Genomic DNA, 68,799 nt, shown 5'->3' with positions numbered 1-68,799 from the left:
GAACTGGGGTACAGGCCAGAGGCTCAGGGGCGGTGAGAAGCTTCACCAGAGACAGAGTGGGGAGCAGAACAGACAGATCTACGAAGTACACTGCTGAGGGAAGCAGCGGGCGGGTCAGAAGGGGTCTGTCGCGCCATGTGGTCACCTCCGGGGCAGGCGGGGATCGAACTCATGCTGCAGTGGCTTTAGCTTCTCAGTGCAGTGCTTTAACCGGCTGCGCCACCAGGGAGGGCCCAAAACTTTTTTTTATTGAGCCATTGATGCTGTCTTATCTTTTAAATTTGATTATTTTTATTGAAGAAACATTGGCTTACAATACTGTATATGAAGTAAGGTTACAGGATCCTATCTCTTCAAATTATGTTATGTTAGGATCCATCAACAAATCACCCATAATCCTCTAGGTATCCACTTGATGCCCTTCCCACTTTGCTTCCTGCCTCTCAACAGGTAGCCTCCTTCAGCAGTTAGATTTCTAGGGTTTGTTTCATTTCAATTTTGTCCGTTCCTTTGTTTTGTTTCTTTGTAGTCCATGTGAGTGAAATCATTTGGCATTTGTTTTTCTCCATCTGGATTGTGTTGCTTAACACAATTCCCTCCAGTTACATCCATGTTATTGTAAATGGGAAGATTTCATTTTTATTCATAGGTGAGTAGTATTTCATTGCATATATATATTTCACATCTTCTTATTCACTCTTTGTCCTTGGACACTTACATTGTTTTCATAATTTGGCTACTGTACATAGGGCTGTAATGAGCACAGGAGTGCAATTATGCCTTTGAATTAATGTTTTTGCATCTTTCAGATAGATACTGAGCAGTATATTCCCAGGGTTGTAGGACAGATCTATTTTGAGAAACCTTTGTAGTGTTTTCCACACAGGCTGGACCAGTCATTTTTCTCCTGGCCAACACTTGTAGTTTCTGGTCTTTTTGATATTTGCCCTTCTCATGGTTCTAAGATTGTACCTCATCATGGATTTAAAATATTAGTTGATGGAAATAGAGGGACTGTGGCAGCCAACTGAATGAAAATTGTTGTCTCTAATCTCTTACTAAGAAAATTACTTATCACCAATTATATTACACATTAAGTAAGCAGATTTTCTGGAGAAATATCACACACACACTCCCTTATGCGTGTGTGCGTATTTGTTACAATTGTTGGGGCATAAAAGATGGATTTGTTGATTTTTTTTCTTTTTTCTTTTTTTCATTGACACTCTATTCTTCCAAAAGAGCATAGGTTATCCTGCTCAACAAAGTTGTCTTCTAGGGATTAAGACACAATCTGTCATTTCAATTTTAAACACTCTGGAGTCAGGTCCAAGAGAATAGTATTTTAACTGCAGATTTTATTCCTCAAAAGACTACTTTCTCACTATAAAGTAATGCTTATTGTAGACATTTTTGGAAATACCAAAAGCATAGGGGAAATAAAACAAGCACCAATTCATTGTATATCCTTCTATTCATTTTTCAATGTGTAGAAAGTATTTTCTTCTTAACACTGGAGTCTTACTGTAGCCGTTTGTAACTTTTTAATTTTACTCATACATCCTGCTCATTTCCCCATTTCATTATTGGCATTTGACAGCATAATTTCTAATGATTGAGTGATATTCCATAAAAAGGTGGTACACAATTAACTCTGCATTTCTCAGACTTGAACAAATATATGAATCCTTTTCAAAGGAATAACAAATTCTCACACTCTCTCCAAAGTTTACTTACATATTATTTTTATTATGTTGTTACTCCTCTATTTTGAAATACTGAATTAGGGTTAGTCCTTCATGATTCTAAGTTGTTCACAATTATACAGAGAAAAGTTTACATTTAAATTTGAAGTAAAATCAATAAAACTAAACTGCTACTATTCATTTAAGGTGATAGTTATAGTTTGTTTTTTTTTTTTAAGTTTTATTTACTTATGCATACAGGACTGTGGTACATGTCAGAGGTGTAGGTAGAGTGAGAGGATTCACAGAGACAGAGTGGGGAGCAGAACAGGCCAGTTGACAAGTACACTGCTGAGGGGAGCAAGGGGAGAGAGAGGAGAGGTCTGCTGCGCCATGTGGGGTTGCGCCATGTGGGTCCCCTCCGGGGCTGAGGATCAAACCTGCACTGAAGCAGCTGCTGCTAGTTGCAATGTTGAGCTTTAACTTGTTGCGTCCCCAGGGAGTACCCGATAGTTGGTGTTTAATGGTAGGATGATAAAAGTTTTATGTTTTCCTTCTTCATATGGTTCATTGGACTTTAAACCTGATAAACCATCATCTAAATCATCTTGAACATCATCATTAAGATGATAATGAACTTACTTTAAACTAGTGATTTATTTTTTCATGGGTCAGTCAATTTAATGGTGCACCTCAAAATACAATACCAACAGAAGTCTTGACAAAAATTTCTTATTTATTCTTGCTGGAGACAAAGGTAGTTACTCACATGTGCATGCGACATGGACAACTAATTGCCCAGTAGTAACTGACACTTTTTCTCCGAACTGTCATTTTGTCTTTGTTCTTAGCATTCTCTGTGAAGTTAGCCTTCCCTTGGCACTAATAATATGATTATAAACACAGACATTGCTTGGGCATTGAAATCACAGCATAACTGTTAGTTGTAAGTTGATCTACCAGATGGTACAGAATATATTTACATTGACAATTTTTTAGATTATCATCACAATAAAAACACTGTATTAAAGAAAAAACTCCTTTCATAACTCAGGCCTTTAAGCTGAAAGCTTTTTGGAGCCCTAAATTGACTAAGGCTAATTTTTGGTACCCAATAGATTGATTTTCTATTGCTACTATAAGAAGTCACCACAAGCTTATTTAGTTAATTAGTAATAAACTTCAAAACAACATTCTTTTTTTTTTTTAACCTTAAAGTCCTGGAGGTCAAAAATCTTGCAATTATGTTGTCTCATGGCCACGTTCCTTTTGGAGACTCCAAGGGGAAAGTTTATTTCTTACATTTCGCAGCTCTCAGGAGCATGAGATTCTTTGACTCATGATTCTGTCCATCTTCAAAGACAAGAAGCTCTAACCCCTTTGCTCATTATTGCATCATCTTCTATGTTGTTAACTTATTTGTATCCATTTTGTAAGGATTTTTTTTGTGTGTGATGAAATTGGACCTATTGTCAAATCTCAAGATCCTTAATTTTTTAAAAATTTGCATGGAAGAACTGGAATGTAGATCAGAGGTGTGGAGGGGTTTGCAGAGACAGAGTGAGGAGCAGATCCTTAATTTAGTCACATCTGCAAAATTCCTTTCACCCTATAAGGTAACTTATTGGGAAATTCTGGGCCTAAGGATGTGAGCATCTTTGGGGAGGTTATAATTTAATCTACCATATCTGAATTCTAAGAATTTATTACAAGTAAAGATATTATGTTATATGTAAACTATAAAACCATGATATGGTATGTCGTATTCATCAGTCATGATAATGATTTTAAGATACCTTTTTCATGTTGACTATATAAGCCACAGGTATTTTTTACAGAGTATTTTTTTTTTAAAGATTTATTTATTTATTCATACAGAACTGGGGTACAGGCCAGAAGCAGAGTGGGGAGCAGAACAGCCAGATCAATGAAGTACACTGCTGAGGGGAGCAGTGGGCAGGTCAGGAGAGGTCTGCCACGCCATGTGGTCACCTCTGGGGCAGGTGGGGATCAAACTCATGCAGAAGTGGTTTAAGCTTCTTAGTGCTGTGCTTTAACCCGCTGCGCCACCAGGGAGGGCCTTACAGAGTATTTTTTGATAAACAATACCAAATTACCATCTGGAAGTTCCAATCAAATGGTTCTCTAAAAAAAAAAAAAAAAAAAAAGGGTTTATTTATGTATGCATACAAGAACTGGGGGACAGGACAGGCCAGAGGTGCAGAGGGGTAAGAGAATTCACCTGAGAGATTTGGGAGCAGAAAAAGTAGATAGAATGAAATGCATTGCTGAGGGAGCAGGGGGTGTGGCAGGAGCGGTCTACTGATCCATGTGGGTCACCTCCCTGGCCGGGGATTAAACTTGTGGTGCAGTGGCTGTGGCTAGCTTCATAGTGCTGTGCTTTATACTTTTGTACCACTAGAGAGGGCCCCAAATTATACTCTTGTCAGTAGTAGACTATGCCACTAGAGAGGGCCCCAAATTATACTCTTGTCAGTAGTAGACTATGCTGTCTTGTCCCTTGACCCCAATGGATATTTATTATTTATTAAAAAGTCTTTGCTATTTAATTAGAAAATAGAACATATTACTTTATTTTAGAGTAATTTGAACTTTGACCCTGAACATTTAAAAATATATCCATCTATCATTTGTACAAAAGGAAATCATTTAAGTGAAAATTTTAGTCAATCTGTGTTGCTTCTATTGTCTTGTTAGAAATCACCGAACCTGTAAATGATATCTTCCTGAAGCTACAGTTCCAGGAAGAAAATACAGAATGCTTTTGAATTCAGGTTCACATTTCAGAATATTTAGGTGAATGAGCTGAGTGTTTTAGATGCAAGGATGACATGGTTCAGGAGGAAAGCCAGCAGTTCAGAGTGTTTTGTGTTTAAAGTCTTTATGCTCTTTTTCTGGGGTAGCTGGTCTTTGTGGGTGCATGGCCAAACTAGAATATTTGTTCCTGCTCTACTTGGCAGGGGTCTTCTCTCCAGGGAAAACATCTTGTGATATAGTTACAACACTACGCAGTAGGTACTACCTATTTTAGCATTGCAGTTACACCTCATGGGCTTAAAAAAATGAGTGAAGAAAACTTGATAAAAATGAAAGTCCTTTTAGAAATTATTTCATTAGACGACCATTGCGTGTTCATTGAATAAATTTTTAAACTCAGCTAGAGTTCTTTTTTTAAGATATTAGTAACGTGCAGTCTAAACTAGTAAGACTGTAAACATTAGGTAAAATGGATAGGACTTTGTGGTAAGATTTTATGAGGACTTTCTCTATTCTTTCTACCAAGAATGGGTAACTTGTTGCCAAATTAGGAAAACCAGGCATGACACAAAGCCTTTAACCCTGAGGAAATCATGCAAAGACAGAGCCCTCAGAGTTTTGGGAGCCCTGGGTATCCTTTCTTTCCTTGCTGAATCTCACCAGGGTTTTGCTTTTCTTGAAGACAACACGTATGGGTGGTTTTCTTCCTTTAATGTTTCCAGGAAGAGGCTGTTTTTAGCTGAGAGCTGCTGCTTTGCCTATCACTGCAGTGCTGTGTAGGATGCCTTGTAGAGAAGGCAGCTGGAGAGGAGGAAGTCGGAAAGTGAATGGTGTAAGGAGCCCTGGAATAAAAAGAATGTGCCGTGACTGCCCCCAGCAAGTTAAGCTTTTAGGCACAGCCCACCTGCACGCCTTCTGAGCGCCTTCATTTGTTTGATGTTCTAGGAAGATTTGATCATTTGTACCATTTCAATGATATTGTGAGGTTAAAAATATGTCTCCTTGTGCTTGGTAATTAACAACAGGCTCTGCAGAATGGAATATTCCAGGACTTAAGAGAGCGCAGAGCATTTTGTCAGCTGCAGCCAGCAGATGGTGTTCGTGCTCCATACAAGGAGAATGCGCTTGGTGATGCTGGGAGGTTCAGCTTTGTTTTGCTTTGTTATTTAAGCTTGACAATACCCATCTATATATTCTGTGGGCACAGAGTGTTTGAGCCCAGTCTGATCTTAAACTTGTTTTATGATGATATCATTATTTTTTACTGCTACAAATTAACTGTCGGCTTCAATCTACCCTATGTTTCAGCTGCCTTCGGGGATCAACTTGTCAGTTATGCAGCTTTCCAATTTTATGGCTGAGATCAAGAATGATTCCTTAAAGGCACATGGGAAACACAATATGTCTTCAGAGTGAAATGTGGGAGAATAGATGTACGCTTTGTTACGTGGCTGATACTGTAGGGGTGCAGGAAAGACAGCTAAGGGCAAACCACTCAGGCCCCAATTCAGTTTGAAATTCGAGTGTCTTGACATTTACTCAGGCACAATCATCCATGTAAGTATTGACAGTGACCTTCTATCGATGGAGTGAAATGAAGCTAGATTAGTCCCCACATTATCTTATAAAACTATGTTCAAACACGTGAAAATGTAAAGAGAAACTTGTGGACACACCAGCACTTTCAGAATTGCTGAAAATTCTGACACTATGGCATAAATCATCACACAAAGTCATTCTTTATTCTTTCTTACATTTAATGCTTACTGAGTGCCTACTAGGTGTCTGTTTTTATTCTGGGTTCTGGAAAGTCCTTGCAAACTTACTGGGAAGAAACTCCTGATTACGCCTAATCTTTTCTTGAAGTGTAAGGGCACAAAGAGATTAAGATCCTCTTTATAGAGTTGCCAGAGCACCATTGATTGATGAGAAACTTGAAGGAGAAAGGGGTCACATTACAGCTTGCCCCAGTCAAAGATTTCCATCAGCAACATTGTCATAAATCTATCACCAAATTCTGTTACCAGCTAGCACTCTGTCCCAGGATGTACTGAGACTGGAAGAAATCCCCAAAGCCAGTGCAAAAGGCCAGACTGTTCTTCAAATGCTGATTGGATAGAGGAAACATGGGTTTCCTGCCAAATTATCTGGAATCTACATAAAATTTATTACTCTAGCTTCCAGAGTAATAGGATAAGTGCTCCTAGAACTTGCAGGTTTTTATCAGAATTGAATAACAATGGCTATTCTATGGCATTCTCTGTGCCCTTTCTGGGTATTATTTCAATCCTTATTACCTTTGTTTAAGTTAGGCACCATTATGCTCTTTTTACATAGAAGGTAACTGAGTCTTAAGGAGCTTCATTAACTTGCCTGGTTTGCAGTTAAGCTGGGAATTGGACCAAATCTGTCCAGGCTCTTCCCATTAGGCCATCTTCTTGGTTTGAAGATCTGGTTGCTCTATTCTGTCCCAACTGGGAGAACAGGTATGAGGATGGAGAAATGCAGCAATCTCCAGGTTGGCACTGAAAGCATGGCGGACATAAAGTTGTCAGGCAGAAGATTTCAAACCCGGGGCTCTAAGGTGTCCCATCACAGGGGCTGCAGTGCTTTCGAATATCCCAAAGCAAAGTCAGCACGCATATCCTGCAGATTTGGCCAGCAGAGGTGGGGTGACTTGTCCTGAGCAAAGGCTTCAGAGCAGCAGTCTGACTGCTGCATTAAAAGCAGAGAAACAGAGCTCAGTCAGAACTGCCACACCAGGAAAACCTTTGCCTCAATTCAGGAACTAGAGCGCGGGTAGCAATGCATTGGCCTTTTCAGCTCCACTCTCAGACAAGGCTAACAACACGACTGGCAGAAGCATTTTGAAACTCAGACAGCCACGGGTATTTATTTATAGAGAGAAAGTGCTCAAGGTGGGATAAATGCAAGAAACACTTTAAACACGAAGGCTAGTGCAAATGGGTCCACTATTGATTGTTAGCGGAAATGTTCATGTCTGCCTCATGAACAAATATTACTCCTGAGACCACCTTTAACAAAATATTTAGTCTGACTTCTCCAGACTGCATTTACAAGCTCATTTCTCTCTTTACGTTTTTAGGGCCGTTTGCTGAGAAGAGCACACAGACTCTGCAGCAGTCCCAGAAGACTTGCATGAGAAGGGCTTCAGACAACAGAAAATAATCCTAAGTGATGGTGCAGACGGTTTCCACTGAAAGGTATCAGAGAAATGTTGCAGAAGAAGAAAGAGAAATTATGGGAAGTTAGTTTAAAGGAACGGAAAAGCGCACTAGGGTGTAACTTCAGCTGCTCTGGCAGACGTTGGAATGCCAGGAAGCAAAATTGTCAGACATTGCCTGTTGGGTTTCACCCACTACTTGACTCCTTTCCCATATGCTTGTGATTGAATCTGTTGTGACTGTGGACATAGCCAAGTGTGGAGAACTACTTAGGGCAGTTTAAGAATCCATTAGAATCATTAGAGCTCTACTGAGCTAGCCAGAATAATCAAATCTATGTCCAAGTGGAAACTAGTTTAACTGTCAATCTTACTTACCTTTCAAAAATTGAAAGGAAGTTCTTATGCAAGATTTGCTCAGAAAGGCCGTCTAATGGTTCTTTAAAGATATTCTACTCATCTCCAATCAAAAATGGCTTCATATTTGTATTCCTGAAGGCCATTTTAAAAAATGTATTATGACTTCATTTTAATCAGCCACATAAGACTGGTCTGGAATTGAGCAGTCTATGATTCTAACATAAGTGATGTCAAAAAAAAAATCTAAAAAAATTCAAGCTGCATATTTATTTGATTGCTCAGTGTTCTCAGTGCATTATCTGGATAGCCTGTCCATTTTTGTCTGGGTTAGTGTCAAAAGTTTTCAATTGCAAGTCTCTCCAGACCAGGGCTGGTGTCAGCTCCATCACTCTGAGAGCCCTGGTATCCTTATCCAATAAGCATTTCGTGAGTGCCCATTAGGAGACAGGCCTTCCCCATGGGTACATGGTGCTCCTCCATCTAGAGATGGCAAGGCATTTTCCTTCTTGAATAAATAAATATATGTAGAGCATCAAAGCTTTTTTCTCCTAATTTTTTTTCTTCCTGCAAGCTTGTCTTTCTTCTCCGCTCTGTAGAAGAAAGGAAGGAGAAAATGAAGCACCCCATTGTTGAATCTTGAGTGTTCTATATTCAAAACTAAGATTGATGCGAATGTAAAATCAGTTGAATGTTAAGATACTCACTGTTATCTGCGCTGTGGCAGTCATTTGGTTGTGTTTGATTTTTCTTTCTTTATTTTTGCTTTTACCTGAATCTCCTCCTCATAGCCAGGAAGTAACACACAATGCATTGTCTCAGTTACCACCCCGACAACCACTGCCGCTCTTTTCTGCCCTGTTGACTCCCCCCAACAGATTAGAGGCACTTTTGGTCATTGAGCTTTCTTGAATCTATAAACCACACAATATTTTGGGTCTATTGAGGAAAACAGGAACTCAAGCATATCAATCAATATCTTTAGAGAGAAACCAAAGGTCTATCAATCTTGGGAGGCTCAGATGTTCAAAACTCTGTCTCTGTGCAAATATTTTTGGTATGGCTGTATAGATATCTGGAGTATTTACTTATCTTTTGATATAAATCATTTGCACTTCTGGAAACTATTGTAGTTTTATATCCTTCATTCACCTCTCTTGGAGGGAATGAAGTATAGTGAAAAACCCAGGGACTAGGTCTGTGATAACACCTAAAAACCTTTTGAGTGGAGCAAGTCATTCTTTACAAATGTTATTATTTCCATGAGAGTATGAATAATACTGTCCCACATTTTATTTAACATAAGAGAAGTACAAGTCTTTTAAAAGAAGTACAAGTCTTTTAAAATTCCAAAATGCTTTACAAGTGTGTTGCTAGAAGGAAAAACGAAAACAACAAAACACTTACTAAGTCTCTTCTCTGTGGAACAAGCCGTGTGAAGGAAATACACAGCATAAGGAGATACCCTCATGTACAATGCTCCTTACTCACAGTCTTTGTACATAAACAGAGCACCACAGTTCTGCATAAAGCCAGTATCAGTTTTGTGTTCAATCACTGGACTTGGGAACCAGGCAAATACAGACTCAAATTCTAATTCGGCCACTTTTGACTTTCCACTTAAACTCTCTATTTTGTCATCCATAAAATAAAGCTAATGATTTCTACTTAATAGAATTTTGACAGCTCTTAAGTGAGATACCATGTGATAAAATATCTCATAGAGTGTGAATATAAAATGCATTTATTATTAGGAATTTGTGGACCTGTCTACTTCACTAGGTAATTTCTACTTGCTTTAGGTGAACTATTTTGCCCTCAGTAAAGCTTTAATTTATGAGGTATTCCTTTATTCCATAATCATGTTTGAATTTCACATGAGAGAAACCAACATTTCCTGCATGGAAGCCTCCTGTTGATTAACCAACCTGGTCTCCATATTTGTGGAATCATTAGTCCTTGTGGTGACTGACAATTCACAGTGGTCAGAGGCTCTGTTTCCACCTAACTGCTGTGCTGTGCCTGTCATGTCAAGAAGGCTGAGTTTAAGTCCCCTAGGGTCCTGGGGAATATACATGACAGAAAGAACCTGAATTCAAATTCTAGTTTTGCCCATTATTCACAGCATGACCTTAAGAGAGTTATTTAACCTTTTAAACTTCTACTTCTTCATCTTTAGTAGTGAATATGAGTAGCCAACATTATCTAAGCTCCTTCCATATGACAGATTCTATGCTCAATATTTTACATACACTATCTCCGTGAGCTTATAACAACCTGTAAAGTGACAATTAATTCTAACACTCATTTTATAAGTGGAAAAAAAATCCTAGAAAAATAGAAGAAAAAAACAGAAGTAATTTCCAGTCTAGCTAGTAATGTTCCAACTGAACCTCAATCACAGAGTAACTTGTGTTCCAGAAATGGTAACATTTCATGCTAACATTGAACTCTTGACAGCATCTGGCCCCTGTCACCAAGTAAATATAAGTTAATTCTACTAGCAATGAGGCATTCCCCTGTATTTAATGCTTTTGTCCATCTAATTTGTTCTTTCTTCAGTTGAATTTCTGTATTTAATGCTTTTGTCCATCTAATTTGTTCTTTCTTCAGTTGAATTTCTGAACAGGTAAAATTCTTTTAGGAGACCATGTCAAATTCAACTGAGAGGTAAATTTACATTAGTTACTAGTGCTGATTCAGAAAACAAGTCTAATCTTAAATTCCTGTAAACATCACAAAATTCTAGGAAGTTTCGATTTTCTTTTACTTTCCACGTTCTTTCCTCATTTGCTTTCTGAATATATCCTAAGTACAAACATTAAAAATAAAGTATACTCAATGCACTGGACTATGGTGAGGGCACATGGGTGATTTGGTGATGGGAAACCCAAGGGGATTGCAACTGAGATGGAAAAATGCACCAAAATATGTAAAAATAAATTATTATAAAATTAAAGAAAAAGGAATAAGCCAATCAAGGTAAAAAAATATATACTCTCTCATATCAATAATAAAAACCAGAAATCACCATTTATCCTCACAGAATTTCAGTCACCAGAAGTGATGTATCAACTCTATCTGTAAATGGACGAAATTCTACTGAGCTTCAACTTTCCCTCTAAAAAAGCCCAGAACACCTTTGTGGCCACAGGAGTGGTTGCTAAGCCAGCTATAAATAGCAATGACAGACAGCTTTTGTTGCCCCAGGTTAAAAGATGTTTGGAGAAGGGCCAATGAAGGCTAATTATAACCTGAGGGTCTAGCCTTTATTGTGTGAGGCCAGGGTGAGAAGCCCTTGCAAAGCTGGGATTTTCCTTTGCTTTTGGGAAACTATTCCTTTAAGGAGATGGATGGAGCTGAAGAATAAGGGAGGATGCCAGAGACTCTTGTAATAGCTTAACAGCTGTCCTTTAACTGGAGTCAATCTGCCATTTTCCTCTTATCCTCTGGTTCTTGGTTTGTGATTTTTTTTCACTGCAGCAAGTATTCTGCCTCTTCTCTGTCACAGAAAATGTGGCTTTTCTTATCTGTAAGGTGTCTTAATTTAGTGGAAAATAGAATTGAGTCCACTGCCTACTCCCTGTTCCAGGAATGTTTTTCTCAAAATAGGAAATATATAATGTGTAGGCTGGGTGGCTAGAATTAGGTTGGATCAGTATGAAACAGGGAGATTTGTTTGCTTCAGAAAAAAAATCTCCCACTTCCCTGGCTGGCTTCAGAATCTGGACAAATAATCTGGACTCAGAGGTATAGAAAGCAAACCATCCTGGGTGAGTTATTATAGATGACCCTCCCCATGGGTTACCACATGCCCTTTTAACAAAGCCTTTTGTGACCAAACTGGCCTTTCTAGCTAAGATTTGAAACCATTATATTTAATGCCTCCTCTCATTGATTAGATTAAAGGAGAACAAAAGGGACTTTCCTTTGGATATAGGCAAATCTTTTCTTTCCTTCTCTGTTTGCATAATGAAATGAAATATAAAGCTGTTGTTCTCTAGTCATCTAGATGAAATGACTCTCCTCAAAATGGACAGGAGGAAAGTTGGAAATGCAAAATGATTTTTGAGGTTTTTTTTTTTATGGCTTCAAAATAGTCATCAGGGTGGACATTGCCAGATTTATTGCTATCCAGACTTTGGATTCTTATTTTCTATATACCTGTTGAATGATAAAAGTTTAGATTTGTTTTGACTGTTTCAGTATACCACAGAGCAACAATGAAAATGTGAGTCGCTCCATTTCCGACATTTCCTTCCGAGTGGAAGGAAAGAAGGGAAAAATCCTCACAGCATATGTGGAATTTATAGTGCCCATAGCTGAAAGAGAGGGTGGGTCACAGAACATAGCAGAAATGAACATTTCTTACTGCGCGAAGGATTTCCTTGTAACAGGACTCATGGAATGCAAATAAAACTTGAATGTTAGGGGAAGGAACTTCTTTACACTTGTCCAGATCTCAATCGAAAATTTCATTCTTCCATTAGAAAAGAAGTGTGCTTTGTGATTTATAAAGTCTATTGCTTTTTCTTCAAGTTGAATGTTAACGTTCTGCCTTGTGCCCTTAACTTAATGGATATTCTCAAAACTGGCAGCTTTTCTTTCATGCGGGAAGAAGGAATAATTCTGAATTAAGAGCACCAAAATAGGTTAAGGATACATTATGTCAGAGGCTGTAGATTGTTAAAAAGCAAAGGGAGCACAAGGCTTCGGGTAAACACAATTAAGTGTAGCTGGTAAGATTGCCAGCCACTCCATCCCAGTGACTTCACCTGTTGATGCCAGAGGTGACCCTTTCCAGGCTGTCTACAATTTGACAGGGAGCAGTGTTTTTCCCCCTAATTTCTGAATGAACCACAGGTGGTGAGTATAATGGGTACTGTGATTGCCTTGCCCAGATCCCTGTCCCAGGCTGTGCTCCCTTCTCCAGACGCTGTGAGCGTTACCTACTAATGACCCACAGTTGTTCCCTTACCTCTCCAGAGAATTTCAGTGGCTGGTCCATCTCCCCAAAGATGTGATTTTCTAACTAGAGCCAGGCAATGATTTGTGGATATGGGGCTACAGTGGCTATTCCCCTTGCATCAAAAACAGGGTAATAATTGGTTTTGTGGTATGAGCCCATGGATCAGGTCAAGATTTGCCGTGCTGGGGACTACAACCTTGTTCTGCCTTTCTTCTTCCTTCTGCTTGTTCTCCTCATGATCATACCCTCTTGAAGAGCTTTCCATGAAGAGCACCCCTTTAATAAACTTCATGCACAAAAATGAATCTTACATTTGATTCTAGGTGCTCAGACCTACGACTTTGTGTTCACTCATATGTCTATTTTGTCCTGCGAGATTAAACAATGACTATCACTGTTAATCAGAATTCCACTGGAAAACAGTAAACTGCTTTCTCCAGATTTTGAAGCTTGTTGTGTTGATCCTTTTAAGCCTTTGTAATAGAAGAAGAGCTCTTTCAACTCAGTAGTGTCCTCTGTGTAGTTTTTATCCATCAGCTCCCACGGAGGAAGCCTGATTGGCAAAGTATCAAAGCCACAAAGGTTGGAAATTTGAACTGATTCCTACTCCCTTCCTTCCAATTTTGGTAGTTTGTCTAGAATTAACTCTATTTATAGCACTCCTTCTAAGAGCTTGGCTTTTCAAATTAGAATAATGTCCTGCCACAATAGGAATAATTATGATGGCTTTAGTATATGGTCGTCATCTGGGTGACACAATACAAGATTTTCACTTGTGATCAAGCAGTCCATCTACGTCTGAAATGATATGTATTTTCAGGGTCCTCTGTAATTAGAAATGTGATTGTGTAAATGTCTGAAAATCTGTACTGAGTTTAAAAGAAATTGGCTCAGTGCCCATTCTAATTTCAGATACAAATTTTGCAAAATTTGAAGGTCTCCTTGTATCATTACTAGCTAGTGGTACGAGGGTGGGCTGATTCAGCAACTGAAAGAATGGTGATTCTAGCTGACAGGCACAATCCTCCAGGAAATGTCAGGTTGATCCCGCTGCTTAGAAAAACAGCATACAGAGAGGTGGTGAAAAAGGACACAAGGAACAGAAATATTTCATGGGCATTATTTCTTTTGGGTGGGGCAAACATACATGGTTACACAAAGGAAATTTGAACCTGTCACAGACATCAAAACTATCCTTTGAACCAAACATAATTTTCAAACATCTGACTGATGTACCAAATTGGATATTAGTGAATCTCAATATGATATTTTGGTCTAAAGAAATTAGCTCTTTGTTTCCACCCTGTTATTGCTTATTTGGAATCAATAACTTCTAATTAATTCTAAAACATTCTTTTTAAAGCTAGCAGGTGCTTGCTATTTTCTATTTTGCCTTCTGATGTTCATTTTGATTCAATCCCTTTGGGTTCACAAGTGATTTTTGCTGGATTTGGAGGATGTAAAGTTGTTAGTATTTAATCTGTGAGTGGGATACATCCATTTGAAGGTCAATACTGAAAAGTCAGGGAATAGCTTTTAACATTAAATAATTTAATGGTTTATTCGTGAAAGTCACAGACTTTCATATTCTGTTTCCCTAGGATTCCACTTCAAAACAGTCACTGCCTTTAAGGAAATGTAAACATTTTATTTTTGAATTTTTAAACAAAAATTCTTGGAACTTGCTATTCATTACCTAAAACCTAAGGCTAATTATAAATAGTCACTAACGTCCTTATTTCAAAAAAATTTTTTTTTCACTCACCATGTAATTATCATGCTACTTGAAAGTGTTAGCAGTGGAAGATATCTCTGGAAGCTAGTTACCTCCTATCCTTTTGGACAGGAGGAAAACCAAGTCAGGTGTGCATAGAGAAAACTATTACCTCAGAAAATCTGATTTTTTCCCCTACTATTTTCCTTATGATCTTCATGCATTTTTTTTTGAATGTTGAGAGCAGCTTTATTTCTTTTTTTAAAATAATATAATAGTTTATTTTCCCATCACTTTGTGCATTTTTCCACCTCAGTTGCAGCCCCCTTGGGCTTCCCATCACCAAATCACCCATGTGCCATCACCATGGTCCAGTGCATTTCCCTCCCCCCACTGTTTTTGATCCCATTCCCCTCTCCACCCCCACAAAAATGTCTCTGGTATATAGTTGTTCATCATTACTATTATTGTCTTGCCTGTTCCGTTATTCCTGCTATGAGAGAAACCATCTGGTCTTTTTCCTTTTCTTTCTGGCTTATTTCATTAAGCATCTTCATGCATTTTCTAACCATCTCTATCTAATTGAAAAAATAGGTTACCTTTTTGTAGATAAGGAGGATGGCACTGACAAATGTTTGTCTCTAGGTCTCTAGGTTTTATTATCAGTCAAAAATTGGGAATAAAAAAATCGACCACAAATTTTATATTTTAAAATATTGTATTGACAGTACACTTGATGGTATTGGAAATTTTAAAATCTTCTGAGAATAAAATGTTGACTTTGGCTAACTTAAGCATCTTTAATAGTATTTTACTAAGTCAGAACCTGGCAGGGTAGGAAAATAGTGGGTAAATAGAAGGATACATGCTTATAGAATGGTTATTCATCTCTCAGTTGATTTTACATACTGGGTTAAATTTAAATTTTTTTTTTTGTTTCTTTCTCCATCATGCTATCTTGTCTATTTCTGGAAATTAACCATAATTTCTTGACCCGAAGCTGGAACTTCCTTGTCAGCCCTAACTTCTTTTAGTAGTTTGACTAAGTCATAACTTGACCGGACTAGTAGTGTAAGTCATTAATGCAAATGAGTCACCTGTAAATAGCTAACTATTTTTGTAGATGTAAATATGGGTGTTGTGTGTGATATAACAGACCAGTGACATAATGGAAGCCGTAAAGTAGTTAAATCTTCATTCTACATGTTTATTCAGAAGGCAAAGATAATTCAAAAGGTAAATACTACAAAAATAAGCTTTTTATATTAATACATATTTGTTTGATTTTAAGAGCAGATTTTCTTTCATCATTGCAATAATTAAGGCAAACATCAAATTTAATTTTCATTATCTGAGTTTCTACTAACAACATAGTGAGGCTCTTTAGAAATACTCAGTGTTGGAGACCAATCTGGAAATAAAATATTTACTTTATGAGTTAATTTACTAAGTGACTAAGTCAGATCAGGGTATCTAAGAATTATCTCCAAAGGAAAAACAATCCCCCAAAACATGATAATTACCCCTATAGATATTGCAGAGTCTCCAAGTTTTTGTTACACCTAATTGTAATTATTCTATTGTATATACAGAAAGTATTATGAAATTATGTCATACAGATTCTAAAGCTAAATAATTTGAAATCAATTATAGTTGTTCTGAGAAAGAATGACATTGTCTAGTGGCAAGCTACCTGCCACCATTGCTCAGTTGTTTTCTTCAGGGCCATTTCTGGGATATACAGAAAAATCTTTTTTGTAGGGCCTCTGTTGACACAGAAAATTTGATTTAAAAAAGTATCAGAAAATTCCTGGGTTTATATAAAACCTAGTAATACTCAATAAAGCTTCAAAATAAGGGATTAAAAAGAGCTACTACACCTTTGTTTATTGTCCAATAATTGCATGTAAAAATTCTTCATAACAGCTAGTGGCCAGGCACCAAATCTTTGTCCTTTATTGTCAAATTCATGGTTACAAGCTAATTTTATATCTCCTTAAGGTAAGAAAAAGTAACAATGTGGTTATTATTCACAATGCCATGCCTCTTTTGAATCTGTTTGAATTGAAACAATATAGATCTTCTTGTTCCTGGAGTTTCTAATGTCATTTATTTAATACTGGTTACATCATTTCTCACACAGCTGCATCATTCATCATGGCAGGAACACTGGTTTCACTTGACTGTCTCAAGGGTTGTTACTGTGCTTTGTTTATGGTGACCAGAAATGCAAGATTTATCCAGTATATGTAGGAAAATATGAATGATAACTTGTTTTCTGGTCATGACAAATTTAGTGCTTAGAATTTTATAACATAAATAGAATAATAAATAGAATGATACATCTTCCAATCATGTCTTTTCTTGAATTCTTTAAACAGTGACAATGGCAATTCTAGAACATGACCTCTTTTAATGTTGGCTATACCCTTTCACCATTTCTAACCATGGAGGAGATGGGGAGAGCTATGGGCACAAGAAGAGAGCCCCATTTCTACAAGAAATGTTCATCCCTTGTGCAGTAAGGTTTAACATCAACCTGGCATAGAGGAAAACAGCTGGCAATATGGAACCTGCAGAGGAGGAGGAGTGGCAGACTGAGGACTGGTAGTACCTGCTGCCATCTTGTTCTCTTGGTGCTATAGATGGGAGGTAGCAATTCTATCTGCAGAACTCTTGTACCATTCTACATGTGGGACTCAAGCTCTGGGGTTGGCAGTGCACTCTCTATATCCCAGCACTCTGGACTTGCCCAGAGACCCTCAGAAATGGGAGTTACCTCAATTCAGTATGTCAATACCATTCTAAAGGCACCATCTTGTGTCCATAAAAAAAATCTCCAATAAAAGAAAAACTCTGGCTGTTAGAAGATTATTCTTCTTGGAGGTTCTTTGGGGCAACCAATCTACCTCCTTCCTATAGAGGGTAAAGGTGTAGTGTTCTGAAATGGCAACTGGGATCTACCGGCATCCTGATCTGATCTGTCTTCCTGTTTAATGACACTGCCAGCTCCCACTGACTCTGGGCATGAGAAAGGAACTTAGAAATTTTCTTGGAAGGTATTTTAAGCATTGGGATCACTAAGGAGGAGTCTCAAGAAGGGCCCTTGTTTTCCCAGGTCTTAAAGCAGTATGGAATGTCCATATATCTTCTCTGTTCGTCTCATATCACTAACAATGACTTCAGAAAGACTGGGAGTTTGACCTTAGATTGCTGCAGTTTCTACTAGAGCATTCTCTTCCATGTCCTATTAGGTAAATTTCACAGATATTTATAAGCTATCTCTCTGACATAGAGCCAAAGAAGTCTAAGATTTTAAGAGAAGATCACCCATTCTTTTAAGTATTAACATAATTTCATATCATTCACATATTTAATAGTTCATGTACATTTTAGAATGTTGGACTGAACTCTGAAGAGAATTTTCAGCTCATGAACTCCTCACACAGAGAAAACATTTATGGAAATCGGGGCCATTATTATTGCTTACCGTGTTTTTGTTTAAATTGGTGAAGGCAGAGCAACTTGTCACTTCAGTAGAACAAAACTGAATGTGTGAGTTTTGTAAGAGCTTCAGGAGTTGTAAGCTATGACTAGTAATGTAAATCTATTTTTTTAAAATGCCTAGTTCCATTCAAAGAATAATCAAAGGTAGTGGAAGTCTCTTTTCCCTTTGTACTTAGAAGAAATAGATATGAAAAATTGCTATTCCAAAGTCATAGATCAAACATTATAGCTTAAGAACTTTAGAGTGATAATAATTAGAAAGAAGTGCATCATTTTTGAAGAAAAGAAATAAAATACTTTTCATTTCTTTGTTGGTATGGAGAAAAAGATGGTATTGGTCAGGGGGTAGAACTTAAATTACTGTTTTGAAGCATAGATAAATTCCTGACTTCTATGATTTTAACCAATTTATTTTGGTTTTCCTCCTTTCTTCTTCCCCCTCTTCCTGCTTTTTGTCTCCCTCCTTCCTTTCCCTTTGTCCCTTCCTCTCCTCAACCTTCTTTCAGATGTGAGATTATGTTAAAATCATTTTATGTCTAAATAGACCACTTTTGTGAAACTTATTTAAATTTACTTTGCAGAAAAATTATGCAACTCTATTCCAAAATAAGGACTCTTAGAGAACCTATCTACTCCAAGAGAAGTAGGTGCTCCAGGTAGAATAATGGGTCTGATGTAAACTCTGTACACAATTTAAAAGTCCTTGGGATAATAAATCTGTCTTGGTCTTATGGATGATTCATTGCTGATCTCTTTATTTATTCTTATGTAACTGTTAAATAAAAAAGCTACTCCTAAGTAGTTGTGATAGAGAATAATGTACATCCATATTTGGCACTAAGAAAGGAACTTCAAGAGAGATTGAGAAAAGCTAGGCAGAGGAATATCTGGAGGAATATAGAGATGCATATATATCTTAATTTTGTTTTCCTGAAAGATACATAAGAAAACTGTTGGCCATGGGTACCATTGGGCTATGATTGAGAGAGGTTATATACGGTGAGCATCTTAATTTCCATTTAATATCTTTTTGCATTATTTGAGTTTCCTTACCACGTTCCTTGATGTAGTAAGCAAAATTCCAAAGAGGTTTCAAGATTTCCTATCTTCCTGGAGTTTTCATGCCCTGCATAAAACCAAGATCCATGAATATGATGAATTTTACTCTGGTGATTTCATTATGTTATATAACTGATTAAGACAGATTATCTAGAGGGTCCTGACCTAATCACAGGAGCCCTTTTTGAAAGGGAGAGGGTTTTCTTTGGCTGCTCAAAGAACAAGTCAGAGATTCAAAACTAAGTCGGATTGGATGTGCTGGACTGAAGATGGGGGTGGGAGGACTAAATGGTAAATGTGTGAGCAGCCCTTAGAGCTGAGAGCAGTGGTTGACAGCCAGCAAAGAAATGGAGATCTTAGTCCTACAACTGCGAGCAACTGAATTCTGCTTACAGGAATGAGCTCAGAAGCAGATATTCCCAGAGCTGTTGTACAAGAAGTGAGTCCAGCTGATACCTTGATTTTAGTTTGCAGTAGATATACTGAACAGAGAAGCCAACCTCACCATGGTAGGTTTCTGGACTACAGAACTGTGAGTTTATAAATGAGCACTGCTTAATGCTAAGTTTGTGACCATTTGTTACCCAGCAATAAAAGTACTATTAGCTCCCTGTAATATTTTTAAAGAAAATGAGTAGTTTACAGTTGGGATTAACAGGCACTAAAATTTTGAAGCATTTTCTCCTACTTAGTAGTTTCCTACTTAAATAAAAAATCTAAATTAAAAACCCCTTATTATAAGGAGACTATTCTCTTTCAAAATTGGATATATAGTTGCTGGACCTAACGGAAGTCAGTTTTTCTCATAGATTTACATTCTATTTATTTATTGGTTCATTCATTCACTCATTCATTCGCTCATTCTTGTTTCATCCTAGCAGTAATATTTAGCAGATTATTTTCATGAGGGTAAATTCCCTAAAGCCAAGCAAATGAAACCAAAACCAATTTGAAAACTTTTGGCAAGAGAGTGACTGACAAGCGCTGCCTTCCAGGGCATTCTGCGAGGGCAGGAAGGCCAGTTCAGTTTGGTTTGCTCTTGTCTACCAGTGAACCCAGCCCTTCTGTATGTCTTGGCATTCAGCATGTGTCCAAACATATGTGTTGATTAAGACAAATCAGTGTGCCTGCTGTCATTGTATGCTATGTACTTTACAGGTTTTCTTCCATTCATAGTCTCCTTTCCACCATTTTGTTTGGCTCCTTAGAGGAGAGAGATTTCTGTTGTTTTGTATTCTTTAAATCTAAAGAGATGCTACCTTCTACCTCTGCCCTAGACATTTTTATGTCACACAGTCAAACTCTGTCTATTGGGGGTGGGGGGTATGCTGAGAACCCTCACATAAGCAAGAGGGAACAATGAAGGATTTTGTTAAGGAAGCTGGAGATTTATTTATCTCTCAGATGATTTATTTCCTATTTTTCCCCTTCGAGTTTTTTTTTTTTTTAAAGATTTCTTTTTTTTATGCATTCAAGAACTAGGGTGTAGGCCATAGGTTTGAGGGTCAGGGATGAGAGGACTCATCAAGGACTGAAGGAGGAGTGGAACAGGCAGATCTATAGAAAAACACTGTTGAGGAAAGTAGTGTCTGAGACCGAAGAGGTCTGCTGTGTCATATGAGTCACCTCCCTGGACAGATATCGAACTCTTGCTGCAGTGCCTGCTGATAGCTTGATAGTTCTGTGTCTTTAACCTGTGTGCCACCAGAGAGGTTCTTTGTGTAGGGGATCTTCAGAATTTTCCTCAACATATGGACTCTAAAGAATAGTTTCTTCTCTCATTCCTCTATTTAGTGGTCCCAGCACAGGACCGTGGGGAAATGTTTCTCAAAGATAAAAATCTCCGTGGTTACTGGATGATTCAAGCCTAACTTCTTTTATTTAATCTCTGAAAAGCCTAGCTATAAAGTAATTGGAAGGATCTTTTGGTCTCTGACAATAAAGAGAGATGAAGGAAAGTAAGAGAGAAAACTAAAGATTATGGTGAAATTACACCCAACATACATCAGTCTTCCTTTCTCTTGTAATTTCAGGGGCAGTCTCATAAACTAAGCTATTGCTGTTCTCCATTCATCTTAGGCAGCAACGGGGCTTCATTTTTATTACATAGGGATTTAAAATTGTTGATTTAAAGTCCCCACAAAACCTGATTTTTCAGATAGAAGCACATTTACCAGAAGACACCGCCTTTCTCTGCCTGTCATTATGGCTCTGAAGACAATTAACATACAATGAACCTTGGAGAAGTTTCTTCATAGCAAAGGACATCTTGCCCCATTGTGCTAAATCTATATCAATTCCCCCCCCCCCAACTCTGAGCTCTGAAGGCTCAATTTAGCATCCAAAGAATTGTGCTATGTTCTTTCCTTTTAGTACCTCATTACTAACAATAAAGTGTTGAAAAATTGGAGTGTTGGCTGGCACTTTTGCTGTGATATATGGCAGAGCAGAATGCAGAACTTGCTTTTTGTCATCTGCAGGACCTCCAGGTTATTGAGTGTAGATATTTTTCAACTGGAACATAGAAATGGAATAGTCACATCATATGCCCAGTTTATCAAAAATACCTATGACTTCCAGGGGCTCTGCAGGTAACCCATAGGTACTAACAATGCTTACAACAAGGATTGGTGTTTTCCCGTTAGAGAACTAGAAGCACCTTTCAATGTGATTGGCATCTGTCTCCTGGTCCAGCAGTAACAAAAATCATTGCACAAATTCAATAAGGGACAAGAGAGATTTTCTTACGGGTTTTAGCAAGGCTATTTTTGTATTCCATATTTCTCTAAAGGTTTAGTGCGTTTTCTCAAGATATATCCAATCCTGTTCTTAGCATTCTATTCTAGTATCTATGCCTCAGGGAGGGGAAGGAGAGCCCAAGAGCCTTCATCTCTACAGACCAGTGTCAGAAACTCTCAGTCTGTGCTGAATTTGCCTCCAGACGGGAGGGTTATGAGTGGCTTGCACAATGTTTAAAATGATTTGAGCTAGTTGCCAAAAGTTAAAAGCCACAAGATTTTCATGTAAAAAGAAATCTTAATTTTGGCCCTTCTTAGAAGAAATTGAAGTTTTGGCAATATTGAGGCCTGATTTTTCAACATGGCAACAGGGGCAGCCAGTCGACCATGATCCAAGTTGGCATCTAGACTGTACCGTCCCTTTTGGGATTTTGAAAAAGGCACTGCCACCTGGTGTATGAATTATAAGGGTGCCCATTGGAAAGGAACTGGTCGACATTTGACAGGTTGCCAGAGTTGCTACCACTTCCTGGGGCCATTTTCCTCATATGTGATCCTTTAGGGATTTGAGTGTGTGACCACAGCCAAAGGCCTTGGAAGATGCTGCCTGCAGCATACATCCTGGTGAGTGCCGCCACCTACAGGGTTTTTCCCTTTGATTGTTTGCCCACGGAAATGGAGACACAGCATTTGCTGGTGCTGGTTCTCTCTGAGAAGAGTTCAGGATGATTTTGGCAGGATTTAAGTTCAAAGCCTGGTCTCCATATTCTTAAGGTTTGTTCTGCTTCCTGAAACTCCATGCTCTGTCTGCCCCTCCCTCATGGTAATTTGCCATTTCACTAGTGTGACACTGGGAAATGACTCCTTAAAGAATTTTAGACAGACTTCTTGTGCCATCTTTGAATTAGCTGAATCCAGTATCTATCTCTGTTGACAGCTTGCCCTTATTAAATCGTGCCCCAAAGTGAACCCTGCAGCTACTGACAATGGACGATGCCAAGGAGCTTAGGAGCCCCTCTGTGGCCTCAGCAGATCTAAATAATAGTCTCTCGAAGGCTCCCCAAGAGCTGTGAGCTGTTTCTCCTTAGCATTGGTGTGAAAATCATCAAGATCATTTACAAAGTGCGGCTGTATATAATGCTGTATAAGGGGCGATAAATAGAGTTAATACTATACCATCTGAGAGCTGAAAAGAGATTCATAATTAAGCACAGTTGGTGTAATAATTAGGAGTCTGGCAATAGCATGGATTCAGACTGAGGTTGAACACTGACTGATATTTGTTTTGTGACCTTGGACAAGTCTCTTACCTCTGTGACCTTCAAAGGAAAAATTAAAACAAGAGTGAGAACTTTCAGTGGAGAAAAACCCTGCCTCCCCCCCATCTTACAGCTGTAGTAAATTAACTATAAAGTCTCAAAAATGCTGGTTAAAGACATGTCACATTTGTTGGGTTAAATGAGATTTGATTAAATAAGATCATGCATGTGGCAGGTACATAGTATCCTGGCTGTTGACGTGCCCAGCTGGCAGACGGTGAACTATCAAGAGTGTTGGTTCCCTCTCCCCGTTGCTTGTATCTTATTTTGTGCACAAGAGGTTTTAGCTGATGGGAGGGATAAATGGCTGCATACCTCAATAAACACTTAATGAACTGATTTACAGTGCTGAGTCTTTACACTCATGACCATCACCCTGGTGTGGTATCTTAACTGGGACAGTTTGTGTGGAAAATTAAAAATAATTTGAGTGTTGCCAATGCTATAGGATAATGCACTGGTTAAGACCAAAAATAAGAAGTATGTGCCTTTCATGATGTGAGTTACTGCCTGTCCCCTTTAGGAATGAATCCCAGCTTAAGTCTTTATCTCAACACCCAAATCTAGCAAGAATGCAAAGGTCATGGTGCCAGTTTAATCTGAAGCTTGTTTTCAGTGTCAGAGTCTTGGTTTTTAGGAAACAACTGTGGTTGCCATGGAACTGTTAATAATGATTGCTGCCTGTTACCTCAATTCCTCATACTCCCTGTCTCTAATACAAAATCACTTAGACTTGGGCTGTAGGGCAGTAAACAAACTTTCAAGCAAGAATTAACTGGGGTTGGGTATTCGTGTCTTAATGCAGGAAATGACTTTCATTTTAACCTTTGCTTACACTGGCAGATAGGTGCTATTAAAGGAGCTTCTGATTTCCTAATATTGGATTGAGACACACTGAAACTCGCTCTTCTGCATGAGCATTGCTAAAGGCAGGGAGAGTTATGGCTTTTATCATTCAATTAACATGAATTTTTTTTTTAATGTAGGACTGGTCTTAGCATGAGCCTTTTAGTTTTATGTATAAAAAAGAAATTCAAACATATGCTAGATTCCTAAGTGGAAAGAGGAAAATAGTTCTGTTGAAATATGTATGTCTATATATTTAAAAAATAAAATCTTGTGGAGAAAAATGACATTCTGGCTATATTTCTGTGAGATTTGTGATCCATGTAATAGACACTTCTTACTCTTGAATTATGTTTCTAAGATATGGATCTTAGTGCTGATTAATGTATAACCAGTCCTTGGGGGGAAACTAATCCAGTTCTTGAGCTCCAGGCACATAAAGTTAGGAATGGGTTATTGGACGGGTGGGGGCAAGGAGTTGGGGAAGAGAAGACATATCTAATTTGTGTACTTTGCAGTCTCATCAATATGCCAATAATTCAACAATACAGAATACATAACTTCCATTTCCACCACTGTTGCTCTCTTTAATCCACACAGTCTGTATCTCCCAACAACTATCTGGTATGATTTGCTTTGTTATTTGGCATTTTAATGTTTCTAATGTGGAATAAGAATAAGTGTGATGTCAGCAAAACCTAAAAGAGATTCTTGAGTGTAGTTTCCCCAAGACATATGATAGTGTATAGGAAGAAATGAAGGAAAATATTTTTGAAAAGGATATGTAAACATTACATTAGCCCTGGGTCCCCCAACTCTTTGCATTGGACCCTCCAATTCCTTAGCTGTAAGCAGAGACAGAAACTTCATAAACAGACAAGATTAGGACCCCCAAGTGAAATTAAATCTTCTACCAAGTATATGGTACTGCAGAAGACAAAGTTTTATCTGTGTGAATAAACTGAACATACAGTTCAGTACATTCATGTGTGCAGGGCTATTTAAGGCATTATAAGGTCTGGTATAAAACAATAAAAATGCAGATGGAACCATCAAATTCATCAAACTGCTGCAATAAATTCAGATGATCTCCAGAGCTGGCAAGGTGATGTCAAGAAAGTTAAACTTGAAGAATGAGACTTGGGTTTCTAAATGAGATCAGGGAAAAAAGAAAGCAGAGTTAATAGGGGAAATCAAGACTGAAACAATCACCATTATGGTTACATTTGAAGGAGAATTTAAAAATCAATTCTTTCTGCTTGTTCTAAAATTGTTCTGCAAAAAAAACTGACATGGTTATAATTTTTTTAATTTTTGGTTTATTTACTCTTTAACATAGCCAGTGTTAGTTCAGCAACTCAGTATTTGGTACATTATTGCAAAAGAAGGACATAGGTAATATCATCGATACATTTGTGAATTCTATCACTATGATAAGACAAAGAATAGTTAATTAATATTGCCTTAGATTACCTGTATTTGTGAGGTTACTTACAGTGGTACTTCCTATAGGTAGGGAATTTCTCTCTGGTATAACTATCTTTAAACTATAATTTAATATTAAAGATTAGCATTCTGCAATTAAGAACACATAAAGCAGTATTTTAATAATATGGGCAATAGGAAAAATCAACGTCTGAATAAATGTGCACATATAAACTCTAAATGCTTTAAGAGGAAACATATTAATATTCTGTGAAATTAATATGTAAATACAATATATGACCTGGAATGAAATTACCATAATGTACAAAAAGGAAGACAGAACCCTTCTCTTTCCAAACTTATTGATCTTAACATGTCATAAACCTACATTACATCATTTGGAATGTGATGGTTATTTCAAATTTAGAAAATACTATATTAAAGAATAGTATGATCCATCCAACTTCCCACAAAAAGTGGTACATATTAATTTTGAAAATTTATGTTCAGTCAAAGGTTAACAAGACAGCATGTTTTCAATTGTCTCAAATATTTGTAGTATCTTACTTATTAATAAAAAACTGTTACTTTAACACAGTAAGGTATTTTTTGCATTGCTTGAAAAGATTAGAAAATAAAAATATTAAAGATATAACATTAAGGAGTGAAATGATTGAACTAATGTGGTAAATATTTTATTTTTATGCACATAATGCTTTTTCTTTGCCTTTATTCTTTTTGACATTCTTTATTTCCTGTATCTCTTGTTTCCAACTTCTTAGTTTTCTTTTTCTAATATTCCTGCCTTTATATAATCTAGTTCATTAGCTGAATATTGTCATCTTTCAATTTTTCCATCATTTCCATCCAACAAAGTAATGGTTTCCATTAAGTCAAGCACCAACTGAACTTTCTCTTTTCCCTTTTTAAAAATGTTTGCTTCAAAAAAATAGTCCAGCCTCTAGCTTAAATATGTATGTATATTATATATCATACACTCAAAGAATACTTAGAGTTCTGTAGAAATTCAAGGTATGACTGGTACACTATTTAGCAAGCTTATGGAATGACAAAAAATGAATCACATTTCATGACTAGTATCTTAGGTAGCCTCTGGTATTTCTGTCTAAGCCAAATGGATCACAGTCTCATAACTGCTCCATTCCTTCTTCGGAGCAATTCTGGAACAACTCTAGAGAGAGAAAACCCAAGGGCAAACTGGAAGTGGCGCCCCTGACAGGTTGCCTTCATGGCAAACCTTGGTCACCTGTACACTATGTAGTGAGCTACTACTGCCTGGACACTCACAGGAGGGACTGGACAGCAGATGTGCTGGACAGAGCTGGCTTTCCGGCGCTGGCTTTCCGTTGCCCCTGCACTGAGTACGCAGGCTGGTGCAGCGCCCCGGACTCAGGCGGTCTGGTCGACCTGCAGCACCGCAGGCTGCACGGGCTCCTCATCGGACCTTTCTGCCTCCTCGGAGGTCAGCGTGTAGCCTCCCTCATAGCTCACCTTCTGCGCCTGTTCCATGAGCATCGACTCCTCTTCTTCATCTTCCGCAATAGTCAAGTTGATGTTGCTGTCCATGGCAGAGCTGCTGCCTCTGGAGGCCACCCGCCCCGCATCCCCCTCAGCCACCTCCCCCTCCACTGCAGTGGGGGGTGACGCCTCGGAGAGGCCCTCCTCAATGGCGCGCTCCTCCTGGTCCTTGGGCGCCAGCTCACTGCCTGCCATGTCTTCTGACTTGGTCTCATTTTCTGCAGGGCTCTCTCCCTCTCGGACTTTCTTTCGACCGAAAGAGAGCGGAGAAACTTTGAAAGGGGAGCTTTTTCCTGAAGTTATTTTCTGGTGATTGGAAGTGAGAGATTTCTTAATCTTCTCTCTCCTCTCTACAGATACGATCTTTGTTCCCAGTTTGTTCATCTTTTTCTCGATATTCTGGCGAGAAAATGCTTTCTTGAGGCTATCCACTTTTCGGAGGCTGGATCTTTTGATCTTCTCTGCCCTACTTTCTTCTATCTTTTCCTCTGCACTGTCTTCCTCATCGGGGGGCAATTCATCATCGGAGGAGAGGTCCACTGTTTGCAAGCCTTCCTCCAGGGACTTGTTTTCATCAGCAGTCTCCTCCTTCCCTTCAGCTGGGCTGGAAACTGGCTCTTTCACAAACACGCTGGCAGGGATCTCATTTTCTTCCTAAAAAAGATGGGCAATGTAGATTTCATGTTAATGACACATTTCACGAGCAGTCCTAAAGTGCTGTAATTTGCCTGTGTGTGCTTTTGGCACATGGGAATGATAAAAACCAAATGTTTGTGGCTGCTGTTTTCTAGAGTGTTTGGAATTAGTTCTAATCTGGTCAAGCCATTCCTCCTAGGCTGGATCTGGCCACGCGCTGCCTGTTGGGAATGTTCTGAAGGCAGCAGCAAGAGCTCTATCAGTGTCAGGCAGGGGGAAGTGGACTGTGACTCAGACCAGGAAATGCTCTAGATAAAGGAGTTAAAGGAAGTTGCTGTGAACCTAGAGCCACTCTCTTTCTGACCCTCCTAGGTCAGAGGGCTCTGTTCCTCCATAACCTCACTGCAAAAACCCTGGAGTTCAAGTTGGTAGTGAAAAGATGGGGCAGAGGAGAGAATTGGGGCTTTTTCACTTGTCAGGCCCCTGTAAAGCTTTAATCAGATTCCCTGCTCATCGAGAAGTCAGACAACCTTGGTTGAAAGGTGCATATGAATTTTTTTTTGATGATGATGATGACATAATTTTAGAGTATGAGACCTAAGGGTCAGCCTTACTGGGTACTCACTCAGGAAGCCTTGTGGGGTCAGCCACCCTTGGTGGGCATTCATAAGGAAGGAGAACACTGTAGCTAGTTTTAGAGTTATGAGGAGTCAGGCTGCCAGGCATAATTTTTTCTAAAGCCTCAGGGCTCCCTTGAACTAGAATACTTTAGCCACACCTAGAGCTAGGTGTGAGGACAGAAGCTTGGGAGTCTGCCCAGCCCTCCTCACTCTGTCCTGCACAACTCTTCCTCCCTTGCTAGGTACACGGCTAAGACTGCCTTTCGAGTATGCTGGAGCACAGCCTGAGACTTGCATAGCGTGCGAGGGAGATGGCTCTCTGAGGGAATAGAGAGCTAACTGGCATACAGGCGTTGGCTGGCAATGGCTGGTTCTAAGACTGAGGTTGGGTGCTTGAGGGAGCAGAAAGTTGACAGGCAGAGGCTGGTAACTACAAGAGGCATATAGACACCCAGGAGCTGTGGTGGCTTCATACCTTCGGGTGACCAAAAGGGGTGAAGAGACAAAGTAGGGCTGTGGGCAGTGGGAAAGTACCCCGAAGAAGGAAAAGCCCCCTAGGTGTGGAGAGTCCCCAGAAGTCTTATAAAATGGAACCCAGCACCCTAACTCCAGACTTCTCCCTTAGACGTCCTCCTGCTGTCAGGAGTCTCTCTTGCAATAAACCTGAGCTTGCTAATCTTCAGTTGGATGTTTGGGTGAGTATTCCTCAATCATTTGGACACAAGAATTCACCTGTTCAGCAACCTTTCCCGTATTGATTGCTGAGTAAGCAGACTTGAAGTCAGAAAGACTCAGGTCACACAGCATCTCTTACCTTTTATTTATTTATTTTTTAAGATTTATTTATTGCTGCATACAGAACAGGGGTACATGCCAGAGGTGCAGGGGCGGTGAGAGGATTCACCAGAGACAGAGTGGGGAGCAGAACAGGCCAACTGATGAAGTACACTGCCGAGAGGGGCAGTGTGTGGGTCAGGAGAGGTCTGCGCGCCATGTGGGTCACCTCCGGGGCGGGCATTGAACTCATGCTGAAGAGGCTTTAGCTTCTCAGTGCTGTGCTTTAATGGGCTCCACCACCAGGGAGGGCCCTCTTGACTTTTATTTTTATATTGCTTTCAATATTGAAAAACAAGGGCCAGTGTGCAAAGTGCCTTCCCTTTTTTTTTTCCACCCAATTTTCATTGGGAGAAATGGCATCGTAGAAAGAACCAGGATCAGGCAGCCCGAGTCTATCTTTGCTGCACTGCTAACTGTCTGTGTGGCTGTCAGCAAATAACTTAATCTTTTTGGGTCTCAGTTTCTTCCAAATATGAACAAGAGGATTTGACCTAGATTACAGCTTTCAAACTGTACTCCCAGGGGCATGAGGGGTTCTTTGAGGATGCTGAGGTGGACCATGCTCCAGAGTTTATTTCACCCTGTTTCAACCACAGTCTCATTATCTGATCATGGACTGCCCAGCAAATTTTCAGCTTGAAAAAGAACTAGATGTAGTGAGCTTAAAAGTCTACTTAGAATCTAAACTTCCTGCAAAGTTCATGCTAATGAGAAGAACTTTACTTATTGTCTGGCAAATCCGATTGACCAAGACGTCAGTGAAAGTGGAGTCATAACCAAAAACACAACCCAAGAGTGTTCTATATCTTTCCAACTTCCTGATACAAAGACACAATGGACAAAGTTTTGATACAGAAGAAATTAAACATCCTTCTCTTTCTTAGTCATTGAGTGGTATAATTGTGCGACCCTTTGACAGGGCTTATCCTGGTGTCTCCTTGTGCACACAGACTCCTATCAGAGTATTTCTACACACTGGTAAGAAACACATGATAACATCTAGGGTAGCAGTAAAACATGGAAAGGCTGGTTAAAGGTAAGAAATCAGAATCTGTTTCCAAAGCTTTCTCTACAGCCTCCCAATTTGAATGTCACAGGAGGTGTCAGAATATCAGTGGAAAAGGAAAAGTAATGACTTGGAGGAGCCCAGGGTTCCCACTGGCAATCATGACACGGCCTTTTACAAAGAACAGTTTTCCACAGTGCAGAGTGAGGGTGCGCTGGCTCGCTCCATGTGCTCCCCAAGAGGAGGAGGATTTTTGTCTCATGCTCACTGCTATACCTCAGAGACTAGAATAGTTCCTAGTAGTTCAACCCCTTGTTGAGTGAGTGCATCTCAGGTAAGGTGGCTTTCTAAGACATCCCTGAGGGTGGCTGAATGGAGATGGCCCCTCTGGTGGGTCGGCATGAAGATGCCAAGTATGTGCTTAGCTCTACACGTACAAGGAACTCTGCCGACTGCCACCGGGTTATGGGAAGAGCCCAAGGCCTCAGGGGTATGTAGCTTCTGTTTCCCAAAGGATTTATTCTCCATGGGTGAGTATTACTGAGAGAGAAACCAGCTGTAGGAAGACCTAGGCCTCTGATGCTTAAGCCAAAAGGACTGTTACTACTGGGATTTGCAAGAGGGTTGGAAAGGTTTGTCAGGAATGGCTTACAGGAAAGGAAGAAACCAAGAACCTTGTGAAATGTTATGAAAATCCCTCAAAGAAGGAGGCAGACATTTAGATGAAAAACTGTGAAGTAAAGATGTGGGTACCACAGAAGAGGTACATTTTGTGAAGTAGAATCTCTTGGGTTAAGCAAAAGATTATTGTGGCCTCCCTGGTGGCGCAGCGGGTTAAAGCACAGCACTGAGAATCTGAAGCCACTTCCGTATGAGTTCGATTCCCGCCTGCCGCCTGCCCCGGAGGAGACCACATGGCGAGCCAGACCTCTCCTGACCCGCCCGCTGCTCCTCTCAGCAGTGTACTTCGTCGATCTGCCTGTTCTGCTCCCCACTCTGTCTCTGGTGAAGCCTCTCACCGCCCCTGAGCCTCTGGCCTGTACCCCAGTTCTGTATGAATAAATAAATAAATCTTTAAAAAAAAAAAAAAAGATTATTGTGACCTCTTCGCTTTTTTCAATGTCAACAAAAGGCAGACACATCATCTATACTTCTAAGAGAATTAAACAAAGAGTATTAAACCAGTAACATATTTTTTCTTCATTGTGAGCTTTATTATTATAAAAGTATCATTACTGTGAGCCTTAGACCTGTTTGTCTCTCATTTTGTGTCCTCGAAAGACAGGTTTGAGAAAAGTTCATTCTCAGGTGAACCAGGTCTTCGGTGGATACCTACTGCTTATCTGAGGGAGGGTGAGGGAGGGTGGGAAGCCCAGTTGAACTCTTGTGTCCAATACCAGGGAAATTTATACCAGAGCTCTTTGATAACTAACTACTGCGAAAATAAACACAGCAGGAACAGAGATAATCTAGGATGAGTTGGATGTGTCTTTATACAACTGAAAACACGCGTGGTACGTCTTCTTGGCTCACTGCTATGCTTCAGTTGTCCTCTTAATTACACCGGTGTCATCCTGTGTTCTTTTGACTGGATGGTGTTCTTTTGACTGAATGGCATCCATTCTGAAGGTAAACCCCTTCTTTTCACATAGGTTATTTGTGAATGTCAAGCACATTTTATTTTTCCCAAATGTTTGTTTAAAAGTAGAAAGACACAAGACACTCTTTAAAAATTTCTATTCTTTAGTAAAACATGCTATGAGGTAGCTCTAATGGTGATGGACATTCAATTTCAAGCTCACTGGCCTCCAGCACCCAGTCCCACATGTACACATGTTCTTTTTCAGTTCTCTTACACCTGATGGGAACAATTGATATTTCATCTGCCTACAGGTGAGGTGACTCTTCTGCCTTTACTTTCCTATTTAATGCTTTTGATCTGCTTTCTCTTCCCGATTCCAACACTGATGGCTCTTTCAAGTGAGACCCTCAGTTCTGTCACTGCTTACTAAGGCTATTTACCCAAATGTCGATTTAGGATTTGCGACTCCTTCCCATGGTGTTAAGATTCTCCTGTGGGCCTGTTTCCTTGGGATGTGGTCCCAATAGAGGGTCCCCGAAGTAGTTGACTATTCATCTTAAAGTTTTATTTTCAAAATGGTACTAAGCCTCCACTGATGCAGCTGCTCAGGAGGAAGGGAGAATTAAACAACACCTTTCAAACACATAACATGTATGAGTGATATGCTTGTGACGTAAAAGAGAAAAGAAATGGAAGGACTTAAGAAGTGGTACTTGAGCTTGCTTGCTGTTTGCATTGATTTCTGTGAACTGATAATCCCAGTTGTATGTGTAGATATCAACACACAGAAACTTGCCCACAGGTTGGATATTTCCTGGGCTGGAGATCACTGGAAGCAAATCTTTGCACATACACAAATATGTACGCTTTAAAAGAGAAAGAGAGGAGACTGACTTGCATTAGAAAAGGAAACCTACAGTAATTCTTTTAAAAGTTATAGTAAGGAGAGGCCAGTGGTTTGTTCTGTGTTCACTACATCATCATTGCCATTGTTAGAAAAAATTAACAAAGGCTGTCACGCCCACAGGGAGTGATGGCATCCGGAGGGATGTGAGGGCCATAAATTTGTGTCCATGGAATGTTTTATCCAAGAATCTCTAAATAGTAGTTATTAAAATGGAACTAGGCCCACCTGACATTCTGATTTATAGGTCTCTGTTACACATTGATGGTTTTCTCCGATTTGTGTTTCTGAGGTATAGATTGCCAAGTGGATAAAGTCATTGATTAGAACTGCACCCCTAAGGCAGCTGTCGGTGGAATCAGCAAGTCATAAGAATAAAATGCATTAGTTATAATCCCTGAGCACTCTTTCACATTCTGGAGGATTTAAAAGTTTCATTATTTTTCAGTGTTATCAAGGGTTCAATTCTTTTTTAAGATCACACTGGTTAGGTGTTCTTTGTTACACATAGGGAAAAAAAATGCACACAACAAAACAAAACAGAAAAAAAAATCACGCTGAATTATTTAAAAGCTGATATAGAAAACCCAGTAAGCATGAACTTTGCCACAGTGGGATTATATTGTTTGTTTTTACTCATTTCACAACCCAACTCTATAATTTCTAGTATTAAAGTGAAACCTTTGCTAGACACTCTTTCTCAGGGCTTCTGCTTCCTTGATGTAAAATAAAAATAAACTAAGCGATTAGTAAGGCAGCTCTGAAATATTTGATTCTGTAATGTTAACCTAAATCCCATAAAAATTAATGACCACATTGCAGAAGTGAAGTCATAGTGTATTAATGCTAAACTTGTTTTGTTTCATGCAGGGATCAAAACTATAGAAACTGAGTTGCTTTGGAAAACATTTTTCATTCATTCAATTCAAACAGATATAGAAGACAAAAGAAGAGAGGGGGAAATATTTACTTGGGAGGGTTGGATCTATGAAAAAATGAAGTTTGTAGAATATGAGAGAAGGTGATGATTCTTTAAAGAAATACCAACAAAAATCATTTCTTCGATTAACATGCCTGAGGCAGTGGTGACATTCAGTTAGTGTAAAAAGTAACAAAACAAACTAGATTTTTGTTTATCTCATGAACTAAAAGGGCACCGAATAAATAACACATCAAAACCAACACCCCATTATGGGAGCATTAATCAATGTGAAATAAACATCACAAATTGTCACAAAATGTCTTTGATTATCTATATTGCCATTTCTTCCCAATCTGTACCAATTTACAGTTTTCAGAATAATGGCTTTAGATAAAGCAGTATTTAAAAAAATCAATTATAAAGCAGCTGCACTTTTTTTTTAGTTGCATGCTTTTAAAAAGATTTTGCACTTTTAGCACCTTTCTAAAATTCTGGTCTTACCCAAGGAACCCAAATGAGAATATTTGAACACATTTATAGGGTTGATTTTCCACGAATGTACCCACAGCAAATAGCTAACCTCTACTCTTTTCACCCAATTTCACAATTTTATGTGGATGAAAGTGTAAGCTCTCCATGAGTCTCCTCATTCTGTTCCCTGGATTTGAATCATTCCCAAGCTTCTTTTTCAAATAATCATTATGAGGACCTTAAAAGGACATAAGTGGGTACTGTACTCTCAGGGTCAGTTACCTATGAAATTCACATCTCTTCATGTGACAAAGAAAATTTCCTTTTAACTGTAAATTTACAGATTTTCTCTACAAATTCTATCTTTAGTAAAGGGTAGTCATACTTAAAGGCAAAAAAATAATCTAATTAATTAGTCTTTAGTACTTGCTTTTTGATAAGTAGCCCTGGATCATATATTCTGGGTTTTATCACAGTATTTTGAATTCAAAGAATTGATATTAAGCTATTAAAAATTTTTAAAGGAAAGCTGCTAAAACTAGAAAGGGTGTTGTAATTTATTTTATTTCTGAAAGGGAGATGAATTTTCTCCAGCTTTAGATACTACTGGTTATAATTTGGAGTAGTTACTAAGGCAAGTGAGGCTTCACAAGTACAACAATGTGTTAAGTTTAACACAGACTTTCATAAACAAATGACATGTTTAAGTAGGACAAAGCTTAGAATTAACAACAACAACAACAAAATTGCTAATGTGTAAATACCCAGTAAACCAACCAACCAACCAACTAACAAACAGCACTGCAGACTTTGGATGGTAAAACAGGACTTTATAAACTGGAAGTGCCGTGTTCATAAATACTATACTGCAGTTTTTTTTTTTTTTAATTTATTTATTTATTCATATAGAACTGGAGTATAGGCCAGAGATGCGGAGGGTGAGAGGATTCACCAGAGACAGAGTAGGGAGCAGAACAGGCAGATTGACGAAGTACACTGCTGAGGGGAGCAGCGGGCGGGTCAGGAGAGGTCTGCCGCGCCATGTCGTCACCTCCGGATGGTCACCTCCGGGGGCAGGCGGGGATCGAACTCATGCGGAAGTGGCTTTAGCTTCTTAGTGCTGTGCTTTAACCCGCTGGGCCACCAGGGAGGGCCTATACTGCAGTTTTAAATATGCACAATATCGGATAACAGACTTTCTTTCCTCACTCCCTACTTTTATTTTCATGTTGATTTTTTTTGGTCTTAAACTAGAAAATCCCAGGGTTTAGTAAGACAAAGTCTAGCACAAGATTCAAGTGGACTAAAAGTGATAAAGTTATAAATTACCTAAAGTTGTAAAGTGGTATCTGGTACTTTATCTTCCCTTCTCACTCTCCAAAGATCAAGGAAACACCCACCTTTGCCACACTATGAAGACTGGTTTGCTACTAAAAGGGACCATTTAGGGAAGGTTCTTTGGGCAGAGTCCATGAGAGGGTGGAGACAGTGCCGATTTCAACACGGTAGCTGTCACACCATGGAACGCAAGGAGGGTGTGACAGTGCATGGTGTTGTGTGAGTGTGTGAAAGAACGTATGCATATTTTAAAAAGCACCAAATAAAAAGGCATAAGCATAATAGTGTGTCAGGCAAGAGCAATTCTTACCCCAGAGCTGGATTTCTAACCAATCAAAAGCATATCTGCACAAATTCACTCCAGATCCACCCAGGGAGAGTTCCTTATACCATGCCAGTCACTAACCACCTTATATGATACGTTAATGTATTTCTCACCTTATGAAAAAGGTGCAAAGGAAGACACATTCATGTTTAAGAGCATACATTTTGGAATCAATGAAATGAGCTCAATTCCCAGTTTCACCACTTGCTGATTAAAAAATTTCAGACATTTTTGAGTCTCAGTGTCCCCTATAAACTGGGGACCAATTAGAGAATATACAGTAAGATGCTTAGCAGAGTGTGCAGGACTTATTAAGTACTCAAATATCTTTTGCTCATACAGCTTCAGTTTAAAGATGAGGAGTCAGAAGTAGTGAATCTGTCAAAGATGACACAGGTGGCAAACAGTGAAAGTAGGATTTGAATTAGTATCTGAAGGACAAAATTTGTCTCTTCAACTCTTACACTGAACCACTCTCTAACACAAGTTATTATTTTATCTGTTGGCCTAACTGCTACCCTTGAAATCTTATTCTAAAAATAATCAAGAGAGAGAACAACCTTCCCACTTGTATTTATTTTTTCAAAACAATCATGTCGCATTGTCTTGAAAGTTGAGGTTTCAAATATCCTTTAGGCTAATAAAAGCTCTTACATTTCTGAAGAAAGGTCTGGTTCTTTGCCTCCTAAAGCGCTCTTTTAAAAAGTGTCCCTGAGCTTGCTCACTGAGGGACTCAGAAAGAACCCTGAACACACTGCTTTGTATTCTCTTAGCTTCCACACTTCCGCTGTTCCACCTATTACTTGATAGATGGAGAATTCCTGGTATTTGTGGCTGAAATTTCACACCTGTCAATCCAATCTGAGAAAACAGGAGACCATGGCAGGCCTTCAACAATAGGACTCGTCTCTAAATTCCCTCGCAGTTGTTTCTTTAAATGTCAGCTTTATAATTCTTTTGAATTTTTCGTTAAACAACTTCTCCATCCCTCCCTCAGATATCTACAGAACATCTATGGTAAAACAAAATAAAAACCCGATCCTGACAAATTGTGAGTTCCCCTTATTAGATAAATACTCCCTCCCTGTAACTGAGGGATAGGAGAAAAGATAATCTTCCCGATTCCAACTGGAAGAAGGGAAATTTCCTTTGATGACTCAGATTTAAACAGGTTTGTACATGTTTGGTTTTGTTTGGAGATCAGTATTTAATTTAGAAATGCCTTGAGAACTGAGATTTCTAATATCTTTTAGGCTAATAAAGTAAGGATCTTATAGGGCTTAAGAAAAGCGCAGTTACCGTATCTCTTTTCAGTTCATCTGGTGTATGAAAAGCTATTCCATTTGCATTAAAAGCTGAAAAATTTCCGGGCTGCAAAAGCCTGCAAGGTACAGGAGGACATCAGCTGCCTGAAGCTTTACAACATCAAGTGCAATTTGGGGAGGACAAAAAGGCAGCGAGATGAGTCTTTCCTTTTATGGGGGAAAGGAGGCTGAGGTTCTAACTTGGCAGAGCAGATTCATTTAGAAAAAGAAGGCTCCCTTGGTTTAAATTCCAATTTCTAAATCTCTCTTGGGAGATGAAGGCTCTTCTGTGTGCCTTTCACAATCAAACAGTTGGTTAGGGCCTCTCCCCTTCATGGCTTTGAAATCCTCTCCTATTCACATGGTCACAAGGAGACAGCCCTGAGGCTGGGATGGCAATTGCTTCCTGGGCTCTGGCTGGCCGGGTTCCACCGGCCCTTGCAGCAGCAGGCAGGGCTGCCCTTGGATTCACAAATGCCCACCACTTGGCGGAACAACAGACCCACGCAATCTCCCTGTCCCCAAATAGCCTCTTGCTACATTAATTGCATCATTGATACATTAAAAAAATTAAGTGGCCTTTTATTCTAGGGCGACCATTTGAAGGAGAAAATATTCACAAAACACCAGCCTTTGTGACTAAGACTGATAACACCGTTGTTATTTTACTTCACAGTTGTGGTCTGTGCATTAAGAAGCTTATCGGTGTATTTATAAAGAGTTATGCTCTATATTGTTATTGCATCACTTGCTAGACAAGAACTCTACGAGATGGCTTTGGCTGAAAGTTTTAAAGGAAGAGCCTAGTTCAAATCTAATGGAATTCGTTTTCAATACTCGGTTAATTCCTAAAACATCGGTGGTGTTTGCACAAAAAAAACGACACTTTAAGAAGAGTTTTGCTTCTTGATTTAAAAAAAATTCACATGATTACTTTGCTTACACAAAGAGTTAATAAACAGTCACTACTGAATTAATTTGCTCTGTCCAGCTAACAGCTGCAGCCTGAGCGTCAAGTTCAAAATGCAGAGACAAATGGATTTGACTAGGGTGCACGCACCTGTTCACCTTCCCAACCTGTATGGAGTCCATCCAGGTGCTCCCTAACAAACAACCGGACTTACCGGTACCCAGGAGCAGGCCTGGGCTTGACCTGCAGTGACCGGGGAGTTCCCCACTCTTGCGTGCAGATTTTCACTTGCATGGACCATGCCGGTGGAGTGACCCCTGACAGCAGACAGATAGATATACGCTTGGCTGTGAGAGCCAGGCCGCCTGGGATGGTGCATACTGAGGAGTCCCAGGTGGACAGGAGAAGTAGGAGGCACTCACCTGGAAGATAAGCACTTTGAAATGGTTGCGTCTGAGGAGCTGCGCGTGGTTGTTCTCCAGCCGCTTCACCTGCGCACACTGCCGCTCCATGCGCTCCTTAACCGCTCGCGTGTGCGCGCTGACCTTGCGTGACTTCTCCAGCAGCTTGCTCACAGTGTTGCTGGTGGAGGCCTGGTACTTGGACAGCTTGGTGAGGTCGTTCTGAATGCCTTTCACAGAGCCCTCCAGGCTGATCTGCCGCTGCTCCATCTTCTGCTGGTTCTCCTGCACGGTGTCCAGCATGTTTACCAGCTTGTCCAGGAGCGTGAGAACTGTGACGGCATTCACCTGCGAGTTATCCCGGATGGCCTCCTCCGTGCTCCCCAGGTTCAGGCTCGGGCTCGGCGTGGAGGAGGGCACAGGGCTGGTGCTGGCTGTCTTCTCCTGCCGCATGTCAGAACCCGGGTGCTGGAACTTCTCAGCTTGGGCAGCGTCCTCCCCCATGGCTGGGTAGGTGGGACTGTTCCTGCTTAGGCGGGCAGGGTGGCAGCGGGGACGGAGTGCAGAGCAAGGCGTCCTGGTTTAAGCTCAGAACAACGCTCTCCAGGACTGGCGGAGGTTCAGACAGGCAACAACTGGCTGCACTGATCTGGGGAACTGCATTCCAGCTGCTCTTAAAGGACCTACTCCACCCAGTGGGAGGCGAAGGTTAGAGAACTGAGAAGCACTCAGGGTTCAGAAGCATGCGCACACTCCCTAACCACGTTGTTGGCGTTGGGCACTTTGTTGCAGGTTAGCTTTTCTTTTCTACTCCTCTTCCCTTTTTAAAATCAGTTCAATGTCATATTTCAATCATGACTTCATCAAAGGCGGAGAAAAACATGCTAACTTGGCCCTGCTCCACAGCCTCCAATTGGTTAAAGCTAGTAAACTTTTTCTCTGGCTGCTACGCTACCGATGCAACAGAGCGCCTGTTTTTTTTTTTTTTCCTGGATACAAGTTATTGTAACGGAAAGTATTGTTTGCATTTGCCCTAGAACTGACTGATGGGCTGCCTGATGTCCTCCTGGGAGGAGCCAAGTTTAAAGGGTACTTGGAGCCAAATTTATATTATTATTGTTTAGTTTCTGAAGAAGTGGAAGTGATCCTGATGAAGACAAAGGAAACAGTCCTGATCTTATTTCTTTTGCACTTGGGGATAAATAGAAAGAGGCTAAACTTCAAGGGGATGTTAAAACAAGGAATGGTGGTATTGTTCTGGACTGTTAGGTTTTAAGTCCGGAGTTTCTTCGGGACAGTACAACTGAAAGAGGAAAAAATAAATAAAAACAAAGTGAGCCTGTCATGCCGATTTGTTTAAACTGATTTTGAATTGGTGCTGAGAATTTTTCTCAAATGCCCATCTCAGCCAGGAATTTATTTACTTATTTTAAAAGATTTATTTATGCATACAAGGTCAAGGGTGGGGAGTATGTGTGAGAGGATTCACCAGAGACAGAGTGAGAGTGGGGAGCAGAACAGGCAGATTAACTGAAATACACTGCTGAGGGGATCAGCAGGGAGACTGGAGAGGTCTGCTGGGCCTTATGAGTCACCGCCCTGGTCAGGGGTCAAACTCTTGCTGCAGTGGCTGTGATAGCTTCATAAAGTGCTGCGTCTTAACCCCTGGAGGCTCCTCAGTCAGGCATTTATTGACAAGTGCCCAGAGCTGTGACTGTTGAGTGGGCGATGCTGCCATTTCTGAAGTGCTTCTAGGTTTGACATTTCCAAATTCCTGTTCAGTGGAGAGGCATACCTGTTCTAAAATGTGGCCCTCCTCAGCGCAGCCCTTGGGGTGTGAGACTTATTTCCTAAAACGACTTTACATGCTTGAATTGGTTTTAAATGTATCCAGCCTCTGAAGGTGCTTTCAGCAGGAAATTTGTAATAGACCTTCTGTGAACAGTTTTGAGAAGAACAAAGACAGGCTCGTGTTGGTCAGAGATTGATAATGGAGAAGTGTCATTCTTCAGTGGCAAAATCTATACTTCAGGCAAGTGTTCAGCATGTCATTAGCAGTCCTATTTATTAAGCATGGGTCTCTCCACTACTCAGTTCTGTGCCTGATGAACTATATAGAAGGTGCTAATAAGGTAGAAACTAAGACTTTTGCCTTGGTGGCTATACCTGCTAGTTAGGGAGGTAAATTGAAGATGTTTACAGTGGCCCACAATATATTCAGATATTTGGCACGCACCCCCAAATTCACTTAAGGTGTATCTTTTAAAAAACAGTCACAAAAAGGTAAAAGAATGTGCACAGGAATTTGTCTTTTAAAATGTAAGAATATCACTAATGAATTTACCTTATGTTGAACAAAATTGAGTGAACCATGTGTGAAAGATTAGAACAGAGGGTGACTCAAGTGTTGATTTTGAGAAGGATAATTTTCTAACAAAATTAGACACTATCATGATACAGTATCCTTTTACATTTGACTTCTGTGGGCAAATCATAAGGAGGGTCATTTTTGCAAAAATATTTCAAGGCTTCATCATTTTTCCAAGAGCCTCTCTTAAATTTTGACATTCAAATCATACCGTTTTGAAGCACTTATTCTGCCATCATCTGTATGGATTTTTTCTTCTTAAATGTTAACTGTTCCAGCTGCAGATTCTCATTTGTCAGAGGAATTACCCCTGATTCAAGGGCTTCTCTAACATTACCTTCATCAACTTCATGATTTTTTTTTTTACATATTTTGAAGGATTTGCCATTTCACATTATAATCACTTTGCCCTGGTTTTGCATGGATTTGCAATGATTTTGCATTGCATTGTTGGATATAGTATAATCAGCTAGATGAATGGAGACATTAAAGAGATGAAGTTGAGGTGGGGAAAGGAGAGAGGATATTTGTTAAACAGGAATAAAGGTTTGCATGTGTGCTTATTTATTTAAAAAAATTAATTTTAAGCAACACTAATACCATGTTAGTTATCTATTGTTGTGTAACAAACCAGTCTGAAATTCAGTGGCTGAAAATGGTAATAAACATGAGTTTTATTTATTCATGATCCTGTGATTGGCTAGGTAGGGCTCAGCAGAAGTCTCTTCCAGGTATATTCATTCAGCTGTTATATGTATTGAAGTGTCTTAGACGGTCTTAGTCACATATCTGGCTCCTTAGACGGCACAACTGGAATGCTGGGACTTCTCTCTCTCTTTCATCTTTCAACCTCCAAAGAGTCTATTTGGTATCTCTGATGGGGGAGCTAAATTTCTTTAAATTCCAATGTTGTGGTAACAGAAATTGTAGGATATCTAAGGAATGGACAGTGGAACGTTCCCTTATCATTTTCACCAGGTCTTTCTGGTCACAGGAGAAGCTGAGAGTCAGGGGACAGGAAATAGCTTCCTCCTCTTTTGATGGAAACAGAAACATTCCAAGATCAGGGCTAAGCCATGTGGGAGAGATTTTTGGAATCTTTGGAGATAATCTACCTCCACATGAGTTCATTCTTCTTTTAGAATAAAGTTGACGGTCCTTTCTCCATTTTCACCCCATTGCCTTTTAACTTTTGTCAGATAGAGTCATTTGTTGCATTTGGAGTCTGTCCTTTGGTAATTGCCAAGTGATCAATTCATTAAAGATAAGTCTCGTGTTTTCTGCAGTTTGCTTTATTGCACATGTGATAATCATGGGGACTATTAGGAGGTCTGCCGTGGGAAGTGTAGGTCATACACTAGGAGGTGAAGTACTACTGTGACAGAAATCCTGAAATTGTAGGGTAGGAAGATTTTCTACAAGGGGGAAGGACAAACAGTGAAAAAGAGTGTTTTGATGAGTTAAAATTTGAGATAACCCTGAGCAGCCACTTTCACCATTTAGTGGCTCTAAATTAAGTTCTATTTATGTCCAAAAGAATTCAGTGAAATTTAGCCATCAACTCCTAAAAGATATTAAAAAAGTAAATCTACTATAATATTCCTGGGAAATTAGATACCAGTGTTTAGATTCCACACAGGCAGATAAGAAGCTACTGTAGGTTTTGAACTTGTAAAAGTGATGTGCTTAATTAAGAAGGATCAGTGAAGCAATAAAATGCAGCCAGGGGTCACTTGGTGGTAAAGTCTGTTGAGTAGGAAAAAAAAATGCTAGGAGATGAGGATACAAAGGCAAGTGACATGTATTTGCTGTCCTTTGAAAGGTTCCACTTCATTGGGAGAATTAGGCAGAGACAAGTAGAAGGTAGAGATAAACAGATGTGGAGTTGGAGTTGGGTAACATGAGTGCGACAGTGTAGAGTCAGTTGAAACCTCTAGTTGACCACTAGCTTCCTCCTGTTATCTCAGGTCTCTAAGTTAGATAAGCTCAAAACTCACTCCAGGAAAATGCCTCCTATTTTACTCACTCAGGCATGGGTTCCAATCTCCATGTGGTTTCCTGTCCTGGTCTATTAATAGGTCCCAGTGCTTGGTTAACCCTTTAAAGCAATTTCTAGAGCAGAGGCAGCTCACAGTCCTGCTTCATTGACCTTTCCTGTTTAAACCCATATGGTTATCCTGATATTCTTGGTCTTATTACTGTGGCAGTGATAGACTTGTGACAGTGAACTCACAGAAAAGAAAGCTATTCCCTTCCATGATGACAGAGGAGGGTAAACTGCCACTTTGCTCCTTGTATCTCCTTTTTGAGCCCCATATTGAAGTTCAAAGGCCCTCAAAGGTTGGGTTCTTATGAGAATTCTAACATAGGAAAATAAAGAGGAACATCATGACACACATTTTTTTAAAGAAAGAGAAAGCAGGAGAAAAAACCAAAGTGTCTTCCAAGATGAAGAGGAAGCTTTCCACCTTACTATTCCTCTTATTGAAAGCGCTTTCTACCACCTACCATCTACTCATGAGGTGTCCTCTAGGTTCCTAACTTCTGGCTACTGAGAGCATCAGTCCACAGCTCTCTTGTATTTCTTTACATTTTTATAGCAGAGGTATTGGCAGCCTTTTGTTCTGGACTACCTTTTCAAGAATGCTTGTGGAGTGTACAGCTTTGGAAAATAAAAGTAGTAGCAGGGGGTAGAGAGAGAGTGCATGGTAGAATTATTTGATGTTTAGTGTAATAAAGAAAATGTTTCTCTTTGGGGTAAAGGTTGGGCATATTGTACCCTCTTAGAAAAGGTTGGAGTTTCCAAAACTTGGGGTTCTTCAGATGTGATACGAACCCACTCCATGTGCAGGATCCATCTAAAGCTACTGTGTGTGACTTAGGGGCAGGCTAGTTCCAGAGAACTATTGTGAGCAGGAAGCCAATGTGACTGCTGTGCTATGAGTAATAAGTCTTTGTCTTTGAGCCAGGAGACTTGTATTTTTTTTTTTTTTTTGGTATGAACCTTTTTATGCTAACTCGTTTATTGCAAGTAGGGTAAAATGTGCGAACATTCAAAGTTCTTGACACTATCCACTTTTTCATCTAGCCGTAATATCTTACATGGCTGAAGCTGAGAATGAAGTTGAGGATGTAGGAATATGTTTAAAGACATTGGAATAGAGGATTAGCTAATTTAGGAGCCTTATATGGAATTTTACTTGCATTTTTTGTGGACTGAATTTCATATGGAAATATATTTTTAGGGTGATTTATGTGTAGAAGGTGATTTTTAGGGTAATCTTATCTTGGTACTATAAATATTTTGTACACCAGGGCATGCTCATAGCTCAATGCCTGAAGGCAAAGCTTCACAACAGGAGAGGGTGACCCCTATGTATGAGGAAAATCTCTAGTAGGTAAAATGGTTTTTACTCACTTAACCATTTGTAGTTATAGAGTGGGAACAGAACAGACAGATCACTGTTCTACACCACTAAGGGGAGTAGCAGGTAGGTCAAGAGAGGTCTGCCACTGTCACCTCCCTGGCCAGGGATTGAACCTATGCTGAAGTGGCTGTGGCTAGCTTCATAGTGCTTCGCTTTATCCCACTGTGCCACCAGGGAGGGCCCAACATATTCTTTCTTGATTATTTTGGGTTTGGTGATGGTGTGGATATTTGCTACTCAGATTTATCAAACTTCTAAGAATGAATTCATTGAATGAATATTTATCTACCACCAATTATTTATAAGGAACCATGCCATTTCTGAATGTATGGAGTTGAATGAAATATATCTGTACTTGTTTACACAGAATATAAGGATGAAAGGTAGATATAGAGTCTGTAGTTTACATTGAAGGTGTGTTCCAGGGAAATGCAATATGGTAGATTAAAAATGGCTGCAAGTTATTTACTAATCTTCCCACTGGAAGATGAAGTCTAATTCCCATTGCACTATATCTGGAATAGCTTAGTGACTTGCTTGACCCCGAGAATATGCCAGAAGTAATAGGCTGAGAGTTATGAATCTTGGACATGGGAAGCTTTTAAGTTTGTTCCTGGCTTTCTTGGGTTATTAATTGGTGAATGCCATGTCATTAGTAATTCTGACTATGTTGAGACTGCCATATTGTGGTGAAGTCCAGATTTATTCCATGGAGAGGCTGTCAGGCACTAACTACCCTGACTAACCCCAATTGGCACAGCTATCTCTATGCATGTGGGAAATACCTTCCCCCCATCCTTACCCAGATAACAGTCAGGTCATTTGTGGAGCAGTAGTGACCCAGCCTGCAGTGCTCTGTCCAGAGTTCTGTCCCACAAAAATATATATAGTGATTTTTGTTTTATTTCGCTAAGTTTTGGCGTGATTTGTCATGCAATAATAGATTACAACAAACATGTTGCTTGCAGTGAAAATACATTTAAGATTTATTATTAATAGGGCCTTCCTGGTGGTACAGGGGTTAAAGACTGCCCTATCAAGCTATCGCCAGCCTGCAACATTAGCTCAATCCCACCCAGCCAGGGAGCTGACCCACATGAAACAGCAAACTTCTCCTTTCTTGCTTGTTGCTCCCCTCAGCTGTGTATTTCAGTAGATCTGTCTGTTCTGCTCCCTGATAAATCCTCTTCCCCCGCCACCGCCCCCTCTAACCTATACACCAGTTCTTATATGCATTAATAAATCTTAAAAAAAAATTATTGTTAATAGTCTAGATTGTTCCAGAACCCCTTTCTTTATCCAATACTTTTCATGTATACTACTGTTCTCAAATCTTCATTGATTAAATAATATTGTGAAACAAAATAAACACTTTTCATAAATATTCTTCCTTTATTTAAGAAAAATTTAACTCTGAACTTTGATACCAAATGTGGGATAAAAACTTATAATTAAGATAAAATAAATTAGAAAATGAGGAATTGAGAGATCATCTGACCGTATCTGGCTTCACTCAACACTGCTGCCTATAGTAACTAATGCTGATCAATTTGGGGGTGCACTTTGTAAAAGACCTGAAGGTCCCTTCTATTCCTTATCTTTTGCTGAAGCAGTGGAAAGGAATTAAATATTCACTTCACCAGAAATATTAATGATGAAAAGCACATTATTCCACGGCCCCAGTCTTTTCAAAGTCACCATGTAACTTGTCAATGATGTCAGTGTGAAATACAGCAACAACTAAGGGAATCATAAATAAATGAGTGACAAAACAGAAATAGTAGAGTATTGGCATAAATGGTAGGTTCTACTCCACTCACTATGCTGCCATGAAGGGAAATGCACAGTTTCTGCTTGTTCTGGGGTGAAGGGCTTGAATTCTCAAGGATTCTTCTTCCTCCTGGACTCTGTTTTTCTGTGTACCCATTTTTACTTTATTTATCCATACCTGTCCAGTTATGACCCACAGTTTAAGCATCACAGAATCCACTCACATAAAGCATTCATGACAAGGGTGGCTGTTAGTGAAACCCAGGGATATGGCAGGGAAGGTCTGTGCCTTCTCTTTTCCCAGTTCCATGTCTTCTGTTTTCTCCTTTCCTGCACTTTTTCCTCTGCTATTTCACTTAAGGAAATTTTACTCAAGTACTGACTCTTGGGTGTTTTATCCTCTATCCTAAGGTTATGTATTATTGTTGTTATGGTGATTTTCTGCCTTTCTAAGATGATTTCTACTTAGATAAGATAAGGAAACTTTTCCCACATTGTCTTCTTGTCAAGATTAGAAGTGGAGAGGCAAATTAGACATTGTTCTTTCATCATTCATTCATTTATTCATCAAATATTACTGGTGACTACTAAGTGCTGGTAATAGAGCAGTGACTAGGAGGAAATGTCCCTGCTCTTAGCATCTTAGAGCTGATGCTATTAGGGGTGGGGATGGAGTCAGTATAAGATTAAGTATAAGTATAAGGCCCTAGTATGTACTACATGGAAAATTTAAACAAGATAAGAGATCAGAGACAGGTCCCTGTTAGGGTAAATAAGAAAGGCCCTTGCAAAACAGGGACATTTAAAAAGACATGTTCCAGGAATTCAGGTGTGAGGAGAGCACCTTCTTCAGTAGCAATAGTGTTTTAACAGAAAGATAGAATTTTAGTTGGACTTGCATACAACTGAAAATTACATTTCCCGGCCTCTCTGAGCTACATGTGGATATAGCTTTGCATTGGTATAAGCAGAAGAGATCTGGATCATTTCCAAATGCTACCCCTGATCACGATTGCACTTTCCCTCTGTTTCTCCTAGGATACAGCAGAATCTGTCTTTGTGCACAGAGAAAGAAACCTCTGAATTAAAGTTTAAAGATGGTGGCTCTCTGTGGTCTCTTGCTCTGGTTTTTTTGCTTTCTTTCTGTATTTATCTCTTTCCTCTTTCTCCTACTCCTCCCTTCTCTCTTTCTCATTGCCCCAGCCCAGATGATTAAGACTTAAAATAGAATAATAGTTAAGAGGATATAGTCGCAAGCCAGATTTCCCAGACTTGAATTCTAGGATGTTGTGTGACTGAACAAATTGCTTTTCCTTTCTAGGCTCAGGTTTTATTATTGAATAGGGATAATAATTCTTGTTATGGGTTGTTAGGAAGATTAAATGGGCCAATGCCTGTAACATGATAAGTAGCATGCTATAGTACATATGTAAATTATATAAATTCAAAAAATTGTCTAGTTTAGCTCTTTGACCTTGAAAATGTGATTTTGATCTTTGTAAAAAATAAGTTAGTTTCTTGTGGTGCTTATACCATATTCAAACTTAATACTTCTGCTGTCCCTTTTGGAACACTTAATTAATCATTCACTTGGAGTGAGCTCCTACATGCTCAAGATAGACTAAGAGTCTTAGAAAACACACACAAAAATATTAATCAAGGCCTTCATCCTAAAGACAAGGTCTTTTGGGATGAGCAATATTTACGCACAAGAAGTAACTAGAAGACAATACAAGGCCATACCTAATGAAGCATTGAATTTGCCCCTTTTTGGTCTCAGGAAACCTTTAACCTCACAATAACCTAGCTTTTGCTTTTCTCATTACAGAGCCTTCAAGCACACAGGAACTGAGGCATAGAGCTTTAAATTTGAAGAGTAACTCAGAAGTAAAGCTTTTCTTACAATGCACAGCTATTTATGTATGTTGTCTCAAGATACTGTAAGACCTTGAAAACAATAGTTGAAGGAAGTGGGTGGAGATAACACTGTTTTCTCATGACACCCTGATGCTTGGGCAGACATGTGGGGTGCACAGTTTGCTTTGGCTTCTCTTCCTTACTCAGCTAGATACAACTCCTCACTTTTCCTTTCTTCCTTCCCAAGCACTCTGCTGCTGTTTATTGAATTTTAGTCTCATCGAGGAAGGAGACTTTAGAGATTTCATTGGTCACCAGTTTCAATAAGCCTTATTTCAAAATTGTTAATTTTGAGGTCTATTTTGTGAATTTCTTCTTTGAAAGATCAAGATGAATGAACCATTAAGAAGTCATTCAATTTTATGCTCAGAAATACGAAGATCAAGGAAACAACAAGAACTTCTTATCCTCTATTAAAAGGAAGCTATATTAATTTGAAAGCTTTAAAGAAGGAAATTCCAAAACCATTTTGGTAACCAAGTCTGGTGTTTATCAGGAAGTCCTTCTTCATAGATAATTTAAATAGTTATTGTAGCAATATAAAACATTTCCTTCCATTCTGTTCTGTTTTTGATTTAATGAACAGTCACATAATGGATTTCTATAAATTTCAGTTTAGCATCTTTTGTAATTTCAACATATTCATGTCAAAATTTAAGACATTTGATTAAGTTGAGGCTATAGCTATGTAAAAACCACCGACACAAATGCTTTATATCAAAAATATTTGGACAATGCAAAACGTCTTAGCAATAAAATATTTTTGTGGGTGAATAATGGTGGTAGTAAGACATACTTGCCTGGTGGTTTACACTTAGAAAGCACTTGAACTCTCTTGAATTATCTCTGAATGCTAAAAATGTGTGATTCTAAATTCCTCTCCCTCTGGGCTCACATTTGTTGGCCTTAAAGAACTGTTGTGTTACTTGAAGCTATGGCTCTGTTCCAGTTGAAAAAATAAATACCGATCAAGCCAAAACTCCAGGTAACAAGCCTAGGTGATAAGAGCACAGGGAGTGAGGGTGGGCTGGCTGGCCTTATGCCTAAAACTGCTTTATTAAAATATATTTTTAGTATCTCTGAAAACAATTTTAGGCTATTTCATAGACACAGTCATAATACCAGTCCTGATTAATGAAAAATATGATGGAATGCATTATAATATAAAGGAAACTTAGTGTCTTTAGGCTTAAGTTTTTTCCACTTGTATGATACATCTATTTGATTTCTGTTGTCTTTTTTGTGGCAAAATTTTGTAGTTGATTAAAAAATTGAATACATTTTTTTTTTTACAGAAGAATTTGCTAGTGTTGTCTAAGATTCCAACTTTAAAAGAATGCTGGCAAACAAATTCCTGAATCTGGGAACCATGAGAGAGGCAATCAGTCACTCCACACCACGAGTCCTGCCACTCCAGTGCATGGAAACTGTTACCTTCCTCCTTCTGTGGTAGGAAGGGAAGGGGCCTGATTGAGCCCAGGGCCCCACCTTGTCACCTGGAGCAAATGTCCTGTCCCCCCATTAACTCTCAGTTCTTGGATCGATGGCAGTTGGTTGGAGTCCAGGAGACTGTTTCCTGCCCACTCTGCCTTCCTGCAAGGGATGAGAGGGTCGCAGCTACTGACCTCTGACCCCTCTCTGCTGCCTTCCTCACTTAACTTGTACCTCAAACCCACTACTCCAATGTACCTTCAAAGAGAGAGGAGAGGACCCAGGTCTGCCGCTCATAGTCTAAGAGACCACAGGTCTCTTTTCTTTCTCTTTTAATTTAATAAAAATTAAAAACAAAAACAAGCAAATAAAATAAGAAAAGAAACCTCAAGATAAACAAGTAACTCAGCATGTCTTGATCACTGGATTTCATCTCTGCTCATAGTCAAAGTGGTTTGACAAAATGCCGCGTTGAGTGGATTGGGAAGTCGAAAGACCTGAACTTGACTTTCAGCTCTGACACTAACCAGATGACATGCAGCACTCAACCTTAAGGGGCTGGGCTTCCCCATAGGCAACAGGAATAACTGGATGATCTAATTCAATTTAGTGAACACTTGTTTACAGTTTCCTACTGTAAAGACTCAATAGGTCATGAAGAAGGTGCTAGGTAAAAAAAGCAAAAATAAAAACACGGAGACGCTCTTGGTAAATACAGATACAATGGGAAGAATGATAGGATTAAGGCTAATAGAAAAATATTAATGTTCTAGGAGCATACAGGAAGCATGATGAGCTTTTGAGCTTTCCAGTATTATGTTACGAAAGCTGATGTCTGCCTCCAGCTGATGAGGATTTCTCGAAAAGGAATATTTGGTCTGCATTTTGGACACCGCGACTAGAGTACATAGTTCACTGCAGCAGCTACTTAGGACTACAATCTACTATGGTGATTAGGCATGTCCACCCCTCACTGGTAATTGCACTGCTCTGCAGGGTGCAAGAGAAATGAAAATGTGGGAAGATGGAGTTTTTCCAGTTCAGGGATTGACCTTTAAAAGAATCAGGGCAGAGAGAGGGTAATGAAGCCAGTAGAGGAAACGTGTGTAAATATCCCTGACACAAGATTGAACTAATTTAGTTTAAATGGGAGGAAACCTAATCTAAATTAAAGAAAAATATTATCTGAATTTTAGGACTTTTTTTTTTTATAAAGAAATGCAATTATATTATTTCAAAGTGTGTATGGTAATTTAAACTGATTGCTAGTAAAGCATTTCCAAGTTTAAATGCTATTGGAATCTTCTCTTAATGGATATGTTCTCATTCTTTAGGACAATCTTTTGAATACATATAATTTATTTCTTAATATGTATAAAACAAAATGAATAATCAAGCTCTTTAAATTTTGTTCATGCTGCTCATTAGTTTAGTGACCTCCTTTTTAATATAAGTGAAACATAGATAAATTGGAGTCCAATACACTTCTAGTTTTTAAAACTTTACAAATTAGGTTTTGGCTAATTTGTATTAGCCAAAGGCCATCTCACTTTGCCTCTTGTCTACTAGAAATGGTGTAATTGTGTTACACCAGATCTGAAAGTCATCTCCAAGAACTTTAACTGAAAGATATAGAAGTGGCCAGCTCTCTGCTTCTGGGTGAACTGTGACAAGACGGTAGTGAGGGGGTTGATGGACAGAGCTTCTGGAAGCTCTTCCTGGGAAAAGCAACATTATCCCCCCTTTGGGGAAAGGGCTATGGGTCACGAAAGAAAGAGGTCAGAATCAGGTGAAGGACTGAGGTGGTGAAATGAGAAAGTTTAGAAAGCACTCTGGGGACTTTCCCTGGTGGCCAACTGGTTAAAGCACCACATTATGAAGCGCTCTGAAGCCACTGCAGCACGAGTTCAATTCCCTGGCCAGGAGGCTGACCCACATGGCCTGGCAGACCGTTCCTGACCCGTCCTCTGCTCTCCTCAGCAGTGTATCTCAGTACCTCTGCCTGTTCTGCTCCCCACTCTGTCTCTACTGAATCCTTTCACCTACCACACTTCTGGCCTGTACCCCAGGCCAGAATAATTTATTTATTAAATAAATAAATCTTCAAAAATAAAAAATAAAAAGCATTCTGAAAGGGGAAGCCAACTGGGTGCAGGAGCAGCCAGGACTAAGGAACTGTGATAATAAGAGGTTTTCTTGAAAAACATTTGGGAATGTGGGAAACATGGTGTTTACTTCTGAGATCAGTTTTGGAAGCTTATCATATTGCTATTCACGTAGGAGAAACTACAAATATTGCATGATCTCACTTACATGTCAAATCTAAAACAAAATAAACACCAAAGTCACCGACACAGGGAACAAATTGGTAGTTGACAGAAGTGGGGATGGGTGAAGTGCAAAAGGCATAAACACCTACTATTAAGATACATAAGTTTTGGGGACTTATAATATACAACATGTGTCTATTTTAAATTCACTAAAAGAATAGATCTTAAACGTTCTTATCACACATTCAGAAATTGTGGATCCAAACAAAACAAAATGGCAGGAATTGTCTAGATATGACCTTTCACTCCCGAGCCTCAGAATCACATGGTCTAAAATACCCAATTCTCCAGTTTGTAGGTCCAGAAACTTAATCTTATCTTAGATGATAAGGTTTAGGGGAAACTGACTCATGCTATTCAAACTTACAAGAGAGTGATTTAGAAAGCATGTGCATTAATTAATAAAGACAATTCCTTGGCGTGAGGAACCACAGTGTCAGCTCCTCTCTACTGTCTTTGTGTGTGTGTGTGTGTGTGTGTGTGTGTGTAGAGGTGGGGGAGGGGAGACGATTTAGCTCCTCAGGTGCAAAATGACTTACCAGATATCAGTTGCATAAGTGCCAAAATTAAGCAAAGAAGATATCCTTAAAAAAATTTATTGAGGGCCCTCCCTGGTGGCACAGTGGGTTAAAGCATAGCACTGTAAGCGATCATAGCCTCCTAAGTGCGAGTTTGATCCCCGGCCCCAGAGGTGACCCACATGGCTCAGCAGACCTCTCCTGATCCGCCGGCTGCTCCCCTCAGCAGTGTACTTCATCGATCTGCCTTTTCTGCTCCCCACTCTGTCTCTGGTGAATTCTTTCACTGCCCCTGCACCTCTGGCCTATAACCCCAGTTCTGTATGAATGAATAAATAAATTTAAAAAAATTATTGAGGGGAGTTTATCAATATGTTCTGCTCTTTTTCACATTTTGGGCATATTTTTTTCTGTTCTCCAATGATTGGTCATGTGTTTTCATGAATCTATAGTGAAGTTAAAAAAAAAGGCAAAAAATGGACTTACTGTAAAACTAAATGTTTAAAGAACATGCTTTATTCAGTATATATTCTTAATGTCAAAAATACTGATTTTTAAGGAATTATGTTACAATCTTTTCTAATTTTTTTTAACAGAATAAAAATACTCTTATCCCTATAACAGTTCCCATGTTTTTGGTTTTTAGAGGGTGATTTATGTATCCAGGAACCCATCTGTAAATTCCTCAAAGTCTGAGAAACACTGGTTTAGAAAACTGAAATAAGATCTGTATATCAATGTCTTTTACACTTTTGAACAAGATCTACAAAAAAGAATGTGTTGTCACCCTAGAAAGTATAAGAACACACATGCATATGTAAATGTGTATGTAAATATTTACAATAGAAATGAAAGCTTCACAAATTAATACTTTACTTCAAGTAATATACCCCCCCCGCCTATTCTATTTAACTTATTTAAAATGTCATTTGCTATCCAACAATTCGATTTCATGACTCATAGGTGGGTCATAGCTTAAAGTTTGAAAAACACCATTTGAGACTCAGAACCCTGTCACCTGGGACCTAACTGGACAAACACAGGTGTTTCCTTTCAGATCTCATTTTCTAGATTCCATTCAGATCACTTCCCTCCTGTAACTTATGTGCTACCCTGGAAAGGTTATAATTCACAATTGATTAAATAAATACTTAGGTTAGCTATATCCCTGTTTTTGTGATATTCTCTTGCAAACTTGCTGAGGTTGAGAAATACTCTCTACTTCCTTTGGATTTAGAGGCTATGCTGGTCTTTTTACAATACAGGGAAGTCTCCTGATCTCATTAGCCCTACCTTTACAAAATACATGTTCCAGGAGGTTATTCTGCAGACTAGCAACTCATCCTGTTGTAACTGATTCTTTTCACCTCAATGGCAGAGAGTTTTTGTCACTACTGAAATTTAAGATCTGAGGAGAGATAGGAAAAAAACACTTCAGCCTTCAAACACTGACCAAGTCATGTAAGACAGAGCATACCAAGGAAAAGAGTAAGAACTATTTACACTAAAGAAATGAATTGTTCAGAATGAGTTGAAATATCCAACTATAGTTATGTTATGTAAATCTGTCCCCAGAGTAATAAAGAACAGAAAATATGCCGGGTATTCTTTGTAGTCTTTATAATTTTATTTTGGATTAGTGTTGGTGCCTATAATCTAGCAGTGTTGTATGATGGTTCAGAGTGTGGCTATGGCTATGGTTCCGGACTGTCTGGGATCAAACCCATCCTCTGCCTTTCACCATCAGAGCCAGGTGCTACTGATAACCCATTTTAGGATGAGGGAACTGAGCCCCAGCGAGGTTCAGTGACCTTGGATTTTTTTTTTATATTTTTTATTGAGTTAATCATGGTTTACAGCACTGTTTGCCTTAGAGCTGTGTAAGCTACCCCATTGTCATGGCCTGCCACCACCAGAGACCATATTCCACCACCCTAGACCCCCGTGCTTTCCCGTTCTTTGTTCTCTCCTTCCACCATAGTCTTCTTCTCCCCTTCTGGTTGCCCCCATTTGACTAAGCCTCTTGTGAGTCAGCTGTCAAGTGAGTAACACTTAGGAATATCCACTTCATATGAGAACTAAATGAGTTAGTATAAGGAACTTGTGCATGGCAGACTGTCAGTACATTTTAAGTTTTTATTGCAGTTATCATACAGATAGTAGTTTACAGGCTGGGTGGTAGAGTCAGTCACCAGGATTCAAGTACTAAATCCTGTACTTCCTAATTGTGGAATATTGGGAAAAGTTGACTCAGCCTTGATAGGGCACGATTTCTCCATAAGACATTGTTCTAACTTGGTGGGCATGGTGTGGCATATACATTTATGGAAGAGTGAAGCTGTACTCTTGAAACTTATACAATGTAAACCAATGTTACCTCAGTAAAAAAAATAAATAAATAAAAATTTATAAAAAGAGCACTTAGTGTCGAAAAATTGTACTATTATAGCTACTATTTACTTCAGCGCTATTAATGTTTCACAGATTTAATGATACCACACTGTGCCCATTACATAGAACTCAATAAATACTAGTCAGAAAGCCAAAATTACCAATGCTCCCCCATTTTGTATTCATCCGTTTAATAGTCTCTCTAGTGCATTAATAATTGAGATCTTGATTACACATTAGAGGTCTTGGATAAAGCACAATTTAATCATACTTTATCCTTACGTTTTTCCTAAAAGGAACCAGCATTCTCCTCCAAAAGAATCAGATAAACATCAAACTTTAAATAAAGTTGATGAATTTACTCCAATAACTGTCCTTTTGAATTTTCATTATGTGTTAAGTACTGTGTCCTATAAGGCAAATTTCCGCCTGGCAAAGGTTGAAGAAAAGCCAAATTTAAAAGGCTACTATAATTAGAACTTTTGCTAATGGCACTTAAACTGATTAATGTCCAATAGCACCCACTCAACTGAAGCATATTTTTTAAGCAGTTATACATTTATATTAAATTAAACATTCGTTGAATGAATGAGTTTATGTAGCAGTGTCTCCATGTGGATCTTGGAGTTAATTTTGTCATGATCTGGCCAGTGTGGCTAAAGACCCTTGCTGTTTTCTCAGTCTGGAATGTTCATTCTCACATGGCCAGTTTTATCATCATTAAGTGTATTCTGAATGGTCTTTCTATCAAATATGAGGCCCATCTTCAGCTTCTCTCCCTTAACTCATGTGTTTTCATTGTATAAATCACTAGTTGAAATAATACCATTTGTTTGTGATCTCTTTATTGCCTGCATCCACACAGATCTAAAGCAGAATTTATATATACGATTCACCAACAATATTGTTTATTACAATTTATGTTGAAACAAAAACATGTGTTTACTATCTCACAGTTTCCATGGGTCCAGAGTTCATGCCTGGATTAGGCTTGTCCTCTGTTCTGAGTTTCACCAAGCAGAAATCAAGGTGTTGACCAGGCTGCAATCTCATTTGAGACTGGAGGCCTCTTCTGACCTCATTCAGGTAGCTGGCAGAATTTAATTTCTTGTGGTTGGTAAAACTTGGTGACTTTTTTCCTTGCTGGTTGTCTTCTGGAAGAATGTTCTCAGTTTTTGGGCCCTTCTTGGTGGTGCAACAGGTTGAGGCACAGCGCTATGAAGCAATTTACAGACAATGCAGTGCGAGTTCGATTCCAGGCCAGGGTGGTGACACTCATGGTGCAGCAGACCTCTCCTGTCTCACCAGCTGCTTGCCCTCAGCAGTGTATTTCAGTAGCTCTGCCTGTTCTGCTCCCCACTCTGTCTCTGGTGAATCCCCTCACCCTTCTGTTCTTCTGGCCTGGTACCAGCCAGGTATACCAGGATTGGGGATCCTGGAGGCTGTCATAGATTCTGCTTTCACACTATTGTAACCTTTAGTCTCAGAAGAGAATTTGACACTTAGTAGGTATTTAACAATGAATGAATGAACACCAATGAACCAAGGAGTCAGTGAAAATGAAAATAAATTACTGATTATGGGTAGAGTATCCTATATTGAATTCCAAGCATTCATATGATTTGATTGTCCACTTAATTTTCCTCAGGGAGGACCTTGTGATTATTACACCATGTAAGGGAAAATCAAGTGGTATTTATTGTATTATTTTAGCAAAGTCTTTGTGGTGTATTCTTTATTATTTGCCCACAATCTTACACAGGTGAAAGCACTAAACTAAGGATGCTTGAATGGCTTAAATGGAAATCTGTCCTATTAGCAAATCAGGAATTGCTGAGATTAGAACTTGGACTTTTGCTGTCTATGCTTTCCACGGCTTCCCCAGAAATCAGAGGAAGAGCATTTTTATTTCTAAGAGAAATAACTGAAAAACAGGTTCACACAGATATTCTGGCCGTGTCTAAGATACTGTCTTATGGAAAGCCCCTTTCAAAGAAATGTCCTATTATATGAGGCATAAACTGAAGGAATAAAGCAGGCGAGGGTTTCTGCTTCTGCTCAGGCTGCCACAACCAACCTCCACAGACCTGATGGCTTAAACAACAGTCATCTGTTCTCACTGTTCTGGAGGCTAGAAGTCCACTGTCAAGGTGCCAGCAAATTCCACTGCTGGTGAGAGTCTTCTACCTGGTTTACACACCACCACCTTCTTGCTGTAATTCACAAGGTCCTTTCTTTGTGCAAACACATGCGGAGAGCACAAGCCTTGCTCTCTCCCCCTCTTCTTAAAAGGACACCAAACCTGTCTGAATAATGCCCTATCCTGTGACCTGTTTATCTGAATGGCCGTACCTCCAAATGCAGTAGCGCTGGGGGTTAAGGTTTCAGCATGAATTTTGGTAGGGGTGATAACAGCCTTGCAAGTTATGGGGAACAAAGGACGCCAGGTAAGTAGGGAGTAAGTACTCAGGTTTGTAATTGAATTCCAACTCTACTTCTAATTTGCCTCAGGGTTAAATTGAAATTTCAGGGTGCCTGGAACTTAAGGGTTTCTACGTGTATGTGTACATATAATTTTGGGAACTATTGTTAATGTAGGGAACACAAAATAGGTACAAAGTGTTAGGAGCATTCCCTGAACTTTAAGCTTGTCAAACAGCTGAACTAGCTACTAAATCTTTCTGAACTTCGCTTTTCGCAACTGTAAAATGGAGATGATAATTGTTATTTTTAAAATCTGGGAAGTGTTAAGGAGATGTGATTTAATTAAATTGCATCTTATCAGCTCTCTTTGTCAGCTGTTATTGTTGTCATCTTTATTATTATTGTGGCCATCATCATTCTTCAGCCCCTTCATTTTTAAAATGAATATAATGACTCTCTATCACACAGCCAGTAAGCTGGAGATGGATCAGAACTATCCCTCCTGAGAGACTGATGGTCTTGGCTCTCCTGGGGCTCTCTAGAAACAACCTTTGCACTTCTCCTTCCTGTGTTCTCATCCGAAATTGACATAATAGCGCAAGCTTCACCCCCCTCCCCATATTTACTCCAGAGTTCTAATAGAATTAAAGGTCTAAACGGCATTTCTTAACTTGGCTGAATTCAAGCTTTATTTTTATTTTTACACACAGTGAATGGGGTTAAGTTCTATGAAATAAAAATTAACCTTTATTAAGTTCAAATTTTTAACTGTTCTAATTGGGATGACACACTAGCTCGGAAACAAACAAGTTTCTGTCTAATCTATTTGGGAGAAGTTCCTCGGTTCCCACATATGAAGATTCTGTTAGGGACATTTGAAGATCTCCCTGGGAAAGGTCTTAGGAGTCAGCCTAAGAGTTCCTCAGCCCTTTGGAAATGCGTACTGGACAAAAGAACTTGGCTCTACTCCATTCCTCTCCCACATACGTGAGAATCTTTCCATGTTATCTTGACTCTGGCAGAACTCCGTGCCTCTGAGCTGTTTTTAACACATTTAAAGTACAGATAAGGTTGATGCCAATGTACTGAACTTTTTTTTTTCTCTCTTCAGTGACCTACCACATATATTCCTGTTTGTTCATCAGGGCTGGGCAGTCTAAGTATGATTGAACTCAAAGATGCTAGTCCTTAAAATTATACGATGTTTGACTCAGGGCTCTTACATGTATGGCTTCTATGTCTGAATAAAAGAAAATACAACTCTTTGTTTTTTTTTTTTTTCATTTCACTCATTTTCAAATGTGGCACAATTGTAGAATTTTGTGAAACCATCAAAACAAGCTATGTAGCAGTTTAATAGAATCTGCAAATGAATGGGACATGCAGCTGCATGGATGTTCTGGTTCTGCTATTGGTTATATAAGCACAGGTAAGTCACTTAACCTGTACTTCCTATTTATGTACAAATACTAAAACGAGGCTTTTAAGTTCCTAGAGGAAAGTTTTTACTTATCTACAATGAGGTATGAACACTTTCTGGTTTTTCTTATTATCATTATTAATATATCTATCATAAATTTATTGTTAATGTTGTATGCGTAGGAAACCAATGCTAACTTGTATGATCTTCACACCTGGCCTATCTTCCAGATCTGCTATTTGTCACACAGTGGCGAACACGTACTACATCTGAACAATTCGGAGAACTAATTTTTGCCATGTGCACTCATCAAGAACTTCTTTCCTAGGTGGCTCACCTTTCAAGGTGGGCAGTGGAGAGCCTGGTGGACTCCACTTTGGGGCTCTGGCTTCGCCTGACCTCGTTCCTGCTGGTGTTTGTTCTGCTGGTTCCCGACAACACCTTTGTCCCTCCGCTCCAGTCTCACATCACTGTTTACCCTCGGTGCTCAGCATCCTCTTTTCTGCTTTTGAGATACTGTGACCCTACCTCAGGGGAGATTCCTAGTGGTATCAGGGCTCAACTGCTCTGCCTTCTTATCTGTTTTAATATCCTATAATATTAAGGTGTTAAATTCCTACTAGATAGAAGAAAACAACTGATAGAGAGAAATATCAATCTTTCTTTATAAATTATTTTTGTATAATATAGAAAGATATGAAAATGATTTCTTGTTCAGTAAAAACATCTTCACAGTTTATAAAAGCATCTGCATGGATCTAGATTTTATCTATTACCAAGATTGTTGATTTGAGGCTCATTACCACATTAGCCTATATATAGGTACTTACCAGCTTTGGACAATTCACTTCTTAATATTTATGAGCTGAGTATTGGGTCCAGGAAAAACACCTTCTCAGACTGAACTTAGAACCATCATAATCAACCAGATCATTTGTTTAACAAGTATGTGCCAGGCACTCTTTTAAGTTCTTGGGGTAAATCAGTGGAGAAGGCTGGACTCTGCCCCCCAAACCTTACCCTTCTGGGGGGTTATTCATGATTTAACATGCTTACATAAGAACCAAGTGGATTTCTATAGTTGCTTGTATCCTGCAGATAGCCCTATGTTTTTCCTTTGGGATATAGCTGCTTTTATTTTATGAGAAGTGAAACTTTCAACTAAGTGGAAGTTATGTCACAGGCTGACTTTTCAAACAAGATGGGCTTTGGCAGGCTTCTCTTGAAATATGTGTGTGAGATACCTTTCTATGCTTCTGCAGAATACCAGTGTGATACACCTTTCATCTCGGGCAGCACTGTGCCACTGATCATGAAATGCTGCAATCCTTACTGATGTGTGCCTGAGCAATGCATAGTCAGTATTAGCCAGAGCCACCATTCACTTTTCATTTATTTTTCTTCTGATAAGACAGAGTTCAAAAACAGCTGAGTAAACAAAGTTCACTGGCATGTTGCCAAAAGTAGTAACTACTATTTTACCATTCTCAGTGGTAAGAAAAAGTTTAAGAGATCGTTTGAGATAAAGATGGAGAATTTATTGTCATTGTCTAGATTTGGAAAGTTAATGATTATGCATGGATTAAAAGAGACCACACACACAATATGGAGAGGCAGGGATTTTATGTGTGTATTACAGTAGGAAATAGAAGAAATGTGAAATAGAAGAAATGATACTGGAACACAAGCCAGGACTCTGTCTTCACTCCGCTGCTTCATAATGCATACAATGCTCCCTGAGAAGGAATTTCAAATCTCTGAATTAGCTGATATAGTTGTAAAATCACATGGTGTCAGAGAGTTTACAATCAACTTCAAATCAAAAGAGGCTCCTATATGTTGTTTGTTCTAGCAGGCACAGGGAATGTATTGAACTTGCGAAATGTGCTGGGGATAACCCATTAACAAAATCTGTCAGTGACTACAACCTCCTACCTTTCAAATCCTCATTCACCCTTCTTATCCCCATATTAGATATAGTTAAAGTCCTCGGTGCCAGGAGCGTGGGGGAGGCACTTTTCAATGCAGGCTGTGATGGCTCATTGAGCACACCTGGGCTACGCGCCTAGTTAGCGCCTCCATATACCTAGTGCTGGCATCAGAACTGATTTCTGTCAGCTCTAATGTGCCTAAAAAATATCTTTCAAGGTAATACCTCTTGTAACACATCCCAGGGGAATTTCCCCAGGGGGTGTGAAGCAACATTAGATTGTGACTGTGATAAGATATTCCCATGTTGGAAGAGTTTTGTATGACAAGCAGAACATTGCATCTGTTGTTTTCCTTATATAGGGTGTATTTCACACTGAATGATACTGGAACACAACCCAGGACTCTATCTTAACTCCCCTGCAGTCTTGTACTTCCTCCTCCTCAATGACGGCAGATCCCGAAACACTTAGTGACATATGGTACCCTATCTGGGAAGTGTGCTTTCTGACTCTGGAGTATTGTGTTTCATTTTGGGCGTCATATTTTTAAAAGGAGTACTGACAAATTGGATCTCAGTCATCAGCAGTAATTTTTAGAACAAGATAGAAGAAAAGAATGAGGGCATTTCTGTATGCATAATTAGCACCACCTTAAAGAGACCTCCAAGAAGGGGGAGAGTCAGCAAAGTGCTATGAGAAGAGCTGGAGGTATTCATTCTGGAAGGATCAATTATTATTATTATTATTAACTTTTTTGGGGGACAAGAATAGTGGTCATAATCCATGCATTTTAAGGGTGTCATGTGAAAAGTGCAATGTGTTTTCTTTTTCCATATAGTTCTAATCAGCAGAACTGGAACCAATATACAGGCTTCGTGGGGAAACATCTTTATTATATATAAGGATACTCATTCTGCTTATTAGACTTATGTAATGATGGAATATATATGTACAAGCAAAATTTAAAAGCTTTGTAAAGATTTAATTCTTGCATTGAATAAAAAGTTGGGTAGGATCTGTGATGATTACTTCCAGTTTGAACATTCTATAATTTTCTGAATCAGGATCTTCTTGTTCAATTCTCACTTGTACAGAGCAGTGGGAAAAACTTGAAATTCTTCTTTCTTTTTTTCACCCTTCTCCCTATATCCTGAAGTGGAATAAAATAATTGAGCCAACTAAACTGTTCTGTAGCTTTTAACAAACTTGACTGTACATCCATTTTATGACTTATTTTCTTTTTCAGAGTACATAAACGCATAAATGTGTATTGAAGAAAATTTATGCCTTCAGTTAAGTATCCATGGATCCATATTTATAGCCTGAACAACTTTCTAAGATTTGAACTAAATTTTGGTATTTGTTGCTTTCCTGCTGGTAGAATTAACCTGTGGATTTTCTGCACCTGGCAGTCACTTCAAGTTCCTCTGATTTTTCATGCATGCAAAGATTCCCTCATCAAAGATCCGTGCCTTTTCCAGGCTAAGGGGTATTGACTGACCCACAAAAGGACTCTCACTTAGGAATATGAACACTGAGTGTTATGACTCTGGGACTGAGTAAGATGGGAATTAGTGAGATTTCTCTATGACCCATGAAGGGAGTCTGAGCATTTGTTTCTTAGATCCACATGTAGATGGCAAATTGATCTCACAAGTTGTGTGTTTGTTATGTAGCCCTATTGCCTGATTATTAAGTGAGGAATTTATATTAAGATTTGGCCTGTGACCTTGTATGTCTGTGAGAATGGAAGATAATATATACACAGTGTGTCTACTTGAGCATCCTTTGGGAGAGCTTTCCAAGGACTTACTTAAGTAGAGGCTTTAGGGTGTGAGAATTCCTGCTTCCTGAAGTGCTGGAAAGTTAAGGTCAAATGCTGGATAGGTTTCAAGTTCTGAGACAATACCAGCCGATTTCAAAGCTGGTGTTTGTGTGTGCGTGCATGTGTGTGTGTACAGAACTGGGGAGGGAAGGCAAGCTCTAAAACTTTGCTTTGAAAGATGCCAAAACACTGAGCCACATATTTGTATGGGAAAGATCTGTGTGTTTGGATGAAACCTGTCTCTTTCATAAACAGAAGGCGCAGAGAGTCCTGACTTCTCTTGCCCTGTTTTTGAACTTTTGTTCACATTAGCAATTTCCCTCACCTTGGTGGTTGAACTTCCCTTTATAGTGAAATTCACAAGTACAGTGAACTGGCAAGAAAATGATGGAAAGAAAGGGTGTGTTGGACAAGATTGCATGTTTCCTGAACACTGAAATATCAGGATGTATGGAACGTGAGTCATCATTTTCTGCTGGAAACTTTTATGACCTTTAGAGAGTAGGTCAAATTCCTCCCAAGCTGTGATTCTTCACACCCCAATGCATGACAGTAAAAGGGCAAATCCGAGGGAGGCAGAAGCATATTCATATTTTTTTCTTGCAATCTGTTACACATTATTGTTTTCTGACACACTTTGCTTCACATGATTGTACTAATGGTCGAAACTAAGGTTAGGCAGATGAGAGACTTTCTGGGTCTGCCTTGCTTGACTCTTCAAGCTCAGATGGGGTAAACCTGAAGCCCTGATAGAAATAGGATGATAAAGAAGGGGTGGGGGTGGGAGGTCTTGTTGAGAAGTTGGGGAAATAGCTCAGTTACAGGGGAGGCCCCATGCGGGAAGAAGACCATATTCTAAATTGTGAATTTCAGCCATCTGGCAAACTTGAACTTGAATTCAGGAGCCAGAATAAAATAGGCTAAAGGACTGTAGTAAAGTTCTATTCAAGGTCCATTTTGTAGAGGGTTACATGATTCTACAACTCTTGGCCCTGAAAGCATAACACTTTGAAGGTTGAGTCAATGGAGAAGAATCAAAACTACTATGAAAAGTTTATGCTACATACACTTTATTCCTTAAGACACTGGAGATGAGTGTAGTTGAAACGGAGCTGACTGGGAGAGTTCAGTGAAAAATCAAGTTGGAAGAAAAACCAAGATGGAAGAATTTGATCATGGAAGAACAGAACTGTGTCAACCTCCTTTTTTTATTCCACAGAAATACTTCATCTTTCTAAAGTCATTTAGAAACATGAAAATCTACACAGTGAATTTTTAAAATCGAAAAGTTATGCATTTTAGACTTATCATTTTTTACTTTAACAAACTTTAATGCTAATCTTCCTAAAATGAATTACACACTTTGCTTTCTTAAAAGATTTAGTTAAGATAATATAACATTTTCACTTTTCTGTTTACTGTCAGATGCTTGGCTGTCACTTCTTGTGGCTGCTTTTCCTGCCTCTAATAGACTTTCTCCTCATGTTTAATTTGTTGTTTTTAAATGGCAATGGCTAAAAATTCAACCTGGATAAGCTTAGAAAATTTCATGGCATATGTTTTTGAATGGGACAGAGGAAACTCTTAAGTCAAGTGCATGAACTTTAGTGTAATGAGTTTGGTGACTTGCATATCAGTTTCTTTGGAGACCTTTAAAAACATTCCTCAGAGGACATTTTTTGGTCCATCTTTGGTTTCTCAGTGGTGTCTTAGACATTTGAAGTTAGCATATAAGTGACCCTCAGACAAGTAAGAAGTCTCTGGGCTTGACTGCTCTTCAAAGGTCAAAGAAAGAATCAAATATATATCACCCAATGGGGATCTGGGGTTGGTTATAGAGTAAGTAGCAAAGCCAGTTAAATTCAACAGCTTAATCCCTGTTTCCATGCTGAATTTGTCTGAGTGAATGCAAAGGGCCTTCCATCATGGAGGTGGCTGCCAACTTGAGAGGAGCAGCAGACAGCTCTTCTGGACTCTACATATTGGGGATAGACTAGAAGTGCAATGTTTGGATGTAACAGACAAGATGGGGTGGAGCTTTTTGGTGTTAAATGTTCTAGCACTAAGCTATATCGCCAGGAAGGAGCCTTTTGAAGGCAACTGAAGAACTCTGTGATTGTGACTGAGGGATAGCACACTGGATATTTTAAAATTGAGTCATCTGTTAAACCAGGAGTGACCTTCTCTTTGAAGCTGCACTAATCAAGAACTCACATGCCCTTTGAGTTTTAAAGCCTCTTGGAGCTAGGATGTGCTCACACTCCAAAATTTTTATTTTATTAGAATTAGGAGTCTAAGTGTAATTAGAATAAGACCTGTCTCTTGGAGATTTGGCATAGGAACCCAGACTCTGTGACTCTGAAGGCAATACCATTATTTCATATATGATTTTGCCTTTAAATGTAAAATGTGAATGCAGCCTAAGGTTTTCCACCAGAAGCAAATGTGTTGCTAGTTTCTGGATATGGAAATCCTGAAGTTGAAATTAGGTGATTTTTCTCATTTAAACAAAAGTTGGCAGACCATCATGCATGGTATAATGTCCAAATGGTTCAGAAAAGTTGTTTTTATATTTTTTATCCATCAGTAGATGGCAGGAGATACTATCAAATCAAGATTTTAAAAAGGAAACAAATGACAAAATTCACTCATTGTTCCTTGTCTTGCCCGGAAAAATTGGTATCCAGGGCAGTCAGTGTGCTCTTATGTTGGTACCTGGGGAGACAGCACTTTTGAATATGGATTTGAGTTTAATTATTAGTTTTATGATTAATCTGGCAAGATTACAGTTGGTTTAAAACAATAGTCAAATGTTGGAACTAAATTTACTTTCTTTTGAAGAGACACCTGGAGAAATGATTCATCACTCATGTTGCTAAGATTAATTGGGCATTATAATTGTGTTAAGTGGATTCACACACCGTGTAAGACTCCAAGAGCTTTTCCTACTTTCTTTCTCTTTCTTTCTTTCCTCCCTTTCTTCTTCCTTCCTTCCTCTCTCCTTCCCTCCCTCCCTTCCTTCCTTTCTTCCTTTCTTTCTCTTTCTTTCTTTTCAAGTAGAGAAGAGATAATAGTGTGAGCTAGCTTCAGTGTGGATTAGGAAAATCCAGCATTGCAACTGGCTCTCTTCAAAACTGTGAAGATAGAACACTGCAATTAAAATAAGACTAACTAAACACAAAAATGTTTTCCACATGCCTAATGGTGTCTGGGCCCAGGAGATGATGAATTTTCCTGTCTCCATAGAGGTCATTTTCATCAAAATTCAGTTTCATATGACTTTCTGTAATTCAGAATTCTCTTAAAATTAGTGACCCCATGTTTCCCTTATCTGAAATATCTGTGGAATTTTTTATTTCAGTCTTGGAAGTTTCAAGGCTGAATGTTTTGGCCTTGAAGTGTGTTGGTCACTTTTTCCCACCTGTCACCACTTAAGGATATGATTCCTTCTCCATTATACAGACATTTAAATGTGTTCCAGTTTGTTTTTTTAATTTTTAAAAACTTTTAGGTCATCTGAGTTCTCCTTCATGAAGAGTTTTTAAGGGAAAAAAAATTCATTCCATTTATTGATTTTTTTTTTCTTTCTTAGACAACAACTTAACTGAAAAGAAGCCTTAGGTCAGGAAAACAAACTGTGAGTCCACTTATGCAAGGATCAACTCTGATATCAGTCTTGGCCAGGGTGGAGCTGGAAAACAACTGGGCATGCCCCTGAAACTGTCCAAGTGGGCACCGGGGCTTCAGGGAGCACTCAAACCTGGACTACACTTGCTTTTAAATGGACACAGCTAATTTCTCTTATAAATTTCCTCAAGGGGAAAAATCTTTTACTCAAAAATAAATATGTCCTCCTTTAAAAAAAAATCCAAACTGTGGCCAGTACCAAAATATCTTGTCAAAGACTATAAAAAAAATCAACCTTCGCAGACTCTGGTTTGTCTCCTGAAATTCCTATATCTGTCAGTTTCAGTGGCACCGAGCTCACATGGCTCTGTGGTTGCATGGGAGGTGCTCTTGGGTGAGGGTAGAGTTGCTCTGTGGGTACCTAGGTGTGGATGACTATGTCATCCAGCATCGTCTGAATGACACAGGGGTTTTATATATCATTCTGTTGGTCAGTACACCCCCTTCCTTCTTTCCCATTTTTATGTTGCCATTCCTAATGGAGTTGGATAATTCTTGAAGTGCTTTTTCATTTTTTAAAATATGAATCAAAGAAATAATTTTTACTCTTTTTTTTAAAGATTCATTTACTTATGCATACACAGCTGGGATACAAGCCAGAGGTGCAATGAGTGAGAGGATCACCAGAGACAGAGTAGTAGGCAGATCGACAAGGTACACTGCTGAGGGGAGCAATGGGCAAGGAGAGGCCTGCTGTGCCACTTGGGTCACCTCCAGAGCTGAGGTTCGAACTCTCACTGAGGTGGCTGCGCCTAGCTTACAGTGCTGCGTCCTTATGCCTTACTCCACCAGGGAGGGCCCACTTTTTCATTTTTATTTTTTTTTAATGTCTTACTTCTCCTACTTCCTTCACCTGAGTTTATTTTGTTGATTACTATTTCTGAGTTCATGATTCAATCATCCATTTGGTCTATTCTGCTTATACAGCTTTCTCTCAATTTCTTGGCCTCATTTACTAATCTTTATTTCCTGAGTCTCTTATTTATTTAAAATCATTTATTAGATCTCTTCTTATTTAAAGCTTCATTTTCTGTCAAGCTCATTGATTTGTATTTCTAAACTTCATTTTGTCACTTTGATTAGCTTTTCTGATTGGGTTATGGACTTTTTGAGTTTTTCTTCTATCCGTTTTTTTATATAGTAAATTTTTTGAACTCTGATAAGGAGATAACGTCTACCATGACTTTGCTATTGGATTGCTCTTTCCTTGTGATGTCATATTCTTTTGAGCTTGGAGTTGCCATGTGTTATTTCTTTATCTGTGCCCATTTTGCTACTTTATTTTTTTTAATGTTTATTTATTTATGCACACGTGTGGCAGCATGGATAGAGCTGGAAGGAGTTATGTTAAGTGAAATAGGTTGGAATGGGAACGAGAAATACCAGATGGGTTTCCTTAAATGTGGAAAATAGGAAAACCAAATGAAAGGTCAGACAAAGAAAACCCTTGGAGACTGACCATAGATCTGAGGCATCTGGGACAGGTTGGAGATGGACAGAGCTGGAAACAGAAGGGGACGAGCACATTGAACTATGAACAAGACTACCAGAAGGAGGTGTAATGTGGTGGCAGCAAAGGGGAAGGAGGTGTCCCATGGTGCATTACTGGGGCTTTGGTGGTGGGTGCATTGTGATGTTCATCAACATTGCCCCACTAAATAGAACTTTATGTAAAAAAGAATAAAGACATGTATTGTAGGAACATGAAAGACTCACGGAGACTTGTTTCCCAGTAATAATTGTAAATTAATAAGAAGAGTGGGAAAGAGCATTTTAGAAAGTTGTTCTTGACAATGAGACTTAAAATACTTTATACCATATACTTTATTTATGCGTAGGCCTGATTTCAGTTTTTCAAAACATTCCAGAGAGCTGGTCTTCTTACGGAAGTATATTTCTATCAATAAATATATAGTTAAGATCCCATTTTTTTTTCCTGGTAGTAAGTGTAATACATTGCCCTATAGAAAATGCAGAAAAGTAAAAAGAAAGACATAAAAACTATTAAAATACTGTATTTTTATAATACCTTAATACATATTTATTTTTATGCATTAATTCAAATATGCACAATGTAGAATCTTGTTAATTTTGCTTCATTACCTATTGAAAGCATTACTTCAAGTCATAAAATGCTCTTTAAAATAAATTTAATTTATTTTAAATATAATTGCATAATATTCTATCAAAGCTATGCCATTTTTTAAATAATATTCTTTATTTTCAGAAAATCTGCCACCAAGTATCCTTATTGCAAAAATTCTGGTACAAGAATGACTTTTAATGACTTCAGGTAGATTCTTATAAGAGGGATCTGTAAGCTACAGTATCTATTTTTTCTAAGATTCTTAATTTCTTTTACTAGGTTATTTTCAAGAACGAATTAAATCAATTTTTATACACAAGCCACAATCTTGGAAAATGTTGTTTTCCTACATTGTCATCAATGTAGTCATACAAGTGTAATCATTTAAAAAATCATTTAATAATATCAATACTTAATAATAGCTGAAAATTTTACTTTAATTTCTGATTATTAGAGAGAAATACTTTTTTGGTGTGTTAGATTAACTGTATACATTCTTTGATGAATTATTATGCTCTTTGTTTATAATTCTAGTCATGTTTTAGTGTTTTACTTACTAAAAAAACATCTCTCCCAAACTGCTCCATGTAATATTTTGCATGCTGGATATTTTTTCATTTCCCCAAATACATGCTAATGTTATTTTTAGACACCTGAAAGTTAGAAATGATTATCTCTGATTTCTTCTATTGCCTAGAAATTCTTGCCCTCCCAGATAGTCAATAGTGTTTTGTTTTTTTTTTAAAGATTTATTTATTTGTACATACAGAACTGGGGTATAGGCCAGAGGCTCAGGGGCTGTAGGATTCACCAGGGACAGAGTGGGGAGCAGAACAGGCAGATCTACGAAGTACACTGCTGAGGGGAGCAGCGGGCGGGTCAGGAGAGGTCTGCCAC

At 39.0% G+C, this 68,799-nt stretch overlaps 1 protein-coding gene across 1 annotated transcript; it reads right to left on the bottom strand.

Moving 5' to 3' along the window:
* Positions 1-26,368: 26,368 nt before the first annotated feature.
* On the bottom strand, positions 26,369-38,996 carry SDPR (serum deprivation response). Its single transcript, XM_004674428.2, has 2 exons — positions 38,398-38,996; positions 26,369-27,774 (listed from the first exon to the last, which is right to left on the bottom strand). Exons 1-2 carry the CDS (start codon positions 38,878-38,880, stop codon positions 26,992-26,994), a joined length of 1,266 nt encoding a protein of 421 aa, XP_004674485.1. The 5' UTR covers positions 38,881-38,996; the 3' UTR covers positions 26,369-26,991.
* Between the last annotated feature and the right edge of the window lie 29,803 nt (positions 38,997-68,799).

The sequence above is a fragment of the Condylura cristata genome, unplaced genomic scaffold (genome assembly GCF_000260355.1).
Source record: "Condylura cristata isolate star-nosed mole 26May11 unplaced genomic scaffold, ConCri1.0 scaffold00002, whole genome shotgun sequence".
Classification (NCBI taxonomy): Eukaryota; Metazoa; Chordata; class Mammalia; order Eulipotyphla; family Talpidae; genus Condylura; species Condylura cristata.
The sequence above is the reverse complement of the archived record's forward strand: the minus strand, read 5'-3'. Positions and strand labels throughout refer to the sequence as shown.

What these genes read in the sequence shown, in the direction of transcription:
- SDPR (XM_004674428.2), bottom strand. Translation starts at nt 38,880, where the DNA reads ATGGGGGAGGACGCTGCCCAAGCTGAGAAGTTCCAGCACCCGGGTTCT. An exon ending in TCAAAGTGCTTATCTTCCAG is followed by an intron (nt 27,775 to 38,397) that starts GTGAGTGCCTCC and finishes CATCTTTTTTAG; the next exon opens with GAAGAAAATGAGATCCCTGC.